At 42.9% G+C, this 72,089-nt stretch overlaps 2 protein-coding genes across 4 annotated transcripts; one reads left to right on the top strand and one right to left on the bottom strand.

Annotated features, from left to right (window-relative positions):
• Positions 1–731: 731 nt before the first annotated feature.
• Positions 732–21,179, top strand: tmem30b (transmembrane protein 30B). Of its 3 annotated transcripts, none has more exons than XM_052036269.1 (8): positions 732–754; positions 3,004–3,228; positions 6,310–6,417; positions 13,731–13,838; positions 16,588–16,678; positions 18,676–18,825; positions 19,510–19,698; positions 20,671–21,179. In XM_052036269.1, exons 2-8 carry the CDS (start codon positions 3,016–3,018, stop codon positions 20,856–20,858), a joined length of 1,047 nt encoding a protein of 348 aa, XP_051892229.1. In that variant the 5' UTR covers positions 732–754; positions 3,004–3,015; the 3' UTR covers positions 20,859–21,179. The 3 variants fall into 3 exon arrangements, with proteins under 3 accessions (XP_051892229.1, XP_051892232.1, XP_051892230.1); XM_052036272.1 differs by lacking the exon at positions 732–754 and adding an exon at positions 2,490–2,513; XM_052036270.1 differs by lacking the exon at positions 732–754 and having other exon boundaries at positions 2,794–3,228.
• Positions 21,180–37,471: 16,292 nt separating this feature from the next.
• On the bottom strand, positions 37,472–66,205 carry zmpste24 (zinc metallopeptidase, STE24 homolog). Its single transcript, XM_052036268.1, has 10 exons — positions 65,799–66,205; positions 61,168–61,314; positions 58,109–58,195; positions 55,330–55,446; positions 51,887–52,039; positions 50,746–50,887; positions 47,604–47,797; positions 43,316–43,420; positions 42,641–42,784; positions 37,472–41,025 (listed from the first exon to the last, which is right to left on the bottom strand). The coding sequence occupies exons 1-10, from the start codon at positions 65,904–65,906 to the stop codon at positions 40,804–40,806; spliced, it is 1,419 nt and encodes a 472-aa protein (XP_051892228.1). The 5' UTR covers positions 65,907–66,205; the 3' UTR covers positions 37,472–40,803.
• Positions 66,206–72,089: the final 5,884 nt, after the last annotated feature.

Genomic DNA, 72,089 nt, shown 5'->3' on the forward strand with positions numbered 1-72,089 from the left:
TGCTTCTGACATTGTGCAATTCCATCGGTTCCACACTAGAGCATAGTTTTTTGTGCCTCTATCTGGAGTGGCAGCCTTTGAATCAAAGGTGAGAGTGTTACCTATTAACCACAGCTTTTATCTTATATTCTTATTTATCACACACATGCAAATTGATAAATGCAGTAATTGTAAATTAATATTTCTAAGAACTAGACCTTACTAGTATTAGTATTTATAACATTCATGAGATCCTTTTGGTTCTAAATTTGTCCAACAGAAACAATCAGATTATAATAAACATTGGTTTTAAATCAGATCTATATGAAATTGTAAATGACAACCTTGCAAGGTTTTGTGATTTGGGAACTTAAAACAGATTTTAAAATACATTCAGCGAGGAGAGCATTGCATGAACCAAAATTTGCAATGTAAAATGTACTGTGGGATTTCCACTGGATTAAATACAGAAACAATAAATCCCAACAATAATCGTACGAAAAACTTTAGCTGCTTCTATTTCTTTGTAGGCAGTCAATGATGATTTGCTTCCTGTCCAGTGGGTCCTGAGATGCCTGATGAATCTAATGCGGCATCCGCAGACTCTGCCACAGGTAAAGCAAGTGGTGCCTGATGAGAAACACTTGGGATATCTCTGCCTGTCTGCTGTTCAAAGGTGGCCTCAGCATGCTCCCATCATGCGGACTTGATGTGCTCAGTGCCTTCCTGGATGCTCATTCCCCACTCTTTGCGGTCAAGGGATGTCCATGAATCAGTGAGGATGTTATCTTTCTAATCATGGAGACTTTGAAAATGTTCTTGAAGTGTTTTCTCTGTTCAGGAACCTCTCGTGTGATAGAGTTTGACTTCAGAGTGTTTGTTTGGGAAGCTTGGAGTCAGGTATCTGGTGTATATTGGCTGGCCTATACTACAAGGAGGATTTTACAGAGAAACCGGTGATTACACTCAAGTATTTTGGGGTGCTTACCGCAGGCCTTCTATGTCTCCAGAAAATAGAGGGTGCCAGAGATTCCTGCTGCTCCATTGACCATTAACTTAGTGCTGGGTTTGAGGTCATGATTTTCCAGCACCTTTTTTCTTGGAAAACATTAGGCTTGTGAACCTAGACACAGTGGTGAAATCCATATCAATATCTGCCTTTACTGAGAAGTGGCTGCCAAGTAATGGAAAGTGACCCACATTCAACTGCGTCTCAGCATGGATCAAGCTTGTTGGGGATGGAGGAAAGATGCTGTTTTGCAGTAAGGGCAGATTGTTAGAGAATATTTGTCTTCCAGATGTGTAGTGCAAAGGCCTTGCTTGTGTAGGTTTCATTCAATGATTTAGAGTTTGGCCTCTGAATGTGCACATATGCCAGAACTGTAGATTAACCAAGGTCAAGGTGATGTTGGTCTTGGGAGTGGAGGTTGAACAGTTTCCCTTCATCTTGTAGATTAACTCCATTCCAGGCTGGAGCTATTTGGAGTTAATGCCCAGTATTACAGTGAGAAAAATTTGGTAAGTGGCTTGGTGGGACAATAAAGCCTTGCTTGACTCTAGTCTGTACTGGTAGTAGCTCTATGGTGGATTTGTTAGTTATGATCAAGGCTTGCATTGACACAGAACGATATTGTATTTCTTGTGAAAGATTCGTTACCATTCCTCTCAGTTAACAGAATCAAAGGTATTTGTGAGATCGAAGAAGGCTATGTACAGTGGTAGGTACAGCTCTCTCCATTTATCTTTGAGTTGTTCAGTGATGAAGATCGTGAAAAGCAAAAGAAAACTGCAGACTCTGGAAATCTGAAATAAAAACAGAAAATACTGGGATTGATAGGTTGATGTCAAGGTTGATAGGTTCTTGAGGACATCAAAGGTTAGGGGGAGAAGGAGGGAGAATGGGGTTGAGAGGCAAAAATCAGTCAATAAATGATCGAATGGTGGAGCAGACTTGATGGACCGAATGGTCTAATTCTTCTCCTATGTCTCATGGTCTAGGAATGCTGCCATCTGACACATTCCAGGCTGTAGGAATACGTGCTGAAGGACGCACTGAAGCTCGGTGCTGCCAATGCAGAGGCTCTGTGGGGAAGGACAGGGCCAGGGATCTTTCCACTACCAAACAATGAGGGGCTGAGTCCAGTGGGGACAACAAAAGGGTGTATCACCCCAGGGAGCCACGTGAGTGGCAATGCTGCTATGTACAAAAAAGGATGTGCTAATGCTACTGAATGTATTGACCAAATAACACTAAGAATTTAAAGAGTTTTGCACAGTGTTTGGAATTGGAATTGGTTTACTATTGTCACATGTACTGAGGTACAGTGAAAAACCTTTGCATGCCATCCAGGCAGATCATGCCAGACATAAGTACATCGAGGTAGTAAATGTAGTGTATCAGCTACAGAGAAAGTGCAGTGCAGGTAAACAAGGGCAAGGGTCAGAAGGAGGTAGATTGGGAGATCAAGAGTTCACCTTTAGCATATGAGAGGTCTGTTCAACAGCAGAAACAGAAGCTGTCCTTGAGTCTGGTGGTATGTGCTTTCAAGCTTTTGTATCTTCTGTGGGAGAGTGGAGAAGAAAGGATGACTGGGGTGGGAGGGGTCCTTCGTTACGTTAGCTGAAAATAGAGGGGAGGCTGGTGTGTTTTTGGATATATTTTTAAAATGAATTAAGTTTATTTTAAAAAAATGCCAACAATAAATTATTGTAAAGTTTAACACCTTGCATTTAAATCAAACGCCAGGGCCAACAGCGGTGCTAAACCTGCTGGGAGTTGGTTGAAGTAATTGCAGGTAATTGCTCAGTCCTGTGACGCAGTCGCCAGTCCAGAGGACTGGGTGGGGAACCCCACCCACACAGGAGGTGAGGGCACGGGATCAAAGAGCTAAGGCGGCCAGGTTTGTTTCCTCAAGTTCCCCCCCCCCCCCCCCCTCAGGAGTTCTTTGGGTCACTTCCCCACCCAAAGGTGACAGGAAGAGACCAGGGTCTAACTTTTTGTTGTTTCTTCCTGCTCCGGGCAAGTCAACGGCGGGAATGCCGCAGCTCCCGGGATCGAGCCGACAGCAAGGCGAGGTTATCTTAAAAAACAAGCCAGATAACACAGCGTTTACACAGCAGAGACTGCCCGCCTGGCAGCCCTTCCTATCGGCGGGCTACGTCCTGCCCACCTTCTTCTTGCTGGGACTACTATTCATTGGGATCGGACTCGGCCTGTACTTCACCTCCAACAGTGTCATCGAGATCGAGGTGAGTGTCAGTCACACACACCCCAATGGCGCAAAACGTTTGTGACTCTTTGTTTCCTCTAACAATTTGTCCAATTAGTTTTACAAAGTTAAAAAAAACTTCAAAATTAACATCTAAAATTAAATCTGCAAGATTTTCACTATCTTCTGCATGACACAAACTCATGCTCCCCTCCCATTCAACATTATTAGGGAACTGTTCCTTCTCTGACTTCCTGGTTTACTCTCGCATTTCCACCGCTACCCTTCTCAAGGCAGCTTCCTGTCCGACCATTGGAGATGCATTGCCTGCCCTTCTACCTCCTCCCTTTCTACCATCCAGGGATCCAAAGCCTTCCTCGCTGGCACTACTTCCGATCCACGCTGGAGAAACCAAACGCAGACCTGGTCACCAGAACACCAGTTACCTGTGGCTTTAGTTAGAGCAACATGGAACAGTACTGCACAGGAACAGGCCCTTCAACCCACAATGTTGTGCTGAACTAATTAAATGTAATTAAATGCCTAACTAAACTCATCCTCTCTGCCTACACAATGTCCATATCCCTCCACTCTCTGCACATTCATGTGCCTATCTAAGAGCCTCTTAATTGCCTCTATCATATCTGCCTCCACTACCATCCCTGGCAGTGCATTCCAGGCACCCAGCACTCTCTGTGTAAAAAATCTCCTTTGAACTTAGTCCCTCACATGCCCTCTAGTATTAGACATTTCAACCCTTGGGAAAAGATACCGGCTATCTACTGTGTCTATGCCTCTCATAATCTTATAAACTTCTATCAGGTCTCCCGTCAGCCTCCAACACTCCAGAGAAACCAACCCAACCTTGTTCAACCTCTTTATGGAGCTCCATCCATTCTCACTCTGGCATCTCTATCTTGGCCCTTTTTCACTGTTCCAACAAAGCCCATGTAAGTTCCAGGCCCAGTGGCTCATCTTCCACTGGGCACATTACAGGCCTCAAGATTTTGCATTGAATTCAACAATTTCTTTTGGTCATTCTTTCCTGTTAATATCAGAACTGGCCAGTTTTGATGAGATAGACTCTCTCTTTGTTCTCTGCACAACTTTAAGCCTATTTGATTGCTAAGTTTTCTCTTTTTTGTCATTTTACTTCTCCATCCCACCCCTTACTCTGGCACCTCGATCTAAGCTTCTCACTATTCTAACAAAGCCCATGTAAGTTCAAAGAACAGCATCTCGACTTCACCAAGGAGAAGGACGTGGATGATGGTGAGATCAGGAAGGGGGATGTTGATATTCTAGGCTGTGTCAATATTAAGAAGGAGGAGATGTTGGATATCTTGAAAAACATTAAGGTGGCAATAATAAACCAATACTAATAAGTCCCCTGGGCCTTGGGGGATCTATCTCAGAATACTAAGGGAAGCAAGGAACGTGATTGCTGGGGCCTTGATGGAGATCTTTGTATCCTCTTTAGCCAGGGGCATGGTGCCAGAAGACTGGTGAATGGCCAATGTTGTCCCTTTGTTTAAGAAGGACAACAGGGACAAACTAGGAAATTATAGGCTGGTGAGCCTTACATCAGTGGTAGGGATATTATTGGAGAAGATTCTTCAGGACAGGATTTACTCACATTTGGAAAAACGTGGACTTGTTAGGGAGAGTCAGCATGGCTTTGTGCAGGGAAGGTCCTGTCTCTCAAATTTAATTGAGTACTTTGAGGAAGTGACTAAGATGATTGATGAGGGTAGGGCAGTGGATGTTGTCTACATGGACTTTAGTAAAGCATTTGACAAGGCCCCTCATGGTAGGCTGGTCTAGAAGATTAAGTCAAGTGAAATCCATGGTGAGCAGGTAAATTGGATCCAAAATTGGCTTAGTCATAGAAAACTGAGGGTAGTGGTGGAAGGACGTTTTTCTGACTGGAGGTCTGTGTTCTCCAAGGATCAGTACTAGGACCTCTGTTGTTTGTAATATGTATCAATGATTTGGATGAAAGTATAGGTGATCTGATCAGTAAGTTTGCAGATGACACGAAAATTGGTGGAGTTGTGCAGAGTGAGGAAGATTGTCAAAGGATTTAGTGGGATATAAATCAATAGGAAATTGGGGCAGAGAAATGGCAGATGTAGTTTAATCCAGACGTGTGACGTGATGTATTGTGGGAGGTCAAGTGCAAGAGGAAAGTAAGTTGCAGGACCCCTGGGAGCATTGATGTACAGAGGGATTTTGGGGTGCAAGTCCATAGCTCCCTGAAAGTTCCAACACAATTAGATAGGGTGGTAAAGAAGGCATACGGCATGCTTACCTTCTTCATTTGGGGTATTGAGTATAAAAGTTGGAAAACTTTGGTTAAACCACATTTGGAGCATTGTGTACGGTTCTGGTTGCCACACTGTGGGAAGGATGTGGAGGCTTTGAAGAGGGTGCAGAAGAGGTTCACCAGGGTGTTACCTGGATTGCAGTGTATTAGCTATTAAGGAGAGGGCGAATGAACTTGTATTGTTTTCTCTGGAATGTCAGACACTTGTTGGGGGAGGGCATGTACTGTTAAGGCTGATGTATTCCCATAGTCTGTGCTGGCCTCAAGCACCCATTTACACTAATCCCATTTTATTCTCTCCACATTCCTATCAACTCCTAGATTCTACCACTCACCTACACACTAGGGGCAATTAACAGTGGCCAGTTAACCTACCAATCCATATATCTTTGGGATCTGGGAGGAAACTGGAGTACCCAGAGGAAACCCATATGGTCACAGGGAGAACATGCAAACTCCATACAGACAGCACTGGAGGTCCGGATCGAACCCTAGTCACAAGTTGTGAGTCAGCAGCTCATTAATTGAATGTTTTGGCTCTTTGTCAAGTTTTATGTGATTGTGCTCCTCCGGTGCACATTGGGTAGTTTATTAAATGGGCTAAAGAAGTTCAAGTTGTTATTGCCATTGACTGTAGCAAGATTGATGTTCTAAGCTTGTATTTTCCAATTATTCACCTTAACGCTGGTACTTTATTACGTTTGTGCAAATGTGATTCACCTTCTGAAACTTGCAATTGGATTGAGTGATATTTTTCTGAATGCTTTTACATTAGAAATGTTTTCACTTCCTCAGCTGGACTACACTGGCGACCAACCAAACACTTCATGCTACCACTGTACAAACAACACCATCAAGAATTGCAAGTGCACAGTAAAATTCAAGGTGGACAAGATGTTGGTGGTAAGAACATTGGGAGCTCTGGCCAATAGACGCTTTAAATTTTGGTTGAGATTTGAAAGTGCATCTTTCGTTCTTGCACTTCAATTGTTGTTGCTAAATTCATTGAAGTTGAAATCTGTCCTCCTTTATGTGCACTAAATCGGCTTTGACTTGATTGCATTGACTTCAGCAGATCCTAACTTCAGTAGCAGAATTCAACATTCATGTTTGTTCAGCACTTAAAATGGACAAATATCTACCCCATAAAACTTTAAAAAGGAATTTTAAAAATCATCTATTTAATCAAAATCACCCAGGAATTCCATTCAGGGAGACCAATTTTTCCTGTTTGTTCCAGCCAAGAATGTTTGAGTGTAAATGTGTTCGCTTCTGGTCGCCTCATTATGGGAAGGATGTGGAAGCTTTAGAGAGGGCGCAGAGGAGATTCACCAGGATGCTGCCTGGATTGGAGAGCATGTCTTATGAGGATAGGTTGAGTGAGCTGGGGCTTTTCTCTTTGGAGAGGAGGAGGATGAGAGGTGACTTGATAGAGGTGCGCAAGGTAATAAGAGGCATAGATCGAGTGGACAGTCAGAGACTTTCCCAGGACAACAGTGGCTAACACGAGGGGGCATAATTTTTTAAGGTGATTGGAGGAAGGTATAAGGGGGATGTCAGAGGTAAGTTCTTTTTACACGGAGAGTGGTGGGTGCATGGAACACACTGCCGGCAGAGGTTGTGGGGGTAGATACATTAGAGACATAGACTCTTAAATAGCCACATGAATGATAGAGAAGTGGAGGGCTTTGTGGGAGGGAAGGGTTAGATAGATCTTAGAGCAAGATAAAATGTCGGCACAACATTGTGGGCCGAAGGACCTGTACTGTGCTGTTATGTTCTAGGTAATATGTAGGCTGTGAATGATAAAAAGCCTTAAAAACAAAGAGGGGGTTCATTTAGGACTCTTGGTTCTTCTTGGGTTATCGGATTCAAATGGTGTTGATACTGGGCCTGCCTCGAGAAGGGCAAACTTCGTGAGTTGAATGGGGAAATTCCTAATTGCTATTTAAATAGTAAAACTTTAATTCATTTATTTGGATTGAGGAACTTGTGTATCGTATTGTCCTCACTTTCAATGAAATGTTTAAGGGGAGCTGAAATGACAACTAATGGAAAATGGCACATTATCTAAAATTGCATATGATTTTAAAAATGCTGTTTGGCATGGTGTTTACTTGCTGTATGATTGCAGCACCTCGTATTTGGATCCAGCCCAGATCCTTAGAAAGAAAATTAAAATTGTATCTCTTGTTGCACCTCTCACAATCTTGGACTGTCCTAAAATGCTTTTCAGGCAATTAAGGTTTTAGAAGTGTAGTTACTGTTATTGTGTGGAAGATGTGGCAGCCAGTTTACACACAGCAAGCTGCCATAAACAACAATGAGGTCATGATTGGGTAGTCTGTTTTAGAGATAGTAAATAAGAGAAAAAAGTGTTGTCCAGGACATGGTGATCACTCCTGCTGTGAGGTGGTGGCACAGGATATGTCAGATACATCTGAAAGAGTAAACGGTGTTCTCTGTTCTGTGTCTCAACTGAAGAGAGCAACAATGCAGCTCTCCTTCAGTCCTGGTACCTTGTTGGAGCAAGAGCTTACATTTTTTTTGTGTGCAAATCTCTGATGTGGGACTAGAACCCACATAAAATGGAAGCCTAGAAGCCGGAGTAGGTCCTTTGGCCCCATGGATCAGCTCCACTATTCAATAAAATCACAGCTGGTTTTGTTACCTCAGCACCACATTCCTGCACTAACACCATTGTTCTTGATTCTCTCAATATCCAAATATCAATCAAATGAATCTCCACAGCTCTCTGGGTAGAGAATTCTAAAGATTCACTACATTCTGATTGAAAGAATTTCTTATCTCAGTCCTGAATGACCAATTCTATATTCTGAGATGATGACACCTGGTTCTAGACTCCCCATTCAAAAGAAACATCATCCCTACATCTATCCTTACAAGTCCTGTTAGAGTTTGTATGTTTCAGTGAGATCATATCTCATCCTTTAAGACTCTGGGGAGTACAGATCCACTCTGCTTACTACCACTTCATAGGACAAAACCCCACCCCAGGAATCAGTCTGGTGAACCTTTGTTGGGCTCCCTTTGCTGGAATGTACTCAGTATTCTGTTCGCAGACTCTCCAACGCCCTGTAAAATTGCAGCAAGGTTATCCATGTGCTGAAATCCTCTCTCAATAATGGTCAACATACCATTTGCCTTCCTAATCATCTGATGAATCTGCAAGATAACTTCCAGTAATTCATGGTCAAGAACATCTGATCCTCTTGAACAATAATATTTCAACCTCTCGCCGTTTAAGAAAATACTCTACGGTCTATTTTTTCTACAAACTGGATGGATGTCTCAATTTTCCCACATTCTGTTTCATCTGCCATGTCCTTGCCCATTCACTTACCCTGTCTATATCCTCCTGAAGCTTCTCTACATCATCCTCGCAACCCACACAGCTACCCAGTTTTGGAACACTAGCATTGCATGTGGTCCCCACATCCAAATCATTGATGTGGATTATGGACAGCTGATGCAAGGGGCGGTGCCTCAAGGCAGCATCCATCACTGAAGACCCTCTTCTCGTTACTACCATTGGGGAGGAGGTACAGGAGCTTGAAGACCCACACTCAACAATTTAGGAACAGCTTCTTCCCCTCCGCCATCAGATTTCTGAACAGTCCGTGAACCCATGAACACTACCTCGTTATTCCTTCTTTTTGCACTATTTGTTTATTTTGCAGTGTCTAGTAATTTTAGTCTTTGCACTGTACTGCTGCCGCAGAACAACACATTTCACATTGTGTAAGTCAGTGATAATAAATCTGATTCTGACTCTTCCTGTGGTATCCCACTAATTAACTTCTCAACCCAAAGATGACTCGTGTGTTCCTAGTCTCTGCTTTCTGTTCATTAGCCAATCCTTACACCACATCATTATCCCCAATCCCATGTGCTCTAATTCTGTCATGTAGAACTTTATCAAAGACCTTCTGAAAACCTAGTGCACTACATCCACTGTTTTGTCCTCATCTAGTTTGTTGGTTACAACTTTAGAAAACGCATTTAGAAACATGATTTGCCTTTCATAAATCTATGTTGACCTTGCCCAGTCCAATTCCTACTGCCACTTCCATAATATTAGATCCTAGCATTTTACCTACAGCTGATGTTGAGCTAATTGAATTGTTCTTCCATTTTTTTTCTCTCCCACTTAAATAGTGTGATTACATTTGCTACTTTCCAATCTGTGGCAACCATTCTCAAACCAATGGAAGTTTGAAGAATGCCAACCAGTGCATCCACTGACTACATAGCTACCTCTTTCAAAGCCTTGGGATGCAGGTTATCAGGTCCTGGGGATTTCTGCTTCCATTCCATGATCTTTTCTTCGATGCTGACTGGACATGTGGAGTCCTATGAGATCCAGTGACTCCAATTTGACAGCCCATATTACAGGCCCGCCCCAGGTTACAAACCCTGACTTGTGGATACCCATACGTACCATCAAGCTCCCATAAATATTATTAAATTCAAATGAGACCAGTCTTTGGGGGGGGGTGGAAAGACTGTTTACACCTAACTTCCCAGCAGTAATCAGACACCTTCGTCTCTTAAGAACACAGGCTGCCAGTTTCACAGCTGGAGACCACTTAAGAGTTGCTTTGTAATTTTCAAACAATCGCTTCTATTGATACTTGTGCAATGATACTCTGTTGGACAACGTAACTTCCACTGATACTTCAAGCCCTTCAAAACCAGCCATTGAGTGTGTTTTAACTAGACGGGCAGACAATAAATGTTCATGTTAATTGGCCTTCATCAATATCGTTCATTACAATGGAGACACAAGAGACTGCAGATGCTGGAATCTGGAGCAACGAACAATCTGCTGGAGGAACTTAGTGGGTCGAGCAGCATCGGGGTGGGTGGGGGGGGGGGGGGTGGTGGAGCGGAGGGATTGTTGATGTTTCACCTTCCACTCTTTACACCAGCCATCTCCCCTCTCCACTCTCAGTCCTGATGCAGGGTTTCAACCTGAAATGTCGACATTTCCTCTCCTCCCACAGATGCTGCTCGACCTGCTGAGTTCCTCCAGCAGATCGTTTGTTGCTCATTCATTAGAATACTATGAGGATATGGTTATCATATTGAAAGATTTTGTGTATTTTCCTACTTATGGACAAAATTGACTTATGGACATGTGTAACCCAGTTTGTTACCCAGGGAGAGCCTGTATGGAAAGACCCATCAGGGGATGATTTGACCTGTAGAGGGAGCATCTGGCCACACAAGGAACACCTATGGCACTGCCAACTAAGCATAAATTCATACTCATTGAGAAGGCCATGTTGTTCAATGGTGTCTAATTACTGCTGGGAGGTTACGTGTAAACTGTTTTCTTCCCCCTCAAGACTGGTTCTCATTTGAACTTAATATTTATGGGAGCTCGATTGTATGTATGGGTATCCACAAGTCAGGGTTCAGATACAGGAGTCTGAGGGCACATACCACCAGACTTAAGGACAGCTTCTACTCCACTGTGATAAGACTATTGAATGGTTCCCTTATACAATGAGATGGACTCTGACCTCACGATCTACCTTGTTGTGACCTTGCACCTTATTGCACTGCACTTTCTCTGTAGTTGTGACACTTTATTCTGTACTGTTATTGTTTTTACCTGTACTACATCAATGAACTCTGTACTAACTCAATGTAACTGCACTGTGTAATGAATTGACCTGTACGATCGGTATGCAAGACAAGTTTTTCACTGTACCTCGGTACAAGTGACAATAATAAACCAATACCAATATGTGTTTGACACCAGACTCCTGAATTAGATACCCTATTCTGAGCTTGGTCACAGGAAGAGATTACCAGGTGGACAGAGGAAAAGATTCAAGGATGTGCAGAAATCTTCCTTGAAGAAATACAGCTGACCCACTGACTCCTGGAATTCAAGACCGCTCGAAGTGGAGAAGGAGCATTTGGGTATTAAGAACTTTGAGTCTGTGAATCAGGAGCACATTTAGGTCCTGAACAGGATGTTGAAGGAGTGCACCACATGTCAAACTACCCACCTACCTACTCAGTCTGTGGAATAGTCTATGGTTCTCACATTGGCCTCATCAGCTACCTCAGAATCCAGATCAGAAGCAGATCATCCTTGATCCTGAGACACTGCTAAGAAGATAAATAAGATTACTCCTATTCATTGAGCTGAAAGCTAGAGCAAATAGCAGCGGCTGGTCCAAGAGGTTCTGAGAACAAACTCCACACACCCATAGTAAACCTGTTTTGTTGCAGTGTTGAGGGATGGCTCCATGAGTATACAAACAGCCACAATATTAAGTGACAAAACAGACCTGGTTGAACTGTGCATTAAGTGGCAGGGATAGGCCTTTAACAATGTGTTAATACAGGAGATGGCCACTTAATGCCTTCCCTGATCTCATCAACACACACAAAAAGTGTTGGAGGAACTCAGCAGGTCAGGCAGCATCCATGGAGGGAAATAAAGAGTTGACATTTCGGGTCGAGACCCTTCGTCAGAACTGAGAGCCCTGACTAAGAGTGAAGGGTCTTGACCTGAAACGTTGACTGTTTCCTTATGGACTTCCAGGTATTGACATCAGTTTCTCTTCATTTTCTCCCCAGAAATCCCTGCCGATGTTGAACACTATCAGATCTCTTCCTAGAGTTCCTCACTGCTCTATGCTTCTCCAATGCATTGATCAGCAGTCTGTAAAACAAAGCTATGTCATTTGTTTCTGGCTTTTCCCTACTAAGTTCTCCAGTCTGCCTAGACTGGAGAAGGCTGTGTGTGAAAGGCACCTTGTCCCATTCAAATCACAAAGACGTGCATGCATACTTTGCAAGCTAACCATGCAATGTGGGTATCCTCTGCAGCCTGAGATGTTTGGCCCATCAATGGGATCGGTCTGCATTGTTGGACCCAAGAGATTCTCCAGAAAATGGTGTCTCGTTGATGTATTTGACTTCTGTACTTCCAGTACATTTCATTGTTTCTCAGGATTCCCCAAAGTGTTTTATCTGCCTTTAAATTAGCCACGCTGAGTGATTATTTGCATTAAGCAAAATCGCAAGATCACAAGGGAGCAGAAGTAGGCCATTCGGCCCATCGAGTCTGCTCCGAGGAGAAAGAAATGAGAAATTGGGGGGGGGGGGGGGCAGGTGGAAAAAAAACTATTCTAACCCCAATTTCCGGCCTTATCCCCATATCCCTTGATACTCTGACTATTTAGATATCTATCTATCTATCTATCTCTTCCTTAAATGCCTCCAATGATTTGGCCTCCACTGCTGTACCTGGCAAGGAATTCCACAAATTCACCACCCTCTGGCTAAAGAAATTTCTCCTCATCTCTGCTTTAAACCTGTACCCTCTAATTCTAAGATTGTGCCCTCTGGTCCTGGATTCACCCACCAAGGGAAACAGCCTAGCCACATCTACTCTGTCCAGTCCTTTCAACATTGTAAATGTCTCTATTAGGTCCCCTCTCATTCTTCTGTACTCCAGTGAGTACAGTCCAAGAGCCAACAAACGCTCATCATACGTAAGCCCTTTCATTCCGGGAATCATCCTCGTAAATCTCCTCTGAACCCTAAGAATCCCCCAAGTCCCAATGAGCCCTGAACGTCTGTTTCTTTTGGCATTCTGATGAGGAATATTGTCCAAGTCTGCAGGAGAAGTCTCCACTCTCCTGGAAACAGTGCAATGATTTTATTAATTTCCATGTGAACGGGCAGTTAGGGTCTTTGCTTAAGTTCTAGGTGAAGCAACAAAGAGCGTAGTGAAGGCTCAGTACTGCTCTGGATTCCCAGCCTGCAGTAAGACTGCTTTTCTGAAGCTATGGAATCTGACCTAGGCTAGCCAGTGGACAATTTGTTCATTCTGCAAGGCTTTAACCCTTCAAATTCAACATCTACGTACAGTGGTATGTCTCACATATTTGGAAGAGTTTGCCGACGTTTTCACAATCTCTTTCATGAACGTTTTTCTTTAAAAATGCTTTATAAATCTATTTTGCATATCCAAACCATCTTGATGTTCAGACATAAGTAAGATCGATGCTAATTAATGAGATATCAGATTGATTCAAATTGTACTTAGCGAAGAAAGTAGAATTATCTCAAATTACACATTGCTAGGGATTTTCAATGTAATTATTGGAGATCTGTATAAAAGTTGTCACAATATAACAAATGAAGTGTGCTGTTTTACTGCACAGGGCCCTGTTTTCATGTACTATGAATTATCGAACTTCTATCAAAATCAGCGGAAATACGGAGTCTCCCGAGATGATGATCAGCTGAATGGGGATTTGGACTACTTAAAGGTAAATATTTAAGCAGCATAATGAATGGTTGCAGTAATTGTAAATGTTTTCAGTGTTTCCATAAAGTTGTCTTGCGCTCTGCTCACCAAACCAAATGCAGGTCAAACATTAATATGACTGTGCTAAGTGTAATTCAAACTCGCAAATTAAAATGGCAAGTGCTGGAAATTAGAAATACGTTTTGGAAATCGGCCTACGTTAGTGTTAAGAAAAACAATAATACTATAACTGGTCAGTGACTTCATCAATGTGTTCCGTAACTGATGATTCAGATTGCGTGAAAATAGGAAAGTACTAGGAATGTACAGCAGGTCAAGCAGCTCCACAAGGGCAAGTGAAGGGTTATGTATTTTCATTGTGATGTTTATCAGAGGTGATGAGACAATCTTATAACCTGTCTTTTCTCTTAATGGATCCTGATTGACCGGGTGTGTATTTCCAGTATGTTTTGCTGTGATTTCAAGTCACCCCAAACTCAATCTGGGTGAAATGTGCTTTTGCTTAGCATGCTGTGGGTGAAATCATTTTTCATTTAAGTGCAGGATTGCAAAGAGCTGTGGATCTCCCTTGCAGTCTGAGGTTGGAGCTGGGGCAGATGAGGGGATTCTTTTACACAGTGGACTAAATTATGCTGCATTAGTCACGCCAGTTGTGGCGTTTGGAAAGCTGAGTGAATAGTTCAAAGTGCAAACTTGGGTCCCAGGCTTCAGACCAGAACAAGGAAGGAATGTTATTACTATAGGAGAGGAGAGAGGGTTGTTTCTGGTGTGGAAATCGCACAGATCAGCTGGCAATTCTTCCTTTTGGGGATTTGTCATAGTTGCTGTGAAGAGGCCCCGAAGAAGAGAGTCCCATTTAGAAGGAAACATTTCCAGAATCCACAACGTACCAAGGAACAGACGTGAGCTTAGTGAGCAATAAAAACAATGAGAGCTGGAAATACAAAATCATGAGGGGTATAGGTAGGGTGAACCACTTTTTTTCCCCCAGAGAAGGTGAACTAAAAGCTAGACGGCAAAGGTTTAAGGTGAGAGGGGAAAGATTTAAAAGGGATCTGAGGGACAACTTCCTCACGCAGGGGGTGGTGCGTACGCGGAATGAGCTACCAAAGTATTTGAGGCAGGTACAATTACAACATTCAAGAGATTTGAATAAGTACATGGATAGGAGGGGTTTAGAGGGATTTAGGCCAAATGCAGGCAAATGGGACTAGCATGGTGGGCACCATGGGCGGCATGGACGAGTTGGGCTGAAGGGCTTGTTTCCATGCTGAATTACACTATGGCTCTAAGGACCCAGCAGCTGAGGCAATATCTTGGAGATAAGAACAGCATTAACATTTCAGGTCAAGGACTTTTCATCAGAACAGCAGTTCCAACTGTTCAAGCAGTTCAAACTTCCAACGCAGCAGTTTCAGCCCATCATTTTTGTTTTAAATTCTACTGACTGAATGTTCTGGTGAAAAGTTGTCGACCTGAAACATTAATCCTGTTTTTCTGTCCACATTTGCTGCCTAACTTTGAGTTTTTATTTTTTATTTCCAGCAATTACATTATTTTGACTCTTGTATGAGAGAATCTAACAGCCCTTATATAGGGAAATCTTATAGCCTTCAGAGATTGAGACACTAATTATATTGTTCATTCATTACCTACGCAGAAACCTGAACAGTGGTTTAGCTGTACTAGTGTGACTAACCCAATGCATTTTTAATTGCGGTTGCAATACCCATGCTTTCAGGTCCTTTTTAACGGTTTCTGTCTCCTTGCCATTGCACTTGTCTTAATCTTCTTGCCGGTTTCGGAACACTTGGGAGATGATGCAGACTGCAGAGGGGTCAGAATAAATTAAGTTTGTGCTTTTGAACACGTTAATGTTCCGTTTTCCCCCCACTCATCCAGAGCAGAAAAAGCACAACTCCCCTGCTGTCATATTGGTGTTCATACTGTACTGTAAGCTGAGCTTCAAGTTACTGTGCCAGTGAGGAGCTCACTGATATAAAAGTGGTGAACACCTGCCTGTCTTCCCCACAATGGTGATGAAACTTGAGCACCAATCAGTACTGGCATTGTTATGGACGGTCAAATGTTTTGTGCTGCACAGGTGCAAAAGAATACAGAAATGAAAGCAGGCATGCAGTGGTGACACTCTGTACACGCCTAGCAAGCTGACTTTGCCAACATTCATTGGTGAGGCCGCACTTGGAATATTGTGTTTGGTTTAGGTCACCCTGCTATAGGAAAGCTGCCATTAAGCCGGAAAGAGTGCAGGAAAGATTTACAAGGATGTTGCCAGGACTTGAGGGACTGAATTGTAGAGAGAGGTTGGGCAGGCTAGGGCTTTATTCACTGGAGCATAGGAGAATGAGGGGTGACCTTTATAGGGGTGTATAAAATCATGAGGGGTATAGATAGGGTGAATGTGCACAGCCTTTTTCCCAGAGCTAGGGAATCAAGAAATGAAGGCCATAGATTTGAGGGGAGAGGAACCTGAGGGACAACATTTTCTCCAAGAAGATGGTCCACGTATGGAATGAGCTGCCAGAGGAAATGGTTGAGGCAGGTACATTAACTACATTTTAAAAACACTCGGACCGGTACATTGATAGGGATATGGGCCAAACACAGGCAAATGGGATGAGCCTGCATGGGAATCTTGGTCAGCGTGGACCAGTTGGGCCGAAGGGCCTGTTTCCATGCTGTATGACTCTACGACTTCCAGGTCACTGTCTGCTTTCATCCTTTTACAGAAGCCTTCTGAGTACTGCTTCCCATTTCGCCAAGATGGTGAAGGACGGCCCATCGCTCCCTGTGGAGCTATAGCAAACAGCATGTTTAACGGTGAGCTCCTGCCTATTGCACTTCAGTGCACAATTGAACCGAAAATCGCCTGTCCCGTGTGTGGGAAGTGCTGTACGTTGGTGGGTTCATGTGCTCCATCACCCTGTATATCATCTGCCAGCTCGGTTCATTTCATGACTTTAGGGGAGCGATGCAAATAGAAATGAGAATTCTGCAGCACAGAAGGTGACCATTCCACGCACTGTGGCCACGTCATCTCTCTTGAAAACCCCTGCCATGTGCCTTCCCTCTTCACCTTTATTCAAATATTTATGCCATCTCCTGTTTAAGCCTTTCATGGATTTCCAGTGGAATATTCCACAACCTAAAAATCTTATTTTCTTATTAACTCACCAAACTCCCCCTTCTGGTCTTCAGGGAGTGTGCAATGTATCGCTGGCAAAGCATGACTAATTGTGGACTGGGTGGGAGGATGGAGGGGTTGGTCCTGGAGAGCTTTGGAAGCTGGGTGAGAGAGGTAGTAATGGAAGAGAATCCCACTGTTCGGTGGTGAGCAGCCTGCCAGCTGTCTCTCCATTGGCAATGAAGGCAGATGGGCTCATGAAACAGACTGGACTCCCATTCAGCTTCACTCGAGGGAGCCCTGTTCAGTGCTGTAACAGCACATGGTGCTGCACGGTTCCAGGCACCCAAGTTCAATCCTGACCTTGGGTGGTCTGTGTGGAGTTTGTACATCCTCCACATGACTGTGTGGGGAGTCCCCAAGTGCTCTGGTTTGGTAATTGGTTTGTTATTGTCACATGTACCGAGATACAGTGAAAAGCTTTTGTTTGCGTGCCACCCAGACAGATCATGCCACAGGTAAGTGTACCGAGGTAGAAAAAAACAGAATGCAGAATATAGTGTTACAGCTACGGAGGAAGTGCAGTGCAGGTAGACAATAAGGTGCAAGGCCAATGACGAGGTAGACTGGAAGATCAATAGTTCATCTTTAGCGGAAGAGAGGTCTGTTCAAGTGTCTGATAACAGCGGGATAGAACCTGTCCTTGATGTGTGGTATGTGTTCTCAAGCTTTTGTGTCTTCTGCCCGATGGGAGGGGGAGAAGAGAGAACTTACCCCTCGGGTGGGTGACAGTGGAATCGGGGAGCTGATGCACAGGTGAGAGAAAATAAGTTGCAGGGAAATACATGGATGAATGGGACCCGTGGGTATTCACGGAACATTATCGTAGACTCGATGAACCTAATGATCTCTTTCATTCTCGTAAGGAAGGTTGCATCTGTTCAGAATCAGGTTTTATTATCACTGACGTATGTCGTGAAATTTGTTGTTTTGCGGCAGCAGTACAGTGCAAGACAAAAATTACTAAGTTACAAAAATAAATAGTGCAAAAGAGGAATAACGAGGTAGTGTTCATGGACCGTTCAGAAATCTGATGGTGGAGGGGAAGAAGCTGTTCCTGAAACATTGAGTGTGGGTCTTCAGGTTCCTGTGCCTCCTCCCTGATGATAGTAACGAGAACAGGGTACGTCCTGGATGGTGAGGGTCCTTAATGATGGATGCCGCATTCTTGAGGCACCGCCTCTTGAAGATGTCCTCGATGGTGGGGAGGACTGTGCCCGTGATGGAGCTGGCTGAGTCTACAACCCTCTGCAGCCTTTTTTGATCCTGCACATTGGAGCCTCCATACCAGGCGGTGATGCTACCAGTCAGAATGCCCTCCACCGTACATCTGTAGAAATTTGCAGGAGTCTTTGGTGACGTACCAAATCTCCGCAAACTCCTAACGAAGTAGAGCCAATAGTGCCCCTTCTTCATGATTGCACCAATGTGTTGGACCCAAGATAGATCCTCTGAGATGTTGATGCCCAGCAACTTGGAGCTGCTCACCCTTTCCACTGCCGACCCTCTGTGTTTCTACCATATGCCTGTAGTGAATGCATTGCCCCACTCTTTACCCATATTTCACAGTGACAAGTCAAGGCTCTGGTTTTAGTTGGAAAATAAACAAATCAGTATTGTTCTTGTCTTTTAGATTCCTTTGTGGTGTATAAGCTGAACAACACTGGGCCTCAAACCAAGGTCCCTTTAAATGCCAAAGGAATTTCTTGGTGGACTGATTACAACGTCAAGTTCAATAACCCCAAGACGGACAATGCAACTGATCTACAGACGGTATTCAAAGGTAATGATGTGTTTGCGATGAACGTCCCAATAACTGGGTGGGATTTATAACAAACTCTCTTCTGATCAAACCTTATCTTGGGTTGATTGCTAGTAGCGGGGAAGCTTTTTTTTTGGCACATTCTTCTTCCTGGATCAAGCACAGTTGCTGAAGATGCAGTTAAATGCTCTCATGTCCAGTTTAAAAAAAGGTTGTGGTCGTGTTCTACAACTGGAATGACTTTGAACTTGACGTGCAAACTGGATAGATACAAATCTGGTACAATACCTTCTGTTGCCAAGGGGGTCAACAATTCATCTCTCGCTCTCTGGTCTAAAAACTCCCGATCTAGTTAGTTGTTGCAATGAGGCAGACAGTCTGGGTTTTCTCCACCAGGAGATAAGGGCAGCAGGTGCATGGGAACGCCACCACCCACAAGTTCCCCTCCAACTTGCACACCTTCCTGGCTTTGAAGTAGAGTTTTGCAGGTCTAAAAACGAAGTAAGACTCTCATTAAAGACATGCTGGATACAGCTGTTAGAATATTTTTCCCTAATGCAATGCTGCTGTTCCACTGTCAATGATTCTTCCATCTAGATCAGGAAAGGGACCAGTCATTTCATTTAGCCAGTGTTAATGGAGTTTAGTTTTGGCTAATAAGAGTCATTTATTTTTATTTGTCAAAATGAATTTGCTTAATTACAGGAACTGCAAAGCCCATCAACTGGCCCAAACCTGCCTATGAGTTGGACACCAACCCAGAAAACAATGGCTTCATCAATGAAGACTTCATAGTCTGGATGAGGACCGCAGCCTTGCCGACATTTCGCAAACTCTACCGTCGGATTGATAGAGGATTGGAGCCAGGAAATTATTCTGTGGAGATAAGTTACAGTATCCTTGCCCTGTGAATATGAAACACGGGGAGGTCTTCTATTCCCTTCTCCCTCCCCGAAATAACACGTGTAGTTTAGGGCTGTTTGATGCTCTATTTGTAGCAGACCAGTATTCACAGCTGGTGCAGTTTTGGCCACAATGGCAGATTGTCTCTGTCGGTCTGTTTAAAGAGCTTCTCTCCCACTGCTAATTTTTAAGACTGAATTTATTGCAGAGATCTTACTAACAATAGGTGTCATTGTACTTTGTGCTCCCCAGAGATTTTTGGGTCTAGAAAATGTATCCCGAGGAAACTGAAGCTGGATTGCCAATGTCCAAGAAAAATAGAAATTTGTTTTCCAATCCAGGTAGAAATTGTATTAAATCTCAAACCCCTGATGATGAGCAACTGGTTCACTATCTGCAGAAAAATACTTCACTGTTTCCAATACTTCCACTTCTGGTTCATAACCAGGCATCACAGACATAAGGTGTTCACTCACAAACTCAGTAGAACTTCAGGAATGGCCACATTCTCAACTCCCCGAGGTACATGTTCCCAAAGGGTTTGAGGGAAGGACAGATGTGCTGCCAGACCCACTGAGTTCCTCCAGCAGTTTGTTTTGTTGTTGTAAAAACTTATCTGCTTCACTAATGTCCTTCTGGAAGGTAAACCTGCCACCTGGTCTGTGTGTTACTCAAACCCACAGTGTGGTTCATTGCTATCTGCATCCTCAGTTCACAGTCAGATATAGATGGGGAATAAATGCTGCCATTACCAGCAATGTCCACATGCTAGGAATTAAGAAAGAACCAATATAACTGCATGGATTGTGACAGTTGAGAACAGTGACTCACCACCATCTTTTCAAGGACAATGAGGAATGAGTAATGCTGCCAGTCTCTGTGATGATCAGACCTTGAGTTTTTTTTAATAATATGATGCAAGAAGCTGAGTATCTGTTTCTCCTTAACTCTTCATTTCCCCAGATTATCCAGTGATCAGCTTCAGTGGACAGAAACGTGTAACTTTCAGCACCATATCCTGGATGGGTGGAAGGAATCCATTCTTGGGAATTGCTTATCTTGTCTGTGGTAGTGTCTGTATTGTTGCAGCAGTGGTAATGTTCATAGTTTACGTTAAGTATCAAGGACAGCATGTGTTCACAGAGGACTAATCTAATGTATCATTCAGCTGTGAAGGTTGAGAGGTAATGTGTTTCAGAGGGCGGTCACTATAATTTAACCAAGTTTACTGATTAACCTATGGCAGGGAATATAATTCTTTCATTATTTGAACTGTAATGTATTTAATACAGATTAAAGTAACTAAGTTTAAATACAGATCAGGTGATTTATACATTCATTTCAATAGATCTTTTTTCCTATTGAGACATTAGAAGATTCAGTAGTAAGGTTTATTGTAAAGAAATATTCCACATTCTTTGGTTCTTGTACATATTTGTTCAGCTGTTATAATAAAATCCTATTTAACTTTTTCTCCTACTCTCTATTCTCAATATATTCATCAGGGTTTCCATGGCTATTTCTTAAATGCCAATTGCAATCTCGTGTCCCCAATATCAATACCTTGTGGGTAATAGGGAAAGAAATCAATTGATGTCTGTTGGCATTTGCAGAGGGCAGGTCTAAATTTTGTTGAAGCAATTTGTAACTCCATTCCTTTTAAACTAAAAGTTAGTCCAGTTAGTACCAACCTGTGAAAATAGAAGCAAATTATCAGTTGGCTGCATTCCATTACATTGCAGGGAACAGAACCCCAGTTTGTGTGATACAACCCTTGGAGATGGGTAATGTTCTGGTAAATCTACATTGCACTCCCTCCAAGAACAAACTATCCTTCCCACAGCAGATGTAGTCATTGGAAACCTTTTCAAAAGACTTTCTCCAGCTTTTGGTGACCTGTGGTGAACTCCAGAGACAGAATTGAAAATTCATTAGGTACTGTCACCAGGTTGAAGCAGAGTGTTAGGAATACACAGGCCAAGTTTTAACACCAGAGCAATTGATCTAATTAATAATAATTTAATCTACCAATGAGTGTCAAGAAATCTATATGCTTCCTCCCTGAGAGATGTACAAACTATCTTAGCCCTGAAAGAATCATTTAATCTGAATCAAAAACATAGTTAGGTTTAAGCTTTGACATTCTGACAAGTTGTGCCAGTTAGAAACATTGGAAGTTATTTAAATTACCTTTTAATTTAATTATCATCAGTGAACATTGAGGTTTCCTGGACCTGTATATATTAGAATGTAATACTTGTTTCCATTAGTGGGAGAGTCTAGGATCTGAAGGCACAGCCTCAGAATAAAGGGATGTCCCTTTAGAACTGAGATGAGGAATTTCTTTAGCCAGAGGGTGATGAGTCTGTGGAATTCGTTGCCACAGACGGCTGTGGAGGCCAAGTCACTGGGTGTATTTAAGGCAAAGATAGGTTCTTGATTGGCAAGGGGGTAAAGGGTTACGGGGAGAAGGTGGGATAATGGGATCGAAAAAAAACCAACCATGATTGAATGTCAGAGCAGACTCGATGGGCCGAATGGCCTGATTCTTCTCCAATATCTTGTGATCCAACAGCTGGTTGTGTATTTTGACCTGAAAGAGAAATATTTGTGTTGATCCCAGTTTTGCTTTACAGCACTATAATCTGGGTTCATCACCAGTTAGTAGGCCTCTCGCATCCAAGTGAAAGGTTGTGCGTTCCAGTCTTGTCCCAGATCTTGAGTCCAGATTCTCAGCTGACACAGTGGGACTCCTGCATTGTCAGAGATGCTGCCTTTGGGAGTAGGTTGATTGGAAACTCTGTCTGCTCTCTCTGATGTAAAAATAATCACATGGCATCATTTCAAAGAAAAGCAGGTGAGTTTTCACAAGAGCTCGAAGGTAATGTTTATTGCCCAACAAACAGACAGTTCATGGGGCTGTTATCACATTGTCTGTGATAGCTAGCTGTGCTCAAATTGGCTGCAGTGTTTCTTGCACAATGACAGTAGCTGTTCCATTGTTGGTCTTTCAAAGGTTCAGGACATCCCATGGTTATGTGCTTTATAATTTTAGTGTAGCAGTTAGAGTAATGCTATTACAGCGCCAGCGACCCGGGTTCAATTCCCGCTGCTGTCTGTAAGGAGTTTGTACGTTCTCCCTGTGCGTCTGCATGGGTTTCCTCCCACATTCCAAAGGTGTACAGGTTAGGAGCTGTTGTTATTTTATGATGCTATGTTGGTGCCAGAAGAGTGGCGACACTTGCGGGCTGCCCCCAGCACATTCTCAGTAATGCAAAAAGATGTATTTCACTCTGTGTTTTGATGTACATGTGACAAATAAATAATTAGTTTTTGTTTCCTTGGTTAACTCTTTTTCCTGTGTGTGTTTGCACTTGTGCAATCTCACTGATCACAGTGAAACTGGAAGGTAATACCGGTAACAAACAGTACACAAAGGTGGGGCTGGCTCTTCCTTCTCGTCTCTGCAATGTTTTCACATTCTCCTTTGTTCAAGTGATTTTATTTTTCATTTCTTGTTTCTTTTCAGTAGCAGAATCTGCCTTCTCTTGCATCCTGCTGTTTACATCCTACAAGACGTACTGGCTTTGGGATAGCTTTTTTTTAAAAAACTAGTTCCTGTGCTTTACTTTCTGCACTGCATGCTGAAGCATCACATACAAGCATTACTCTGGTTGGACATCATATCTCCCAAATCTTGAGCAAACAGATCTCCTGGAATTTCCTTTCTGGGCTGATTGACAGTTCAAACCAGCACAAAGAGACCTCTTGACAATCAAAATCTTCTGTCTGAAAGGCTAGGCTCTAAAAATATTTAATTTTATAATCTTAAGTGTACTTGTTGGTATTAACCTGACCCTTGGCTGCATTCACCTGGGGGAGATAAACCAAGTTGCATTGAAATTTAATCAGGCCTTTCAAAGTTGCTGCTACTTGGCAGAACTGGATTGAATTCCTCCCAAGATAACACTTGATAATTGGGTAGGTATTGTATGGTTCATAGGCATAGAGTGCAGTCAGAACCAGGACTGCTGAGTTGGCTGTGGTCTGTTCACAATAATTAGAGTAGTAGTAAGTAAGTTTGATTAAAGAATTGTTGCGGCTTTTTTTTGAGCACAGAAGTTTGAGGTCTGTACTCCAGCTGAAAATGATCTATGTATTGCTCAGTTGGTAGAACGTTGCCTTCAGATCAGAAGATTAGGGGTTTGAGTCCCACTCAAGGACACAAATCTTGCCTGATATTCTTGAATGATAGAGAGGTGCCCCCTCTTTATGATGATGTTTAAGTGCACTGCTATTTGTTCTCTTGACTTCTTATAAAAGCCTGTTGTGTTTGGGGCTTGTCCACAATTACTCTGAAACAGACATTGTTTACAGGTGACCCAGGAATGTCCTTGACCATGCATCTAATCCCCTATTGGAATACAAGGGGTTTACACCAAGTAGCTCAAAATGTGTTGTGTTCCTGGGACTAATACATCATTTAATTATTTCAAACATTTCATGAAGCTGCTCAGTTTACATCCAAAAGGGTTGAATGTCTCAGCCATATTTTTAAGTTCCATAGTTGAGCTGTCACAGGAAAAGGTTTGTGACATCAGAGGCCAATTGTGACATGATTAAGGTAATGTCCCTCCTGCCTTTTCACCTGCAGTACCAAGTCTGTCAAGAACAGCTCTTCAGAGTTCACTTGTTCAAGCAAAGTGGGAGGGGTCCAGTGGTGCTTCCTGGTAAGAATGGTCTCACCCAATCATTAACTATTTTTAATTTTTTTTCAGTTTAGGAATCCAGGTTACCATACCTGGGAGAACTGATAAATGGATTGCACACAAAAAGATCAAGTTTTGTTTATGGTTATCCACTTAATACAGGAAATCATGAAACAGCAAAAATGCCCAAATTCTTGCATTGATAGTTCCTTAATCTCAGATGGAGTGGGCCTCAAACAGAGAGGGGGGAGGGGGAAACCATACTTGGAACAATTTCAGCATCTTTTTTTCTGCACAATTTATTTTGTAATTTATAGTAATTTCATGTCTTTGCAGTGAACCTCTGCCACAAAACAATGGATTTCATAACCTAAGTCAGTGATGATAAACCTAATTCTGAAGGAGAGGTTCAGGCAATGTTGGCCTCCCCAGTGTTTACATGGCCTCCCCATTTTACACTCACTGCACTTTCAGGAGATCCAACAGAAGAACCTGAAACTGTAACTGGTTCTTCCCCCAGAGATGCAGCCTGACCTGCTGATTATTTCCACCATTTTATGTTTTATTTTAGCTCTTGAACATCTGCTTTTGTCTGATTAAGATCACTGTTTTATTAACATCAAACAGCAGTTCATGTGTTTAGCAATCCAATGTCTTCTTTTTCCATTCATGCATGTGGACCGCTGCAGCATCCCTTGAAAAGATGTGATTTGGGCAACTGTTCACAATGCAGTGGACTGCCAGAACTTCAGCAGTTAGGGCAGCTGATGACAAATAGTTAATGTTTCTGATACAATACATAACTCATTTGTATACATACATTAAAAATCTGCTGGGTTCAGGTATCTGAAAACAAACATCCATTTTGAGTTGTTTAACAGTGGAACAAGAAAATGCTATCTAATGATTAGAAAGTTTTAAAATATGTATTTATATACTTTTAAAACAATTAGTTATTTCCACCCACATTGCAGGATGCTTTGACCTGGATGTTCACCAGCAACTCAGCCAAGTCATCATTTGCTGTTGTCAGAACCCAACCCACAGCCAACAAGGTGTTTTAACACTAAAGTTGGAGAGGAGGTGTAAGCCATCCATCCTTTGAGTCTATTTTGGTATTCTGTAATATTGAATCTAATCTTCACTGTCTTGCCCTGTGACAACCAAACTTGAGCACATCTTTCCCAATGTCCGTAACCCTCCACTTCAGTGGAATCCATAAGATATAGAAGCAGAATTAGGCCATTTGGCCCACTAAGTCTGTTCTATCGATCGTGGCTGATTTTTTTTCTCAACCCCATTCTCCCACTTTCTCCCCCAAACCCTTAACCCCTTTATCAATCAAGAACCTATTAATCTCTGCCTTAAATACACCCAATGACTTGGACTCCACAGCCCTCTGTGGCAATAAATTCCACAGATTCACTGACCTCTGGCTGAAGAAATTCCTCCTCATCTCAGTTCTAAAGGGATGTCCCTTTATTTCTGAAGCTATGCCCTCTGATCCTGGACTCTTCCACTAGTGGGTTGACAGGATAGTAAGAGGAAGGGTTTGGATCGTTTCCACCCTCTGTCCTGCCTCCCCATTCCCAACTATCTCCCTTCAACACTGCAGCAGTATTAGGGACACAAGAGAACACAACAATCTTGGTCCTAGTTGAGACCTGCATTTTACATTGGAAAGTATTGGTATTTGGGAGATGATTTAAAACTCTTGACTTTTAAGTGTTTAAAAGGTTTTACAGATATATACACCATCACCATCACATATTCTAAAGAATAGTGATATCATTGCCTTTCCTTCTATTGGCAAATAACATGACAGAATGGATAAATAAGAGCAAAGTACATATGGACTTAAATAGAGCTTGTCAGTCAGTCACAAACAACTAATCAAAACCCAACAAAATGTACTTGTACATTATCCATCATACTGTGAAATAAGTATGGGTTGGAGTCCAGTTCAAAGCAATGTTCCCACACCAACCATTAAGCAAACCTATCCAATGCAAGTCAGACTTCCACCATCTTTACATGGGTGTCCTAATGATTGTAAAACATTTCCTGGTGAAAGCCACCTGGACCATTTTAAAAGAAAAAGTGGCCACTTTTTCTGGGTCCCCAGGAATGTCCACTGGATTGATAAGACAAGATATCTTTATTAGTCACATGTACATCAAAACACACAGTGAAATGGATCTTTTTGCGTAGAGTGTTCTGGAGGCAGCCCGCAAGTGTCGCCACGCTTCCAGTGCCGACATAGCATGCCCACAACTTCCTAACTTGTACATCTATGGAATGTGGAAGGAAACCAGAGCACCCGGAGGAAGCCCGCGCAGACACAGGGAGAACGTACAAACTCCTTACAGATGGCGGCCTGAATCGAACCTGGGTCGCTGGCGCTGTAATAGCATTATGCTAACCGCTACACTACCGTGCCTGCCCAATGGATGATGGAGTTTCCTACAGATGGAGAGAGGTTGAGCAGGTTGGAGTTTGAGAATGGGAGGTGGCTTTACTGCAAATGTAGAACATGTTAGGGGGATTGATGCAGTAGTTGCTGAGCAGATATTTACCCTAGAGGGATATCTAGAACTAGAAAACAGTTTCTGAATAAGGGATTTTAAGATTGAGAGGAGGAGGAACATCTCAGGAGGGTTGTAAATCTTTGGAATGCTCTACCCCAGAGAGCTATGGAGGTTGACGGAGATTTGAACTATACGGGAGACAAACGGTATGGGAATGGGCAGCAAAGTGGTGTTGATGCCAAGACTGGATCAGCCACAATGTAATTGAATGGCAGAGCAGGCTTTTGAGGGGCTGGTTGGCCTACTCCTATTTCTTATTTTCCTCTTATGAAATATGACTCAGTTTATGCAACAAGCAAAGATTGTACCAAAAAAGTGAAGCTGGACCTGAGATCCATCAGTAACAACATGGGAGAACCAAAGAGAGGATGTTAAATAGGTCAACTCACTCTGGAGTAAAGTCCAGTACTGCTTCCTTGCCTCGACAGAACCTAGACTGTGAGTGTCAACAGGCTATTTGCCTGTGAGGTATTCTAACCTAATGCCCACACATGCATACACCTCTCCAGTAAGGAAAGGTTATTAATCTTCTTTCCCAGAAATAAAGAACAAATATAGCACTGCTGACCATCTCACATCTCTACCGTTACAGTGGTTTTACCAACCGAGCCGACAATAAACCTTAAGAATTGACCAGCAGGTCACCAAAATCAATCCCTTCCACCTGCTAACAATTTCATAAAGGAGTGGAGTTACAGGGATCAGTTGACTGCAGAATTTCAGGACTCTGATCGTGAGGGAGCAGTGAGCCTGCCTGACAGACTAGCACCAGGACATTGACCCATGACTTCAGGTAGTCCTTCTAGACAAGATGCTCACATCTACACAGGTAGCAGGAGGCACACCGCACTCTGTGGTAGGTACACAGGTTTAATTCATTAACAATATTCCTGCACTTCACACTTGCACACCTACATCAGGGCTAAAACAAATGAAACAAACGTTGGCCAGGATTCCTTCCACTGGGATACTTCAGACAACAATACTGTTCACGACCTCTCATCCCAATTCTGGATTTTATTCAAAAAGAAATATACTTGATAAGTTGAGGTCTAACATACACCTTTTGACATGCATCACATTTTATTAAAGTTTGACCATGGAAGCGAAAAGTCAGGATGCTTTGAGTTGGGGCTTGTGTTTTAACCGAATGGATAAACTGAGATTGGCTGAATTTATTTTGCGATTTGTACAATGCTCAAATTTACTAAATCTTCCCTTTCTTGGACAACAAAGGTAGCTTATCACCAGCATTTACCATAATATCAATCCCAAAGCAAAATTTAATAATATTCATCTTCCCAAATGCTGTCTGTCAGGCAGTACCTGAGGGGAGAGAAATCCTACAGAGACACAAGAGACTGCAGTTGCTGTAATCTGGAGCAACAAACAATCTGCTGGAGGAACTCAGCAGGTCGAGCAGCATCTGGGGTGGGGAAAGGAATTGTCGATGTTTTGGGTCAAAACCTTGCATCAGGAAATGGCTACAATTCTTCCCACCCCACCCCAACCCACCCCCAGATGCTGCTCAACCTGCTGAGTTCCTCCAGCAGATGGTTTGGTACACTAATCCAATATTCGTCCCATTCTTCTTATTCTCCCCACATTCTCTCACTCACCCACACATTGGGGGCATCTTACAGTGACCAACCGCACATGTTTGGGATGTGGTAGGAACTGGAACATCCAGAGGAAACCTTGTGAGGAAACTCACAAGGAGAATGTGCAACAGCATCCAAGGTCAAGATTGAACCTGGGTCTCTGGTCTGTGAGACAGCAGATCTACTAGCCGCACCACTGTGCCACCCACGGATGGAAGTAAAAAGGGACTGGACAAAAAGGGAGAAAGAATAGAGTCGAGGTAGAAAGAAATAAGTTCTGCAGGACAAGTGCAGGCTGAAATAATGGATCTACCAAGACAATCCTGCTTGTGGACTTGGGAGGAGGTAGGAGTAAGCTGTGCAGGGTTGGGGGGAGTATGAGGCTGGAGGCCAAGTAGACAAGATCTCCTGAGAAATTGCCTGATGTTCAGTGATGCATCACAGTCCAGAGAGAAGCTATCTGAGAATTGATAGTTGGCCTTTCGAAAGCAAAGATTGACTTCACCAAACCACAACAGCACTGCCCTTGTCAGCACGTTTGATAAAAACATTGGGGTTGGTCCATGTCGAGAGGTGTGCTGTAAATTCAGGGGGAATAAATGGGCAGATTAGTGCTAGTATGAGCTGTGGATAAATGAAAATATGTACATCCAGATGGACAGTGGGCACTCTAGAATCATACAACCAAGTAGTACTCGTACACGTCATTTGGCTTGCAAGCTCAAGCATAATAATGGATTTATTTTAAGCCATCAACTACAATGCTGATAAAAAATGAGTGACTTCTAAAGGCTTTGTTACTTACACACAACTACTTAGCTCATTGTAGTAATTTCTGCATCAATATCATTCCCACCTGCCCCACAGGTACATTTCCACAAATGGTATCTGATACTTGTCATTCCGAGCCATCAATGTGATCATCCACCCATTACTCAATGTGCACCCATCCTGTCCACACCAGATCATCCACCTTGAAGTGGTGGAAGTTGCTAATGCTACAAAATGGAAACAATCACAGATTACTTGTCTGCAACAGAGTACAACTCTAGGAAGAACAACAGCTTCCATTAATATAGCACAGCAAAAACATTCCAAAGTACTTCTCAAGAGCATTATCATGCAACAGACCAAGCTAATTCAGGAGAAAGTAGAGCGGGTGACCAAAGGCTTGGCTTTAGAAGAGGTAGGCAGGTTTTGAGGAGGAAATTCCAGAGCTCAAGGGCTTGCAGACCAAAGGCTTGGCCGTCAATGGTGGGGCAGTTATCAGAATCAGGTTTATTATCACTGACGTCATGAAATTTGTTGCTTTACGGCAGCAGTACAGTGCAAGATATAAAAGGTACTAAGTTACAAAAAAAAGGAATAACAAGGTAGTGTTCATGGACTGTTCAGAAATCTGATAGCAGAAGGGAAGAAGTCCTAAAACAGGTTCCTGCACCTCCTCCCCGATGGTAGTAATGCAGATGGTGAGGATCCTTAATAATGGATGCCACCTCCTTGAGGCACTGCCTCTTGAAGATATCTTCAATGGCAGGGAGAGTTGTGCTTGCGATGGAGCTGGCTGAGTCTACAACCCTCTGCAGCTTCTTGCGATCCTGTGCATTGGAGCCTCCATACCAGTCAGAGTGCTCTCCACTGTACATCTAGAAATTTGTAAGAGTCTTTGGTGACGTACCAAATCTCCTCAAACTCCTAATAGAGTCACTGGCGTGCCTCCTTTGTGATTGCATCAATGCCTTGGGCCCAAGATAGATCCTCTGAGATGTTGACACCCAGGAACTTGAAACTGCTCACCCTTTCCACTGCTGACCCCTCAATGAGGACTGGTGTGTGTTCTCCTGACCTCCCCTTCCTGAAGTCCACAATCAATTCCTTGGTCTTGCTGACGTTGAGTGCGAGGTTGTTGTTGCGACACCACTCAACCAGCCGATCTATCCCGCTCCTGTACACCTCCTCGTCGCCATCTGAAATTCTGCCAACAAACTGGCAAATTTATAGCTGGTGTTTGAGCTGTGCCTAGCCACACAGTCATGAGCGTAGAGAGAGTGGAGCAGTGGGCTAAGCACGCATCCTTGAGGTGCGCCTGTGTTGATTGTCAACAAGAAGGCGATGTCACTACCGATCCGCACTGTGGTTTCCCGAAAAGGAAGTTGAGGATCCAGTTGTAGAGGGAAGTACAGAGGCCCAGGACTTGAAGTTTGTTGATTAGTACTGAGGGGACTATTAAGTGGCAATGAAGAGATCTTGGTTGGAGGAGTGCAGATATTGAAGAGTTTAAGGGGAGGGGATGATTGTGCCAGCAAGGGGTCACATCAGATGGGGATTTGAAAACAAGGATGAGGAGCATAGTAATGGATAACTGGGAGAGCTAGGATACAGTCAGTGTTTTGGAAGTCAGCCAGGATTATACTGGAATAGATATTAGAGGCAGCTGGACTCTGGATGGGAATTTCAGTGACTGCTGAGACAAAGTACTGGCAGAGATGAGGAATGTTTAAAAAAAAACTGGAAATAATCTTACATTCCAGAAGGTCTGCACAGCCCAACACATATGCGATGGCTGCAGCAAGCCACTCACCACTCTATTTGAGATGAACCGAGTCAGCACTGATCAGGAATGAGCAGGGAACCTCTCTACTCTATGGATTTAATTGCACTCAACCTGGTGGTTCTAATGAATGAATTATAATATTCCAGGCTCTGACACATTTTAAATGCGGTTTTGTTTCCTTCTTCTAGAGGATTTACGTTTCTCTAAACAGCAGGAATTAAGATGGAAATGTTACCAGAGGACTTCAATCTATGGGTGACCACTGAAAATCCACCAACACAAAACTCGTATCTCGGTCAGATTGTGATCGATGTCATCCTGTTCCTCTGCCTCGCTGTCTTCGTTGTCCATATCATCAACTTTTTAATTAAGTACATGTCACCTCATTCTACAAAGGTTGGTGTCATACAGCACGGAAACAGGCCCTTTGGCCCAACTCATCCATGCCAACTGTGTTGCCCAGCGAGCTAGTCCCATCTGCCCACGTTTGGCCCATAGCCCTCTAAACCTCTCCTATCCATGTCCTTATCTAGATGCCTTTTAAATGTTGCTAATGTGCCCACCTCAACCACTATTTCTAGCAGCTCATTCCAAATACACACCACCCTTTGCGTGAAGAAGCTGCCCCTGATGTCCCTTTTAAATCTCTCGCCTCTGATCTCAAATGTACGCCCTCTTGTTTTTAGCACTCCCTTCCTGAGAAAAAGACCATGTGTTTTCACCCTGTCTATGCCCCTCATGATGTTTTGTTGCTCTATCAGGTCCCCCCTCAATCTCCTACATTCCAGGGAATAAAGTCCTAGTCTACGCAACCTCTCTTTGTAACTCAGGCCCCCAAGTCCAAGCAACATCCTGGTAGATCTTTTCTGCGCTCTTTCTGGTTTAATAACATCTTTCCTATAACAGGGTGACCAAATTGTACACAATACTCCAAGTACGGCCTCATCAATGCCTTATATAACTGCAACACAACTTCCCAACTCCTATACTCAATGCCCTGACTGATGAAGGCCAGCACACCAAACATCTTCTTCACCACCCCATCTACCCGAGACGCCACTTTCAGCAAACCATGCATTTGCACTTCTAGGACCCTCTGTTCCATTACACCCCCTGGGACCTACCATTCATTGTAGGCTTCCTTAAAGTAACTGTTTACTTGTCAGCTGCACTTTTGGCCTGCTCTTGAAGTCTCAATTTGTAATCCTGGTACTTTATCAAAGCTGCTAAGCAATGAGCAGCATGCCTACACACCACCTATTTGAGTAGCAGTAACAGGAAGTCACCCTCTTTACTGCCAGGATTGGTGTGTTTTACTATACCCTACTCTCAGCCAGATAGAGCAAGTGTGTCAAATCTACCGCCAATACCCATGACTGGATTAATTTCCACATCAGTGGGTGTGAGGAGGGGTTTATCATTTCCTACCACAAGTTCTCTTTGGCAAATCTGTCTCCACTGACTACTTTGCTCTCTTCAATTCAGGAAAAACATTATAAACTTAATCCTCTGACACCGGATGAAACAAGGAGATTGCACTATGGAATCACCATTCAGAAGGTCATTCTGAAAAAGATGCAGCTGGTCGAGTTAAAGATAGGCTTGCTAAGGGCAATCCTGAACTCCCTGAAGAAAAAGAGAAATGTGAAGTATTGCCATCACAAGATCATCTCTTGCTGCTGTTCCTATTGCAACAATATAAGCTCTGGCAGCGGTGGCACAGACATTAGTGTGGTTGGATCAGACAGATGAGATGCTGTTAAATAATTTTTTAATTTACAAATATCTAATAAATCATTGAAATAATCTACTTTACTTCCAGTGCATCCAAATTCTGTTTACTGCTGCGTTTTTGCATAGAAGAGGGTCAAGGCTCATTGAGTTATTTTCCCACTGCACATTATGGAAACGAAAGGTCATTCAACTCTTCAGACTTGGCAACTATTTCAGTTAGATTATGGCTTATTAGCATCACATCTCTATTCATTGACCCATGTTCCCTCAATACCCTCGTCCGCCAAAAGTCTATCAATTCTCAGTTTTGAGATTTTCAATTGACCCCACTTATCCCAGCATACACAGCTCTTTGGGGGTAAAGAGGGTTCCAATTTTTCCCCAACCTCTTTGAAGAAACACTTATTGACATCATTTCTATTCAAATATTGCTCTGCCTCCTTGGTATGGACACTCCCACTGCAGTAAGTTTTTTTTTGTCCAAGTACAGTACTCAGGATGAGTATGGATCAATCCCCAAGCATCACTTGCACCATATTCTGATTGGAATTCCACCAACCAAAGCCTCACTGCTCTTGTTCTCTTGGGGGGAGGGGGGGTGGGGGTGGGTGTAGGCACGTTATACAGTAACACAACCCTCAAACTCAACCACAGGCTACACCAACATTAAAACGTACAGATTCTCCAGTGACTCAGCCCAAAATAAAAAAAGCATTTAAACAAGTTTCCCTTAATTAGTTCATGGACACCTAATTGTTACATTCATGCTGTCTTGTGATTGAAAAGCAAGGTAGCCACGTAGATCATCAACTTACTGCCGTCAGCTTACCCATTGATGATCCAGACAGATTTCCTGGTTTTGATGCACTTTATTCAAACTTTTATCTGTGTTCTTTCCACCATCCCAAGTTTAGTTGGCTGCCTTGTTAGTTGTCCTGTGTCCTCTCTTGTCAATTAGTACAAAGAAGCATTGACTCTTAGTCTGTTTTGGTATTAGTCCCAATGAGTCAGTGCATTTCCATTACCATGATGGAACATCATCTTGCGTACTCTCTGCATCTTAGACAAGAAATGGACAGAAATGGTGAGAGGAAAACGTATAAATCTGTCAGTTTACAGTGCACTAGCATTAAGATAATCAAATCCACTACTGTCATCACCACCACAGCCTAGAATTTACAAGATTCAGAAACATTACAAACCTCCGTCTGCTTCAACAACCGACGAAAAGGGGACAGTGGTGTGCTGGCTGTCAAAGATTTCCAAGTTTTATGAGCACGTTCTGGCCTGTTCACATCCTTCAGACTGCATCAGGAAGAGTTTGTGGGAATCTTAAGGAAATTGAGGATAAAGGTATTTGAAACCCAGTGGATAGGGAGGGATTGAGTAGTATTCAATTTCGTAATGCTGTAGAACCAGCCATTCCAACATACAGCAACTTTAACATAGCAAAATGGCTGAAAGTGCTTCCCATAGAACAGTACAGCACAGGAACAGGCCCTTCAGCCCACAATGTCTGTGCTGACCATGATGCCAGTTGCCTGCACATAGTCTGTTTCCCTCTATTCCCTGCCTGTTCATGTGTCTGCCTCAATGCCATTTAATCACTGCTATCACATCTTCTTCTACCACTTTCCCTGGCAGTGTGTTCCAGGCACCTACCACTCTGTGTAAGGAAAGACTTACCCCACACATCTTTTTTTGTTGTTACTTGAGGGGGAAGATGCTTGGGAAGGAATTCCAGAAATTAGCATTTTGGCACCTGAAGACACAGCTGTTAACGATGGAATTATTACATTCAAGGAAATTCTAGGGGCTAGAATTGGAGCAGTACAGATACTTTGGAAAATTAATCAGAAGAGGAGAGACGGAGAGGAGAGGGCATGCAGATTTTCCCTTCTCCACTTAGTGATGTACAAGGGCAGCAATTTACTTGCGTTTAATATTTGGGGATTCTGCTATAGGATCATACGGAACAGAAACAGTCCCTTTGGCCCAGCACGTCAATACTGATCAAGTATCCATCTATAGTACTTGGTTTGCATCCTTCCATGCCTTGGTGATTCAAGTGCTCATCCAGATATTTCTGAGATGTTGCGAGAGTCTCTGCCCTCACCACCCTCTCAGGGGGTCGTCCCAGATTTTAAACTGCCCCCTGGGTGGAGAAAATTTCCCCAGATCCCCTCTAACTCAAGCCCTCTGGTTTTAGACATGTTCATTAGAGGGAAAAGTTTCTCACTATCCACACCCCTCAGTGTTGTACAGCTCCATCAGATCCACCCTCAGTTTCTTCCATTCCAAGGAAAACAAACCCAGGTCATCCAATTTCCGCTCACAACTGAAACGTTCCATCCCAGACAGCATCCTGGCAAATCTCCTCTGCACCCTCTCCTGCATGGGGCAAATTGTGCCATTAAGACAGGAAAGATTTAGCCATTCCTCATCTGTACAAGGATTGCAGTGAAAAACAAAATACCCAGTAGCTGTTTTGGGGCTCAAGAGTATATACAGGTGAATATGTTGAGACTCACAACTGTGTTTAAAGTGAATGTTCCATCCAATTCCAGATATCTGAAACCATCTAACTTGGCTGCTAGTGGATGTGAAGCGCTTGCTAAACAACTGGTTTCATTCTAGTACCAAATGTTTCAGCAGGTTTGTCAATTAAAAATCCAAATCAAAAGCCAGGGGGAAGGGAAAACAGGCTCCAGATCAAAGCAAGGAACATGTCCCAGTAAGAAAGCATTAAAATTCAGGAAAGGGCAGTGCAGAAAAGTCAACTTAAAGAGCAAAAGTGTTCAGGACAACAACAAAATGCTGGAAATATGCAATAGGTGAGGCAGTAGCGGGAGATCATGTTGCTGGTTGTTGAACTTAAATGAGAAGATTTAAATTTTCATTGAATTTTTTAAAAAAAATAATCAATTTGAAAGGGTTACCAGCAGACATCAGGTCAGTTGATAATGCAAGTTGACCATCAGAAGAATGCCCAGATATAATGAACTTTGCATCACTTAAAATTATAAATCCACGTCCTCGTACGATTGCTGGGATTACACGGAAGTGATGAACTACAGAAACACTGATCTCTTCACATTCTGGGTCGTCATTCTTCTAAAAGAAAACTGAAAAATCATATTTTCTTTAATACTATATTTAAGGAAATTCACAAAATTCTTGGACCCATTCCTAGCCTTCAGCTAGAACAGATCAAAAGAATCTGCAGAGGAAGTTTGTGGTCATACACCATTAACCTGATACAGAATGGACAAACTGGGAAGATGCATTAAACACCACCTTGAATAAAGAATTCAGGTTTGAAAACGAGACTTACCAAGCCTTTTCTTAGTTGTATCATTACATGGTCAGATATCACCAAGGAAATACAGCACAAAGGTTTTAAAAAGAGTAGACAAGACCATTCCCAAAAGCCACCCAAGTCAATAGTGTACACATCCTAACAGCTTTAGGATGAGTCATCATCTCCATTCTCAATTTATTAATGACTTGGATGAGGGGGTAGAAGGGTGGATTAGCAAGTTTGCAGACGACACAAATGTCAGTGGTGTTGTGGATAGTGTGGAGGACTGTCGAAGATTGCAGAGGGATATTGATAGGATGCAGAGCTGGGCTGAGAAATGGCAGATGGAGTTCAATCCGGAGAAGTGCGAGGTGGTACACTTTGCAAGGACAAACTCCAAGGCAGAATACAAGGTTAATGGCGGGATTCTAGGTAGTGTGGAGGAGCAGAGGGGTCTGGGGGTTCAGATCCACAGATCACTGAAAGTTGCCTCACAGGTGGATAGGGTAGTTAAGAAAGCTTATGGGATGTTAGCTGTCACAAGTCGTGGGATCGAGTTTAAGAGCCACGAGGTAATGATGCAGCTCTACAAAACTCTGGTTAGACCGCACTTGGAGTACTGTGTCCAGTTCTGGTCGCCTCATTATAGGAAGGATGTGGAAGCGTTGGAAAGGGTGCAGAGATTTACCAGGATGCTGCCTGGTTTGGAGAGTATGGATTATGAGGAGGGACTAAGGGAGCTAGGGCTTTATTCTTTGGAGAGAAGGAGGATGAGAGGAGACATGATAGAGGTGTACAAAATATTGAGAGGAATAGATAGAGTAGACAGCCAGCACCTCTTTCCCAGGGCACCAATGCTCAATACAAGAAGGCATGGCTTTAAAATAATGGGTGGGAAGTTCAAGGGAGATATCAGAGGGAGGTTTTTTTACCCAGAGAGTGGTTGGTGCAAGGAATGCGCTGCCTGGGGTAGTAGTGGAGGCAGGTACATTAGTCAAGTTCAAGAGATTGTTAGGTAAGCATATGGAGGAATTTAAAATAGGGGGATATGTGGGAGGAAGGGGTTAGTCTTAGGCGTGGTTTAAAGGTCGGCACAACATGGTGGGCTGAAGGGCCTGTATTGTTCTATGGTTCTATGGAGGATTATTTGTAAGATTGTGAAATTTAGAGGGACAGGTTGGTGGGGGGGGGGGTTAAAAAAAAGACAAAAGTTGCACAATATAAGCAAAATAATACCACCATTTAATCTGATGACATAAAAACGCATCTACTCTTCAACCATAACCAAGCTTCAAAATTTTGAAGAGGTAGATCAATTGTAGCACATTGTTTTTAAGAAAAGCAATGAGCAAGTCACAAAAGTCACTCTGCCCACAGATTCACATTTCTTCCATTTATTGAAAGTTACCATCACAAAGGAACTGAATTTCACATCTTTATAGAGTAAGGCTGGTTTCACAATTCCAACATGCCAATTAATGATTTAATCTTCCTTAATTTAGATCACAACACAATTTTAAGGACTCCTCCCCCCTCCCACCCCCCAGAGGTAAAATTACACACAAGATTCAACCAACTGAACATAGACTGAGAGATCCCACCAGCAGCTTCCTGTGCAAATCCCCGACTAATGAAATCTCTCCTTAATCCTTTCTACGCACATTATCTTACCTTTTAGAGAAAAAAATAGCACTTCCCTTCTCCCCCGGTGCTCACCTTCTATTTAAGAGTTTCCTTATTTTAATGAAAAGCCAAGTACTGCAGGCCCCGGGAATCTGAAACAGAAGATTATACTAGTACTTGGCAGGTTAACTCTGAAGAGGGAAAGAGTTAACACACAAGATTAATGATGTGAAACATTACTGTTTCCTCTTCCACGGATGCTGCCTGACCTACTGAGTATTTCCGATGGTCGCCTCTTTTTTAAAATTCCAGATTTTAATGTCAATTCAGTTTCAATTTTCCATCTCCAACATCCATTTAATCATAGAACAATTTGAAAAACTATGGAAGTATGCCCATCCAATTTAAACAGGATGATTCATCAGAACCATGTTAATTATCTCCAATATTTAAATACACACAGGACTAAAAATCAGGTCAACAACATTAAAAGGATGATACTAACTACAGGCGTGCAACTTACAGATTTTCAATGAATTATTTTCCATTCACTATGCATCACTTTGTCTGGTTCTGACTGACATTTACAGTAATCAACCCCACTTTGCATAGTTAACAGGCTAAACTCTAGTCCTTTGAACAGACTTGTCACAGGCCAAGGGCTGGGCCTAATTCAAAGAATCAAACCCCACACATAAATCTCGTACTGAAAAAAACCAGCTCCATTTCATGTCCCACTGGTTTCTGTGAGACTGTGGACCAGTGAGTTAAAAAACTGCCACACAGTGTGGTTCCATGACACCAAAGATTAGTTGTCTGTCCCCAGTTCACAGATGCTGGATATACAACTGGCCATTACACCTCACATTACCAGGGGCAGCCCCAAAACCAATTGCTCCTGATTGATCTGTGTGGCTGAAGGGGGCAGAACTGAAATGGGCCAGGCAGCAGTGCCCAATGACCCTGCAACACTGCCGCTCATCCTCTCCCCCCCCCCCCCCCCCACCAAGAAAAACACATGCATAACTCCCAGCTCACAATGTCATGGAAGAAGAAGTGGTCTTCAACCAGAGATGGGAGAGAGAGCTTGGAATGGATGAGTAACAGAGAGGAAAAGAGGGTGGGAAAACCCACAAGTTTACTCACTTCAACTGGTAACAAACTCAAGCAGTTGGAAGGGCAGTGGGTCACTTCAATCCCATTGATGCCATTTCCCAAAGCTATGACAGTGTACCATGAAACTTCACAATTCAGTATGGTGTCTTTACAAACCAGGAGCAAAGTCTCACTCAAAGTATGCACAAACCTCTTTCATCCCACAACGTGTACACATTGTGAACATTTATTTCCATACACTGAACTGGTTATTTAATAAATGAATGCAGTTAGCAGCACCTTCACTCTGGTTTTTTTTGCTGCATATCAACATGACCAGAATGAACTGAAATAATTTCAGCAATACAGAAAAATAAAGGAATCAACACAATAGCTATCAAATAAAAACCCATGTTCACATGCCAATTAAGTTACAAGACAGGTTCCTTTCAGAGTTTAATTACTCCATTTGCAACCAAATAAGAAAATTTCAATCTCTTGTGGTCAACAAACCATGGTTGTAAAAGCAACATAAAATGAGGGGTGTTTACTACCTATGGGAAAGAAGTGTAAAAAGTGAATCACTAGGTTGAACAAATCTCACTCTACACTTACCGGAAAACACAAGCAGACTGATTGTTACCAAGATATGATGATATTGCAGAGTACAGTTACACTGGCATCAATCCTACGTGTGCCAAAATGAAGTTGAGTAACTGAAAACAATCTTATCCTCCACATTTAACCTTGGGCCTGAAAACTAAGATTGAACCGGAGCCAACCTGCAGAAATCCAATTCACACCAACATGGTTAACAAAGATAACTAATATTCTCAGTGAATACATTGTCTTTCCTTTCCATTTCCCTCAATGCATCGACTCGAATGCAAGTGGAGCCCCATGGGCAAGATCCACTGCACGTCCATTGCCAATTCTTCATTGAACCCAAGACAGCAGGCAATTTGCCTGTCAGGTGTCCTCATTTTAATGGCCACATACGGACAGGCTATTGATTTTCTGGGAAATAAGGCCAAATATAGTACTGCTGGCTAACTCAAAACCTCCCTTGTCTAAGCTAGGGCAGATTTACCAAACAGATCCTGAGAATGGACAGGCAGCTCATTAAACCCAAACTCTGCACCCTTCCCCTTCCTACAATTTCATGATACAGTGGTTAAAGATTGACAAATTCCTTTCTTACCCCCAAAGGCTAAACCTAAACATAGTTTATCTTTGGAACTGAAAGGTCACGCTTAGTGAAATCGGTGACCAGACACATTTACAACTTAAGCCAAGGCTCTGTCGCTTGAATCTGCATTTCAGAGTTACTGTTCTCTAGGATCATTCTGAATGCAGTAGTTGTCCCTTAAAACAAACACTTATTTTTAAAATGATATAAATGTAATTTCATAGTTTGCAGATCTAAAAGATATTTGCTAGACGATGAGTAGAAAAAAAAAGACTTTACGGAAATGAACGTTTACTTTAAATGCGAAGTAGACAAAGCAATATCCAAGAGCACTTGGGATAAGATTTCCGATATGATGCAATGTTAATCATAGGATATATATACACATTACTGGGTACCTGTGATGGTGTGGCTTATACTGTCTTATTTGTACCACATTAGGCATTGCACTGCTTTAAATTAAAAACAAATTCAAGTCCCAATGTATTCTTAAACAACTTACAATATCAGATTGATCTATACTGCTGGCACTGTCAGCCAGTACACAAGTTAAATGCACTCAGATCATTACTCGGTTCCCAACATACAAGCAGCCAGTGCAAAGCTGCACTGTTCATGGAATGAGAAATTTAAAAAAAAACAAAAAAAAAACAACAATTTTATTTCTTCAGGATGAAAGTTCCACTTCCTTCTCATCTTCCCTCAGTCCTTTTTGTCCTTTAAGGCTCTAAGTCTCTCGAGGAGAGGAGGATGGGAATAGTGCCACATGGAATACATCCAGTCCGCCACTGGGAAACCCAGATTATCCTTGTTCAGTTTTATTAGTGCAGAGTACAGGTCCGTGGCTTTGCCCAGATCCTTTGCAAATGCATCTGCCTGGAATTCAAATCTCCTGCTCAGTACGGTCAGGCTGAAGGAGAGAACCTATGGGAAAAAAATTCACCATATGTCAGTGCATAATCTTAACCAGCAAGAGTATTGCTTGGGAATGACTGGCTTGAAGGACATGGTCAGTCTGCCCCTAATTCCACTGGGACCATGATCACCCCTCGATCTTGCTCTTCCATCTTCTTCTTGAACCAACTGCAAAACCCTAATCACTACAGTTTAGCAACACTGACCACTTTGCACTAAAATGGACTTTTTTTTGTTCTAATTGTGTTCTTTCTTGTAAAAATTGTGTATGTTTTTCTTGCATGAATGCTGCTCATCTGATGATATGTGCCTGTGATGCTGCTGCAAGTAAGTTTTTCATTGCACCTATGCACACGTGCAGACGACAATAAACTCTACTTCGACTACGTCCTCCAGCCCCACAACCCTCAGATTTGTGCTTCTACACGGCAAAGCCTCTTGCACATTCACCATTGTCATCACCCCCACCATTAGTGGCCATGCTTTCAGCCCCAAACTCTGATTTCCATCACAATACCCCTCTCCTCCTCAAAGAGACATCTTAAAACCAACTTTAACTAAGCTTTGCTCATCTGTCCTAGATGACCTGGCTGTTAAATTTTGTTAAATAATGCTCCAATGAAGCAACCCAAAAAGTTTTACGACATTATCTGATGTGAACGCATGAAATAATTTCCCATGAATGGTTATTCCAGCTTCCACCACATTGATACTGCTGGGCTCACTCTGCTCCTCTTGACCTCCAAATGGAAATCACTGACACAAGTAGGACCCAATTCTGCCATCCAGGCCCCACTAAGCTCTGGTAGAGTCTAAACTTTTGGCTTTATCAGGTCTATCAATGCATCCTTTGTTTCAAGATCCCAGTTTACAGGCAGTCCACGGGTTACATATGGGTTCCATTCTGGAGAATTATCTGTAAGCCGATTTCTCCACGTCAGAAATGTTCATTTTCTATAGCTACCCATATCTTATTGCTCCACATACATTTGCTATAATTCATAGAACACTACAGCACAGTACAGGCCCTTCAGCCCACAATGTTGTGCTGACATTTTATCCTGCTCTAAGATTTATCTAACCCTTCCCTCCCACATAGCTCCCCATTTCTCTATCATTCATGTGTCTATCTAAGAGCCTCTTAAGTGTCCCTAATGTATCTGCCCCCACAACCTCTGCAGGCAGTATGTTCCAATCTCTGTGTAAAAAAAGAACTTACCCCTGACATCCCCCTTATACCTTCCTCCAATCACCTTAAAATTATGTCCCCTCATGTTAGCCATTGTCACCCTGGGAAAAAGTCTGACTGTCTCTTCTGGTCTTGTACACCTCTATCAAGTCAATTCTTTAATTTCATTGAATATTCACCCTTACAATCAACGTAATGGAACGTATACTGCATCCAGGCATTAGTGAATACCATGAAACATTTCATTATTACTACCAGCTTGAAAAGTATATGGGAGAATCTGCATAAGGTCAGATTTCCGTAAGTCAGGTCATTTGTAACACTCAGAGTCCCTGTACTCTGCTTCTGTTGCTTACAATGCATTGAATAAGTCAAGAGGTAGCAATGAAAATGGTTCCAGTCAATGAAATCACAAGGCATTATAACAGTCCTTACCTCATTGTAGGGGGAGAAGATGAACTGGAAGATGATCATCAACCCAATGAGAGTTGGCTGGGTGTCATAGAAACCAAAGGCAGAAAAAAGCTCCTTTTTGTGCATGAGAACAGCAAAGAGGAAAAAACAAAAGAAAGAGTTCACCTAGAATAAAAACATCAGTGTTACACAATGAAAAACCTGGAAACTAATGAGCAGAAAGCATTTCCAAGCAGCAACTGCAACCTGAGCAATCACATCAGAGAAAAGCAAACACCAGTTTAATCTACACAGGTGTATGGTGAAATTTCAATTTGTTCGTTTTAGTTAATTCATGGATCAGATGTTCCCACAAATGGTTATGTAACAGCCAGATAATTGGCGATGTTGGTTGTGGGATAAATATTAGCCCCAAACATTGAAGATAATACCTTGGGATCCTTTTCCCTCAACTTGGAGAGCAACTCGTTTGAAAGGCAGTAACTCTGTGCAGTGCTACACTGGAGCATCAGCTGAGAGTTCTGTCCCAGAGTGGGACTTGAATCTGCAACTTTCTGCCTTGGAGGTGACAGTGAGACCCACTGAACAACAGTCCTACTTTGGGAAATCATATCCTTCTGAGTTTCTACTTGGTTGACAGCCCATCACTCATTAAACAATCTACTTTCACTATAAATGTCAGGCAGCATGCATCACCTGGCTAATGATGATGTTTTTAACAGTATGACCAAGCTTCCAGTGTCCAAGCTCATGACCTAGCACAGCCAGAACTTCTTGGTTACTGCAGCCTTGTCTCTTGTTCTGTAAAGAAAAAGAATACAAAAAAATCATTTAAAAAGCAATATCCCCATGCCAAGTTCAGGAAACTGTGCACTAGTCAGTGTGTCCCACAATTTAGTTGGGCAAGAACATGGTCAGAGAGGGGGCATGTGTGGTTATTTTAATTTTCCTGATCTCTTGATATCTCCTCACGACCAACAAACTTCCACCTACTACACCATCCACATCCAGAACTTCGCCACTATCGAAGGGAACCAAAGTACTTCACAAGCCACCATTAAAAAGTGGCTCAAGAGCATCATTATAGAAAGTGCTATTCTGAGCTTGCACCAGGCACTAAGAGACAACTGAAGGGAATTAACTGCTTGATCTCATGATTACCACTGTACACGTTGCAGATAATTCTCCCCTAAGTGCGACCCAGTCTTCATGACAGCTGGGAAACTGAAGGCAATGTTCCATATTTAGCACTTCTCCGGGTGGGGAGATACACAACAACATACAAGTTAGGAGAAGACCATTGAGCCTCACCAGCCTGCTCCAACAAGATTGTGGCTGAATTGACTGTAACTTCAACTCCCATCTAGACATGGTAATCTTCAATCCCCCCTCCCCCGCTCATCAAGTACCCATTGCTCATCAAATATTTATCTACACATTCACAGACAGTGCTACCACTGCCCTTTTGAGGAAAAAAAATCACTTTGTCCTTCCTTATATGGGCAAACTCTATTATAAATAATGACCCTTAATTCTAGATTTCACACTAGAGGAAACATCTGTCAATACCCCTCAGGACCATGTACGTTTCAATGAAGTTCCCTCTCACTATACTAAACTCTAACAGATAAAGCCCATCCTGCCACCCTTTCCTCTTAAGACAACCCACCCACTCCAGGTGTTGGAATATCAATCCTTCTCTGAACTGCTTCCAATGCATTAACATCCTTCCCTCCTTAAATAAAGGAGGCAGGCACTGTGCACAGTACCCCAGACGTGATCTCACTAATGCCCTACTTTTGTATTCAATTCCCTGAGCAATAAAGAATAACATTCTATGAGCTTTCCTAATGACCTACAGTACCTACAAAGTAGCCTTTTGCAAATGATACACTGGGACACCCAGATCCCTCCACAACAACTCATTTATAATTATTTTGCCAAAATGGATAATTTAATATTTCCCCACATTATACTTCATTTGCCAGATCTTTGCCCACTCCACCTCTCCATATTCTTCAGTATCTACTATTTCCTCTTCACAACTTACTTTCCTACATATCTTGTGGCATCACCTAATTTAGCAATCATACCTTCAGTGCCTTCATCCAAGTCATTTGAACACATTGTAAGGGGTTAAGGGCTCAGCACTGATCCTGAGGAACACCACTTGTTACATTTCATTAACCAGAAAAAAAACTCATTTTATGCCTACTCTCCATTCCCTGTTAGCCAGCCCACCTTCCTTCCCCACCAATACATTACCTTCTACACCATTTTAGAGTCATAGAGAGATACAGCACAGAAGCAGACCCTCCAACCCATCGAGTCCACATCGGCCACCAACAATCCACTTTACACAAATCCTATTTTATTCTCACCACATTTTTTCAAATCCCCCCCCCCCCCACACCCCAGATTCCATCACTCACCTACACATGAGGGGCAATTTACAGTGGCCAATTAATCTACCAATCTGCATGTCTTTGGGATTAGAGATGAAACTGGGGCACCCAGAGGAAACCCATGCAGTCACAGGGAGAACGTGCAAACTCCACACAAACAGCATCAGAGGACAGGATTGAACCAGAGTCTCTGGTGCTGTGAGTCTACGAGCCACGCTCCCCAAAGCTTATTTTCTACAATAAACTTTGATGCATCGCCTTACCAGATGGAAATCTAAGTATAGTATATCCACCTTATCCAATTGTATTATTTCTTCAAAGTGCTCCAATAAATTGGTTTAACATGATTTCCCTTTCAGTAAATCACTGACTTTGCCAGAATGCTTTGAATTTTCCCTAAGTGCTCTGCTATAACATCTTCTCTATGACAGTTGCTAAACTAACTGGCTTGTAGTTTCCAGCTTTCTATCTTACTCCCTCAAAAATATGCTTCCTGCCTGCCACACCATCTCACTGACGGATCCATTAACCTAATTTGCCCAATTCACTTTCGCTAGGGCTGCTGACGTGTCCTCATTTTTGCCTTCAGGTTACAATTCTAGCCTTGACCCTTTATTCTCTCCCTCAAACAATATAGAATTCAATAAGTTATGATCGACGCTGCCTGGTGATGTCTTTTCAAAGGTCATTAATAAATCCTATCCCACTGCACAATAACAGGTCTAGCAGAGGCTACTCTGCCAGAATATGTCCTAAGAAACTATTCCCAAAACACTATAACTTGTTTCCTAGGCTACCTTATTCATAGTCAGACACAGCAAAGAAACAGGCCCTTCAGCCCACTGACGCTGCACTTACCATCGACCATCCATTTGCATCAACTCTACATTAACCCCATTTTTTCTAATCTTCAAACATTTTCATCATCTCCCTCCAGATTCTGCCACTCACCTCCAATCTAGGGGCAATTTAGAGCGATCAATTACCCTACCAACCCACCCCTCTTTGGGAGGAAAGCAGAAGAACCTCTGCAGTCACAGGGAGAACGTGCAAACTTCACACAGACAGCATCCAAGGTCAGGATTGAACCTGGGTCTCAGGCACCGCGAGGCAGAGGCTCTGCTAGCTGTGCCACTGAGCCCATCTGATGTTTCCAATCTATATGTAGATTAAACTTCCCCTCAGTTATCCCTGTACCTTTCTGAAAAACACCATTTCCCTCTGTCCTACCATGTGGCCACTGCTATAAGCCTATACACCATTCCCAGAAGTGACTTGTGCCTGGAATGGGCTGCCGGCAGGGGGGGGTGGGTGGAAGCAGATCCAATAGTGGTGCTTAAGAGGCTTTTTATACAGACACATGAACACGAAGGGAATGGATCGTGTGCAGGCAGATGGGATTTGTTTCATTTAGTATCATGGTCGGCACGGACACCATGGGTCAAAGGGCCGGTGCTCTGTTCCTTATTATTCTCATCTCCACACACTGTTTCTATATCCGCTTTCCCAAACTCAAACCATCCTTCTCTACAGTGCCAAGACCTTCATTCACTCACAGAGCCATTGGCTTTCAGTTCACATTTATTTCCTTTAGCGCTCTCAGTTTACCTGTTTCCTGGTGAAAGTTACCCGCAGTCAGATACAAAGCCTTTTGAAATGGATTGAATTTACTATCCAAATCTGTTAATGTCAGCGACACAAGGTGTCTATCTCAAAACCAATGTTAAGTTTATATCAATCAGAAAGAAATATTGAATTTGATATCAATAGAAACTCAATTCCTGTGTAGTCTTAATTGTTGACTCCATCAATATCCTTGGCCCATTCATCTTCAGCTGTCAGATCAATAATCATCATACAAGAGTGATCACAGTCTTTAGCTCCACTTAACTCCTCTTTAAAAAAAAGTACAAGCAATGACAGTCCACAGCAAGGGCTGGACGATATCCATGCTTACCATCTCAAGTAGAACACAAGGCAGTAACTAGCTCAGAAGTTGCCAATGGCCAAACATTGAACTTTCCCCACAAGAGCAGCAGTTACAGGAGCAGGGAAGAACTCTGTACTCATGAGCAAGTGCCTCATCTCCAGTGGCTCTTGCCTTCTCATCATCTGCAAGACTCAAAGTCAATACTTCTCTGGGATGATATATTGAATACCTAGGAATCGTCTTAGTTGACAATCTTGCCACTAAACTTAATGATCAATCCCCTTTTTTCTAACCAACTGTGAAACAAATAAAAAAAAACTTTATCCACTGGATACTATGCAAAAACCTACCAATTTTTCTCCCACAGCCCAACCACTACAGAGGACACCAAGAGCAGCAACCAATCTTCAAAATCGTCATTGTACCATATACCCTTCACTGACAGACTCCACATCCTAGAGATCACCAGCTCACACCAACACAGGTGCACCATCATCACAAGGATTGCACTGGGTCAAGATGACAACTCTCAACCATTTTAAAGCAAACACGGTGACCAATAACTTTAGTCTCATCAATGTTGCTCATATCCAAGGAACAAACAATGAAATAAAAAGTTCGAGTTACGAGTAATAAAACCAAAACTTACTTTTGGTCTTAGTTTGGACTCGGCGGTCTCATTTTCATTGCTATCTCCAGCAGCCGTCTGCGTATCAATGTTGTCATTGGCTGTCGCTTTATTTAATGGGGAATGATCTTCAAGTAGCGTGTCAAACAGAACAATACGCTTGTTCTTAAAAAACCCATAGAAATATGCATTGCTGTGTGAAGATCTCTTTGATCCTATTCAAAACATTGAACATTAACATCATTTATTACAAAGCATTTGCTTTGACTTTTAATTTACGGCAAACTATGTGGTCAAAAAGCCAAGTTTCACCAACCTCATCAAAAATTAGATTGGAATTTTTAATGTAGTGTTCACTAAATGGCAGCCTGTACTTCTCATACTAAAAGCAAAGATAGTCAAGAGTTCTGGGTCAGACTGGACACTGCAAACATACATCATTGGCTATTGAAGGGATGAAGTTTAACACGGGGTCTGGATGTTAGAAGAAACTTTTGCACTTCCATATTTCCTTCTCACATATTCAAATAGAGTGTCTGACTGCAGTAATACACAGCTATCCATGTTGAGGCCAGAGGAACGACACCTCATATTCTGCCTTGGGAGTCTCCAACCTGATGGTCTCAACATCGATTTCTCTAACTTCCGATAACACCACCCCTTCTTTTTCTCCCCCCCCCCCCCCCCCACTACATTGTCTTCCCTTATTCCTGTGGCTTCCTTCCCCCACCTTGATCACCTGCCCATCTCCTCTTCTCCCCCATCCTTTATTCCATGGTCCACTGCCCTCTCCTGCCAGATTCCTCCTCCTTCAGCCCTTGGCCTCTTCTACCTATCACCTCTCAGCTTATTACATCTTCTCCCCCTCCCACGACCTTCCCCCCTCACCTGTCACCTGCCTGTATGTGCTCCTCCCCCTCCCCACACCTTCTTATTCTGGCTTCTGCCCTCTTCCTTTCCAGTCCTGATGAAGGGTCTCGGCCCGAAACGTCGACTGTTTATTTCCCTCCATAGATGCTGCCTGACCCTCTGAGTTCCTCCACCACTTTTTGTGTGTTGCTCCAGATACATCCAGCACCTGCAGAAATTCTTGTGTGTCCGATCACAGCAGTTTTTCAGAATAAATTAACCTTCAAGTTATTTAGGATGAACAATGCTTTATAATAATTATAAGTAATAAAGACTGAAATGTAATGACCATGAAAATCAGCAATTTCAGATTTTTTTTCCCCACGCTGGAGTTGAAACTTAAATTGTGAGCTAAAACAGGAGATAAAGGATTAAATGCAAGAGAAACTTTAAGCTTTGGAGTGCAAGCCTGTGGGATTTAATATCCATCATTAAGATTTGGAACGAAAGCTACAACGCCACTGAAGATGGATGGATGAGTGTTATTTGCTCAAGCAAAGAGTAACCACCAACGCTGAATGCGTTGTTCTATGCAGTTCCATGCCTCATTGCAAAAATCAGTGCAGTTACTGTTACACACCAGAACTTTCACTGAACCTGTGATCTGGCCTACAAGTGTAGATATGTACGATTTACCCTGGATATTATTCTCGAACAAACTGGTCAAAGCATTAACTCACTGAGACATGGCAGAATTTAAGGCAAACTTGTAGATGGGCTTCCTAATTCAGTGCTATGAACAAACCTGAAGCCCTTTGTTACATTCACATTCTCCAAACTGCAAAACCAGGCTTATGTGGTCTGCCAATAATTACAGTCTGGACAACAGATACATTTCTGATTAAGGGTCCTGCCCCACAGATGCTGCCTGACTTGCTGAGTTTTTTCTCAACATTTACTGCTCTCATTTCAGATTTCCATCACCTGGTTTTCCTTTATAGGTGAAGTAGATTGTGAAATGCTTAGCTCACATGGGAAATAATCTATTATAGCTAGAAGTGGATAGGGAGGTATGGATTTTTCATTATAATTTTTAAGCATACACCTCACATTGTGGTGAATCGATTTTAAATCTCATTCAAATAGCAACTCCAAGGCAAGGCAACGTAAATGCCTGTTAGCAAAAGGTAATCTCTGCACAGGTGGTGTCAGCCCTTCTCATCAGCACTCTCTTCACCATCAAGAGACAGAGAGATGAAACCAGGTTAGAGAATTTAACCGATTCAAGGTCCAGGATAAGCAGAAAATGTCAAAATCATTTGTATCTGCAGGGAACAGAAATGCCCCGAACTGTTTTACCACCTTAGGAAGCTCCATTTAAAGTGCTCATTGAAGGCCTTTGATACAAGATTGAAGTTACTTGAACAGGGAGGTACGAGACTTTAACTTAAAGCTTCTTGTTCGGAATCTGACAAAAGGTCGTTGAACTGAAATGTTAATTCCGTTTCTCTCTCCACAAATGCTGCCTTTTCCAACATAGAACAGTAAAGCCAGGGAACAGGCCCTTTGGCCCACGATATCTGTGCCAAACACAATGCCAATTTAAACTAAATTTCTTTTGCTGCTCATGATCTATATCCCTCCATTCCCTGCATATTCATGTGTATCTAAACACCACTAACATATCTACTTCCGTCAACACTCCTGGCAGTCTGTTCCAGGCACCCACCACTCTTTGTGATAAAAAAAACTTTCCCCCCTCACCTTAAATGCACGCCCTCTAGTATTCGACATTTCTACCCTGGGAAAAAGATTCTGACTGTCTACCCTATCTATGCCTCTCAATTTTATAAACTTCTGTCACAACTCCCCTCAGCCTCTGACGCTCCAGAGAAAACAACCCAAGTTTGTCCAACCTCTTCTTATTGCTCATACCCTCTAATCCAGGCAGAATCCTGGTGAACCTCTTCTGCAACCTTTCCAAAGCTCCCACATCCTTCCTGTAATGAGGGACCAGAACTGCAACACAATACTCCAAATACAGCCTAACCAAAGAGTCGTATAACTGCAGCACTTAAAAAAACGTTTCCAGTATTTTGTTTCTGTAAAGGTTCACAGAGTTGTAAAAGCCTCTTCATATTTTTTTTTCTGCACACTGTGGAAAGCATCAATGTTATTGCACTCTTTGACAATGGTAGGCTCACCATGCAACAACATATTTTCTTTACCCAAACTACTTTCAGGGGCAACATGAAGCAATTTAACATCTCATCTGGATTAAAAAACAGTCCAAGAGATACCCTAAGGTCCTTACCCTCAACAACATAAACCTTAGTTAGAGGAAAGCTGATACTCCTGGCCATTTCTTCAATATTCAACTTCAACTCTCCCTCGGGAAGTGGAGTAAATTTATCAAACAGTGGTGCAATATAATCAGCATAGATGGTTACCAACACCTGAAAAAGAGGAGAAAAAAGGAATCATGGCAAATGCTTCACATTCATAGTTTTAAATGTTAGTGGTCTCACCAAAAGCATTTACAACCACTAATATTCTTTAATACGGCTTTCATACATTCTGGGGATGGGTCATAATTAAGTCAGTGACAACGGGCAGCACTATGCAAAAAGCAATCCTGCCAAAGAACATTTTACTTTCAGCCTCAACTGGAGAAGTTCAAACTACAAGCCAACATCACTGCAGCATTTGAAGAAACTTTTTTTTAATCTTCAAGAAAATCCCAAAAGGAACTAATAGTAGTAAAAGGTTTTTAATAGTAGAACTTGAAATGCAGCTGTTTCTTAGCTACTTGGCCAGAGTGTTTGTTCCAGTCTGAAACATTCCCAAAATACAACTAAATAGTATGGGGGAAAAATAATCAAACAGGATGAAGATGTAAACAAACCACCTCTGGGGGGTTTTGGGGTTTGAAGAACAAACCAGCAACAGCATTTTCTATTTACAGTATCTATAAACTATATCTACCAAATTAACCTTTTCTCCTTTTAAAATTAACAAAATAAATCCCTTATCCATTTTCAAATCCATGCCACGTATTGTTAACCTGCTGTATTTGTCTACATTATATGAACAGTATTTTGAAATTTATTGGACGTGGAGCACTTTGAAAATGTTGCCAGGTCATGATCAGGTTCTACATGAGTGCAAGAAAGGAGAAAAGTCTTCCCACCAATTCTACTTAAGTAAATGCAGCTGGAGATGCAAATCAGTTTAAGACTGAGCCAGATTGATGTCCAGCAGCCACATAAATATTGCCTCTTATTGTACCGGCTTACATGAATTGCCACTTGAATAAGAAACTGCAAGGCTTCTTTTTCCCCCCATTGAATTATATTCCATCATTTAAATCTTCAGGAAAGTGTGGAGAAGGGAACGGGAAGTCAGATTGAAAAGAGGAAAAGCAGAATTAAAAATAAGTACTACTAGGTACTCACCAGAGAAACAACTAATGTGAAGAGCCAAGCATAGATGAAAAAATAATCTCCACCAATTTTAATAATGTACAATAGCAGCGAGGTCACAGGCAGCAAAATGCACTGAGTTACTGCAAATTTCTTCAAGGCATCTTTAAAAAAGAAACCCAAAGTCTGCAGAAATTAAAGGCAGCACGTTACAACCCAGCCCAGTATCAGAACACAATGTCTACAGCAGCTATAAAAACAAACGCTTCACTTCTACACATATTAGCACCTTTCTTCTTTAAGGGCATTACCTGCATCTGTTTAAGATTTCTGCAGCAACATTATCCAATTTGTTAAAAAGGAATTCGTTTTCCAGCCAGAATAAATAGGAGTAAAATCTGTGTTTACTATTTAAAATACAGGAGTAAAAATTGAACTTTCTTAAAACCTGTGGAGTTCTAACTTGAAAGTCAGGACTGAAATTTCACTCTCTCATACTTAGCAGCAGGGCGACAGACTAAACACACGGTCAGCTTCCAAGATCAACACCCACCCATTCCGAGATTTAAAGCGAAAACCTGCCTGAACCTGCAAGATCCCCCTTCACGTTACAAACAATCTTGACATGCAAATACATCACTGTCACTGCATCCAAGTCCTGGAACACCCTATCCATGTGTCCTTTCACCAGACAGTCTGCAGCAAAGGCACAACACCAGCGTCTCTGGGCCAACAGGCAATAAATGTGGGCTTTGCAAATGCTACTATGCAGGTATTTTTGCCTACAGTGACCCCAGGTAATACTCAGGCAAGATGGCCTTCGATCCCTGATAATGTTCACATTTGTCCTTGGATCATTCAGATGTTGTGCACAGAGGAACAAATAGTTAAACTCACCTTTTGAATAACAGTAATCAGACCAAGCATACTTTTTCTAAAAAAAAGGATTTATTTATCCATCCTTGAAAAATTTACTGCATTTGGATTGGACAAAAACTTAAACAAAACTAATTAAAATGTTTAGTCATAAGTGACAGCATTTGAATTGAGGGCTGCTTTCTATAATTAAATAGCCAGGAGCAGTCAAGTACCTTACAGGTTGGACTATTTCTCTGTTGTAGAGAGAACAATAGTAATTTGCTGAAAGTGCCTTCAGTTTTGGCACGCATGGTAAACGAAATACTCTGGTCATAGCCCTGACTTCTGCCAACTGACCAGTCACAGCCTGCGTCTGTGAGACTGTGAACCTGGACCTCAGTAAATTCACAAAAATAAAAATCATTCAAATGGACCACCTCCTGCGGCTTCCTCTCAAATCCTCACATATTCCCAACTTGGAAATACATTGTCATTCCCTCATTACTGCAGAGTCCAAATCCTGGAACGCCCTGCCCAACAACAGTGTGAGCACCTTCAGCAGGACTGTAGCTCATCACTACTTTCTCAAAGGCACTTAGGGATGGGAATAAATAACTTTCACACATCTTTCATAAATTAAATACAGAAACATAAAAGCTATTAATTGCTACATGTCATGCTTGGAAGCAGAAGTAAATCTGCATGCACCTCACTGACAATGCGCATTATGGGGCAAGTTTTCCCACGTGACATCAGATGCTCTCCCACAGGAAGGTTGAGGGGCTAGAAAGGTAACTGAATGAGACTTACTATTTTCATACAAATCCTCGCGGCTCCTTACCAGATTTCATCTGTAGACAACTAAGCAAACTTAGCTTAAATATAAAGAAAAAGTGAAATTTTATAAAAACAGAAAGAGCTCATCAACAATCTCAATTAATGGCTCAGTAAATAAATGGACTACCCAGTGTGGTGCTTATCCCAGCAGACAAGACTGGCCCTAGATCAACCTCTGATACGTCTGTAGAGTTTGCTACCTGTTGAGGTAATTCAACTGACTTTATACCCCTGGATTAGAGGGGGAATTTAAAACAAAAGGGAGGGCTACACCTCTGCAATAAGAAGAGGGGTCAAGCCCGAGATCAGGGTACCCACAGTGAAAAATTCCACAGAGAATAATTACTTGCATTGAGTAGGAGAGGTTTACCAATGATAATGGAAACTAACATCCTGAAAGACTCATCATCATTGAAAAAGAACTACGGAGAGAGATATTGCTTCCATCTTTTAAATAAAAACAGGGCAACAGATACTTGGACAAAATACATACAGTTCCTACATTAATAACAATTCATTCTGCAGTGCGATGAATCCTTCAGCTACCTTGGGCCCAAATTCTGTAAATCCCTCCCTCTACATCTATATACCTCCATGCAGTCTCTCATTCTTTAAGATGCTCCTTGGAAATACCTCTTTGCTAATGACATGCCTGTCAGTTCTACTAAACTGCTTGGATGGCTTAAAGTCAAACTTGCTTGACAATCTACCTGCGAAATATCTTGAGGACATTCCACTATACAAAAGGCACATTGGTTTGTATTATTTGTTATTCCCCACACCAAACCTAGGGTTAAAATTGCTGTTTCTCCAAGCCACACACAGATATATTACAGTCAAACATGGCAAATGCACTGAAATGCAACCATCCACTTGACAACAAGGATTAACCAATATCCAATTGCTTCTCTAACTCGGGTCTTTGAAAGATATCAGCCTTCCAGGGAGGAGTCAAGCCATCCTATTCAATTACAAGCCTTCTCTGGGGCTATTCATTGTACACATTTCGTTGGCAGCTGGCTTGAATAAACTATGTTCTGAATCAATTGATCATCTAACCACCTGAAACAGCGTTGACATCCTATCTTCAAGGAAATCTTCAGAATTATTAGGAACCAAGTCCCTGGGCAAAACAACATAGAAACCGGAGTCAGTCTGGAGCTATCAGAGCCATGGGGCTAATCAGAGGACACCAATGTAATGGATGAGCACAGGACAAATGATTGCCACATCCCAGGTTAGTCATTCGTCCAGAGTTGGCTCTGTGGAAGTGCCTGTTGTTGCTTTTGGCACGGACACACAGCTGAAGTTTGGAATAAGTGTACTGTATAATTTGTACTAATGACTGCTCATTAACTGGTTTACTGTTCAACTAATTTTCCTGTGGTTTACAGCCTAAGCCTTGGTCTGAGAGTACATTCTTTCACTTACTTAAGGTGGAGTAGCTACATAGGAAGTGTGTGAAATATTGCAAGACAGTGCCAAGGGTTGATGGTTTAAAGCATAGGAACTGCAACATGTACCCAAACAGCAAATGCTCACACTGGTTTGTAGAGAATTCTTGCAGGAATGACCAACAACGACATCACATCCCACGAAAATATTGATCAAGAAACAAACTAATTTGTGATTCATTGCTTAAATATTTTAAATCAAGGTCATACAAAAGGTCAGAAAGTTTGTCCATTCTATAAATGTAGTTAACATGAAACATTTCATAGATATGTGCCACACTACAATCCAAACATATTCTTGGCAGACTGTTACTGGAAAGGACAGACCTGTTGATTGAAACCATGTTTCTCCTCAATGACGAAGGTGTTGTAAATACTCCAGGGGAGACCCGTGGTTGCACTGAACAAGGTCGCCAGAAATAAGAATGTCAACGACTGAGTTATCTGTTAACAGCAAAGAACAACAGGAGAGAATTTTTTGTAAAACAAACAAGTTGTAATTGTAATGATCCTCAAGAGGAGGAAGCACTTCCAGTCTGAAACATCCTACAATCTACAAAGCCCAGGATTACAGTATTATGGAAAATGCAGAATCCACAAGATCCAGCCCGTGCAGCAATGGGCCTGATTGTCTGACCCACTCCTGCACTGCCCCAGCTATATCCACAGCCTCTGCCCTTTACCCACGCTGCTCCTGGGATTTCTGACCTCTCTCTCGGCCAGACCAAGGCCACCTGTTCACAAAATCCCAGACCCTAAACTCACTTGTTTCTGCAGCAGACCCCACATACCAAACCAATCCCATCCCCTGAGCTGAAGCAATAAGCTGCTGTGCATCAAGGTTTGTGCATTGGAAAGACAAATGAGAGCGACTGAGGCAAAACATACTACATGCATTATTTAATGGAATGATTTCAACTTTTTCCAAGACATTTGTGTTTAAGCAGTTCATCCAGCTTCCTCCAACATCCCTTCCCCCTGCCCCCACAAAATCAATGTGCTGATTAACTTTTGCAAATTACCACAATTAACAAATTCAATATTATTTTTCCATAATTTTGACCGTCTTCTTCGGAACTCAGTCATTTTTGTTTTGAAGTTCATCCCATAATTTATGTATACATTGTTAAGACCCTACCTAATTTTGAAAAAACTCAGTGAAAATGCTGTAAGTGAAAATTAATTGAAATATTTCTTAAGATTATTTAAAAAGTAAATGCAACTACTGAGTGAGGAGAAACAAGATGAAGAGACCTGTTGCTGGTGGAAGTGACTTTCTATACTCTTATAGATCTATACAGCACAGAAGACAGACCCTTCGGCCCAACTCCTCCATGCTGACCAATTTGCCTAACTGAGCTAATCCCATTTGCCTGCAATCAGCCCATATCCTTCTAAACCTTTCCTGCTCGTGTTCCTGTCCAAATGTCTATTAAATGTCATATACCCACCACCCACAGAGAAAAGGTTGCCCCTCAAGTCCTTTCTAAATCTTTCCCCTCTCACTTAAACCTACGTCCTCTAGTTTTGAACTTCCCTACTCTGAAGGCTGTGACCATTCTACGCCTCTCATGATTTTATGAGCCTCTATAAGGTCACCCCTCAGCCTCCTACATTCTAGGGAATTAAGTCCTAGCTTATCCAGTCTCTTATTACTCAGACCCTCCAGTCCTGGTAACATCTTACACGGTACATTACAAACAATGGAGCAAAACACTGCACAATAAATGAAGTTACGTGGTTTCTCGTGCCCTTCAGTTCAATTTTATTTCTGCCGGGACTTGCCAGAACTGCAAACCTATACAAGATACAATTGGAGCAATGGGGCTTCCAGGACTTTCATGAATGATGGGACCAATGCATAAATATGGAAAGAATATACAGGAACCAGAAAGGCAGTGAATTAACGTCAATTCATTTACAGAAACAAAAGACTAGACACGCAAGAGGTGGGGGTGGGGTGGGGTGGGGGACTGAGAAGGAAGGGACAGCGGCCCGGGTTCAATTCCCGCCGTTGTCTGTAAGGAGTTTGTATGTTCTCCCCGTGTCTGCGTGGGTTTCCTCCGGGTGCTCCGGTTTCCTCCCACATTCCAAAGACGTACGGGTTAGAAAGTTGTGGGCGTGCTGTGTTGGCACCGGAAGCGTGGCGACACTTGCGGGCTGCCCCCAGAACACTCTACGCAAAAGATGAATTTCACTGTGTGTTTCGATGTACATGTGACTAATAAAGAAATCTTATTATATGTAGGAATGGGATAAACTTCTCATTTTCTAAGTCAGTGGTTAGTAGATTTGCCTTAAAGCATAAGCGCCCTTTTAAATAACATAACCAAATCCTCAATTTTCTGCTACTGGAACTAATGTTAAAATCCAGCAGGTTCTTAAAAATAAGAAAAGACCAAAACAGAGGTGCCACTTGTACAAAGCAAACAGTAGCAAGGCGTAGGTCAGTCATTAGCTTCTGTAGATTCACATCTCTCAGTGCCTTAATCCTCTGAATTTGATTTGAATGCATGTATTGTTAATGTTTTTACCTTTCCAGCAAGATCCAGCCCAATAGTGCAATCTACAGCAGCTGCTCAAGTAAACAGTTGCCATAATGCAAGACACATGAAGGTCTTAAAGAGAGAACACCTGTACAACGACAGCACTACTAAGGGTTTATTGAATGAAGCCCAGTATTGAGGCAAACCTAAATCTGCTTTGCACCTGTTGAGGCTTCATCACCTCAAAAGCCATAGATTAAAGCACTGATAGCAGAAAATGGTTGGAACAAACTATCCATTCTCAACACACCTACTCCCATGCTTTCCAAAGCAATTGCACAGAGAGAGAGAGCAAGAGAGAGCGTGCGCAGAGAGAATTTTCATAAAAGCCCTGTTTAACTAATTACCAATTAGTCAGGAAGCTTGAAGTTACACCCTGAAAATAACTAAGATGTTATTACAAACAACAATGTTCAGTCCATCTAGTGCAAGAAATTCAAATCAGTATTCAACCCATGTGAGACAAACTAGGACAAAAGGTACTTGTCAATTCATTTCATGTTTGTGGCTGGATTCATCACAAAATGTTTCACTCTGTTATTCTGTCAAATAGCACCTACCTCATACTCAGGTCCTAGCCCGAAATGCCCCATGATGTTTCCAGACACTTTCCAGAGGAAGGGAATTCCTCCCAACAACAGGATAAGCTGCAAAGAAACAGCAACATTAAAACCAAAACCTATAAATATATTAAGGTATCTTTACCACAGGTACTCAGTCCAAGTTTGAGGCATGTGGGCAACAGTTACGAGTTCACTTTCATCACATCTGGGAGATTTTCAGTGCACTTCTGAAACAGAGTTCCTCAACGAATCTGTAGGCAAGGTATGCTCCAGAATCAATTTCCATGAAGCACAACTAAAACTGACATTTTCAATTTCCAGTTGAAACCAAGAGACTGGGTAACATCTTAATGTTTAACATAAAGGACCATTGACTATGTGTCCAGCAGGCGTGCATGTAAAGCATCATACTAATCACCGCTTAATAACAAGTATTTTAGTAACTAGGCCAGTTGTGTATAATTACACTGGTTGTGTGTATAATCACACATTTATAATCATTCTATATTGATGCAATATTAGCAAAAGAATCCAATATTGAAACAGGTGGGAATTATGCTGCTATTACTTAATATCTTGTGGTTCCGATTTTTTTCCTTGCTTTTTAAAATAGATATTTATAATGAAAAAACATTGACTTCAAAGAAAAGAATCCATTTGAAGGAACAAAGAAAAATGTGCATTAAACATTTTTTCAAGATCTCAAATACCCAAAGCATTTTATGGGTGACAAATGTAATTTTAAAGTGCAGTCATTTTGTAATGACAGTGATCGATATACACTGACATCTATTCATTGAAAAACTATTGGATCAAGTTCATACTTGAACATTTTTTTTTAAAAACTATTCCTCAAATATTTGCTGCTGGCTGAACTTACTTTGTCAATTTGAAACACAGTGCCAAAGTGTTTAATGCAAACATCTACCTCACTTTGCTTCTGGATTAACCCCCACCTTAAACTCTTCCTTGGAATCTAATATTGAGCCATCATTAGCAAACATTTTGGGGTCCAAGTCCATAGCTCCCTGAAAGTGGCTACACAAGTAGATAGGGTGGTAAAGAAGGCATCCTTGCCTTCATCGGTCAAGGCATTAAGTCTGGAAGTCATGTTGCAGCTGTATAAAGCTTTGATCAGGCTGCACTTGGAGTATTGTGTGCAATTCTGGTCACCCCATTACAGGCTTTGAAAAAGGTGCAGAAGAGGTTTACCAGGACAACTTGGACTAGAATGTATGAGCCCTAAGAAGAGGTTGGACAAACATGGGTTGTTTTCTCTGGAGCGGAGGCTATGGAGAGACCTAATAGAAGTTTATAAAATGATGAGAGACAATAGATAGGGCACACAGTCAGCCTTTTTCCCAGGGTCAAATATGAGAGGACATGCATTTAAGGCGAGGGGGAAAAGCTTAAAAGGAGACGTGCAGGAGTGGTAGTTGCCTGGAACGGGCTGCCGGGGTAGTGGTGGAAGCAGGCATAATAGTGGCATTTAAGAGGCTGTTAGACACATGAATGAGCTTGGCGCAGACATTGTGGGCCAGAGAGCCTGTTCCTGTGCTGTTGTACATTCTATCCCCACTTCTGACCTTTTGAAAGAAAGAAGGCCATCAATGAAGCAGCTGAAAATGGTTGGGCTCAGCACACTGCACCAAGGATGCCCTGGAGCTGGGATGATTGACCTCTGACAAACACAACAGTCAACCTTTGTGCTTGATACACCTTCAACCAGTGGAGAATTTTCCCTCTGATGTCTTAAAATCAGTGGTCCTAGAACCGCTGGAAACCTCTACTGGACACTTCCCAACTATTTCTCTGTTACTCTCAGCTTCCTGTTAACCAATTTTACATTCATGCTGCTACAATCCTTCTCATTCCATCGGCTACTATGTTGATGATCAGTTTATTATCCAGCACTTTATCAAACACCTTTTAAAAGGAATCAGCAACATTCCCCTCAGTTGATCCTCTATTACTTCAAAATCTTACTGCTCGTTGGACATCCCTTGCCTTTTACAAATCCAAACCAGCTCTCTGATCTATCAGCACTGGTCCAATTAACAGATAAATCCATTCCACCATCGAGGAACAACTAAACTAACTGTCCTTACCAGGTTTCCCTTTATACCCTTTTTTAAACAAGCATGTAATCAATCTTCAGGCACTGCCCATGGATTTGTAGAAGTTTGGAAGATTACAATTTCCTCTATTACTTGCCACAGTAATCCAAGATGCATCCCACCTGGACCAGGAGATTTACCCATTTCAATGCAACCAGCCTTTCCAATAACTCCTCTCCCGAATGTCAACATCTTCAGTTGCTAAGCCTTCAGCAGCACCATCTTCCTTTTAAAGACTGATGTGAAGAACATATTTTAGTGCCTCAACCATACCCTCTGCCTCCTGGTGTAGATCTCCTTTAGGTCTCTGAGCAGCCCTGCATCTCCTCTTAGTCCTGTTCACATGTTCTAAATGGAACTTAAGTCAGGTTTTTGATGGCTATAATCAATCTAACATAAACACTCAAAGCCATACTTGGACCCAATTCCAGATTTACCGATCAATTGTCAGAAAGACCGATTGCTCTGCTTTTTGATTTCATGATTTACATACTCAACCAGTGAAGACCAAAGTAGTTTTAAAGGCAAAAACAAAAGTACATCTAATCCCACAACATAATATATCCAGTTTCACGCACACCACGTCAGGCAGCATCTGCGGAAAGAGAGAAAGTTAACACCAACTCCATTCCTTTCTGCACAGCTGCTCAGTATTTCTTTTTTTGAAAAAAAGATTTCTAGCAATAGCAGTTCTTGTTTGATTTTCATCTCTCTCACTTATAACCTGCTACTTATGAAAGAAAACCTTGCTAATCCAAGAAAATGCAATTTAGCTACAAGATTTTAATGGCTATTTAGAGAATGTGGTGACAGTGAATGAGAGAGATAACTGGAGGTTGGAAAAAATGAAAGCAAGGTCTTAATTTATCTTCTAGGTCAGTCACCACAATTCTACACACCAATGGCTACAACCGTTTCAAGAACACGAGCGCTACTCACCGTTCCCTCGGTTTCTGAATAAAGCCCAGACCAGAATCCAAAGTTACTTTTATCCAGCTGGTAGAGACGAGATTTCTCAAATGTTTCAGAGTCCATGATCATCCCCAGTTCCTCTGGGACCAGTGTGGTGTCTCTATATGTCTTGCGCTAAATAATAGGAAAACAGATATTAGCAAGAGGAAAGTATTCCTACTCTGCCCCTAATTCCCTCCCTGACAATTTATGCTGATGTGGAGTTTCACAACTGATCCTTCATTAGAGAGGGTCACTTTTACGCCCGAGATTAGGTTCTTTGACGTAGGCACAACAAAGTGACCCAATCCACTTTTTAAAAACATTATCTGACAATAATCAAGTGGAAAATCCTAACTGACTGCACCTCTCCCTCACTAGGACACACGATATTCAACCGCAGTGCCTCAACCACATTAACTGATTCAGCACGGACCCGTGAGCCTGGAATCTTGCACAAGTCCACATTCAATAACGCCTTCATTCACTAAATACTGGTAAACTGTGAACTAAATAAATCACTCAGTAGAGTTAGGCACTGGGGAAATCAAACAAGGTTGTGAACATGAGACCCAGGATCCGCCGTGATGTTAATCAAACGGTAAGATATCTTTATTAGTCACATGTACATCGAAGGGCACAGTGAAATGCATCTTTTGCGTAGTGTTCTGGGGGCAGCCCACAAGTGTCACCACGCTTCCGGTGCCAACATAGCATGCCCACAACTTCCTAACCCGTACGCCTTTGGAATGTGGGAGGAAACCTGAGCACCCAGAGGAAACCCGAGCACCCAGAGGAAACCCACACAGTCATGGGGAGAACGTACAAACTCCTTACACACAGCAGCCAGAATTGAACCTGGGTCGCTGGCGCTGTAATAGTGTTACGCTAACCGCTACACTGCTGTGCCTGTACACAAGAACATGGGATAAAAACATACGGAAGGGGAGCAGGCCAACAAGCACTCAAAACCTACTTCACCATCTAAGATCTTCCATTTCACCATCATTTCCCCACACTATCCCCCTCAGTTCCTTTAATATCCAGAAATCTATCAGTTTGAGATTAATTCAGTGATGGGGCCTCCACGTCTAAGGTAGAGAACTCCAAACATTCACCACTCTCTGCACGAGGGCATTTCTCCACAGCTCAGCCTGAAGCAGCCTACTACCCCTTCCCCAGAGACTGCAACCCGTGGTTCTAGACTCCTCCGCATCCTCCTTGTATCCAGCCTGTGGAGCCCCGAAAAGATTTTGCAAGTTTCACTAAGATCTTTTGCCATTTATAGATTCTAGACAAGACAGCCCTAGTCTACTCTCAGAGCACACCCACTATCCCTAGAACCAGTCTAATGAATCTTCACTGCACTCACTCCAAGCCTAGCACATCCATACTTAGGCAAGGAGACCAAAAGGGTTCACAATGCTCTAGGTGGTGCAAGGCCCGATAAAATTGCAGTAATACTTCCATATTGCTGTAATAAAGGCCAACATACCATATACCTCACTAATCACTCATTACATCTGCATGTTGGCTTTCTGTTGACAGCACACCTGAACATCAACACTACCCAATCTCTCACCATTTATAAAGTATTCTGCTTTCTGTTTTGCCCAACGTCACATTTTTTCCACTGCCATTTCTTCACCCACTCACTTGGCTTGTCCATATCTCCTTGAACAATCTTTACACCCTCTCCCGCATTCAAACCCTCCTTAGCCAATTCATTGGTATCCATTGCAAATCGCTGGGGCCCAAACACCAACTCAGAATCAGATTTTATTATCACTGACGTATATTGTGAAATTTGTTGTTTTGAGGCAACAGTACAGTGCAAAGACATTAAAATTACTACAAGTTACAAAAATAAATAAATAGTGCAAAAGAGGAATAATGAGGGAGTGCTCATGGGTTCATGGACCATTCAGAAATCTGACGGCAGAGAGGAAGAAGCTGTTCCTGAAATGTTGAGTGTGGGTCTTCAGGCTCCTGTACCTCCTCCCCAATGGTAATAACGAGAAGAGGGCATGTCCTGGATTGTGAGGGTTGTTAATGATGGATGCCACCTTCTTGAGGCACCGCCTCTTGAAGGTGTCTTTGATGGTGGGGAGGGTTGTGCCCGTGATGGAGCTGGCTGAGTCTACAACCCTCTGCAACCTTGGTGCTAGAAATCAAAAAGCAGTGAAGAGAAATCTTTACAGCACAGAAACAGTCCATGCCATCCAGTATGCAACAATCCATATTGAGGGCAGCCATGTAGTGTAGTGGTTAGCGTAACGCTATTACAGCCCCAGCGACCCGGGTTCAATTCCGGTCACTGTCTCTAAGGAGTTTGTACATTCTCCCGTGTCTGCGTGGGTTTCCTCCGATATTCCAAAGGCGTACGGGTTAGGAAGTTGTGGGCATGCTATGTTGACGCTGGAAGCATGGCGACACTTGCGGGCTGCCCCCAGAACACTCTATGCAAAAGATCCATTTCACTGTGTGCTTCGAAGTACATGTGGCTAATAAAGATACCTTGGATCTTAATATCTTCAGCCCATCTTCCAGCACTTGGCCCATAGCCTTCAATGCCTAGGTGATTTTTAAGTGTTTGTTTAGACAATTCTTAAATGCCGTCAGCTTCCACCACTCTCTCTGGCAGTGTATTCCAGGTACTCACCGCACTTGGGTGAAAAATGCCCCCCGCAGACCTCCTCTAGATGTCTTACCCCTTACCACGTCCTCCAGCTTTATCTACTGCTTGGGCACTACCTGCTTTGATACTTGGCTTTCCTACAACGTAGCTCTTTCACACAAGCTCTGGCGATGAATGTCGTATGCAGATGGACCAAGGAGAAAGCGTTAGGGTCAAACTCCTCAGCAGACGGTGAAATGTGCCGAATCTTCAGCGGACAATTTTTCCCTCATGAGTCATCAACGGCACCAGTAAACTCGCAGGTCAGCTGAGATCTGCCAACTCAACCCAGATCAGGTACTACTGTGCCAGGAGGAAGAATCCTTTGTCCCTCTCCATGGTCCATTAACCTGCTGACATTTAAGGATTTAAATTGTGTGTTGGACAGCCTGCAGTGTCTCTGAAGCCACCAACAATCCTTGCCAAATTTTTCTCCATCCCAATTTCCAAAAACTTTCTATCCTGGGATGACCTCAGAAGTCATCATCCCAGGGTAGAAAGTCTTGGGAAATTGAGAAAACTGGGATAGGGCAAAATTGGCCCAAAATGTCGGTGGCTTTACTTCTCCACAAAGATAGTTTTCTAATGGTACACCAGAGCATCAAAATGCAAGCACAAGGTGATGCAAACTGATTCCCTTTACAGTGTGTTACAAACTTAAGTTGTATTGAGTAGCTGGACACAATGTTGCACAGAGGGGAGATTTCTTTAAATAAGAGGAATAGGTACCCCAAATAGTCACTACAGTTGCAAAAGTGTCCAACTGACTTTCACCTCAACTGCTGTTAGTCTTCGATGTCAAATTGCACATTATCCCAGTCAGCACAGGAAATCTCTCACCATCCCCAATCCCAGTTTTCACTTCCACTTTCCTATGGATTCCATTTCTTCCTCCAGAGGATCTGTCCCAGATGTTACATCAGTCTAATGCAGTTAAATTTAATACCTGATACAACTGCTCTAACTTACAAAAGAGATAGGCAACGAAATCAATAGTAAATTCTATTATTGTACTCTAAACAAACACTGCATTTTTAAAAAATGAACCGTATCCTTAAAGAAGCATCAAAACTTGCAAGTAATCCTAGACCTTGACATTGTGAGAACCAGTAACAGAATAGAATTCATCTTCTTGTCCTATCCTAATTTTAAAAAAGTGAAATAACCAAAATATCCCTCAGTTAGAGTTCAATGACTATACTCCACTCTAACAGATAGAGATTACAAGTGTCCCTCTTTCACTCATTCAACATCTACATAGCGTGATTGGGATCATGGGAGGGTAAATTGCAACTTACAGTTTCTCTTTTTTGTAAAAAAATATGATTTTCTAATGGCACACCGGAGCATCGAAACGTGAGCACAAGGAGATGTGAGTGGGTTGCCTTTTGTTACAACGTGTTACAAACTGTGACATTGTGTCCAGCTGCTCGATACAATGTTGCAGGGGGTTTGGGGGGAAAGAGAGAGAGAGAGAGAGAGAGAGAGGCCCCAAGGTGGGGAAGTTCCCTCCCCTGATGCTGCCCCCGCCCCAGCCCCCTCTCCAGAAACCCCCCTCCCTCCCCAGCCCCATCCCCCGGCTTCCTCCCCCAGCTCCCTCCCCCCTCCCCAGGCTTCCACCCCCTCCACATTCCTCCCCCAACTCCCCCCTCCCCCAGCTCCCTCCCCCCACCCCCCACATTCCTCCCCCCCACTCCCCCCCTCCCCAGCCCCATCCCCCGGCTTCCTCCCCCAGCTCCCTCCCCAGGCTCCCACCCCCCCCCCACATTCCTCCCCCCACTCCCCCCTCCCCCAGCTCCCTCCCCCCACTCCCCCCCTCCCCCAGCCCCATCCCCCCACTCCCCCCTCCCCCAGCCCCATCCCCCGGCTCCCTCCCCCCACCCCCCCCACATTCCTCCCCCCCCCCAGCCCTCACTGGGGGCCCGGGCCTGGCCTCACCCACCTGCCGCTGGGCCAGGTAGGCCTCCCACAGGTACACGGCCCAGGAGAAGAGCAGCACCGAGTAGAAGATCTGGTTCTCGGTGTCTAGTTCTGCCACGGCCTCGATCATGATCCCGGCCACTTCCGTCCCCACACAACACGTTCCCAATGAATAACTCGGCCCTCGGCTGCTGCAAATCAAGGGGACGGTTTCTATGGAAACAACCCGGATTCCTGCGCTGAGTTTTCTCCTCTTTCTCTTTAACTGTAATTTTATTGATTTTTCCCCCCAACTCCTTGGGCTCCTCAATCACCGACCCGGCCCTTGATGCCGGCTGAGCTACACTTAAATCAGTCCGGGCGGACAGGAAGTTGGAGGGTTAGGATGCTTCGTTCCAGCGTTCATCCTGAGTCCCCACAGACAAAGGGAGGGGGGGGGGGGTGCTCTTCTTTACAAATGCAATAACATGCAGAGGTGTGATTTTAAAAAAACCTTATTATTGTACAGTGTGGTACAGTGGTTATTTAATAGAAGAGTAATGACTTCATGGCGTTTCTATAGTGTCATTTAATCAAAGTAATAATATGTGACAAAGACATGAGGGATTCTGCAGATGCTGGAACACACACAACACGCTGGAGGAAATCAGCAGGTCAGGCAACATCTATGGAGGGAAGTAAGCAGTCGATATTTCAAGTCGAGACCCTTCCTCAGGACTGGAAAGGAAGAGGGCACCATTTTTAGATGAGCAAACTAGACACCAAATCACTTTAAAACAAAACAAGTTCAATAAAACACTTGGACCCGAGTCCAAATGTGCCCGGGTGCCAGCTAGGATATGTTCAAGGGAGGACAGGAAGAGACGACCACAGGTGTCACATCTCATTCATCGCCTACAAAGTAAAATTTGCACCAAGGCCGACCTGTGTAAAGTATATTGCAGCAACACCCAAGACGCTGGAGGAACTCAGCAGGTCAGGCAGCATCTGTAGAAGGAAAGGGACAGTCGACATTTCAGGAATTCCTCCAGCATCAGATTCCAGCACCTGCAGACTCTTGGAATTGGTTTATTATTGTCACTCGTACCGAGGTACAGTGAAAAACTTGTCTTGCATACTGATCCATTTATTACACAGTGCATCGAGGTAGTACAGGGTAAAACATTGCAGAATACAGAATAGAGTGTCACAGCTACAGAGAAAGTGCAGGTAAACAATAAGGTGCAAGGTCATAACGAGGTAGATTGTGAGGTCAAGAGTCCATCTTATCGTACTAGGGAACCATTCAATAGTTTTATAACCGTGGGATAGAAGCTGTCCTTGAGCCTGGTGGTACATGCTTTCATGCTTTTGTACCTTCTGCCCAATGGGAGGGAGGGGGAGAAGAGAGAATTGCCAGGATGGGTGGGGTCTTTGATTATGTTGGCTGCTTTACCGAGGCAGCAAGAAGTGTAGACAGAGTCCATGGAGGGGAGGCTTGTGTCTCCTGTATAAACTATATTGGTTGCTGGTGCCCCTACACCTCCTCCCTCACCACCATTCATGGCCCTAAACAGTCCTTCCAGGTGAGCCATGCTTCACCTGTGAATCTAAGGGTGTCATTTATTGCATCCGGTGCTCCCGGTGCAGCCTCCTGTACATTGGTGAGATCCGACGCAGATTGGGTGACCACTTCGTCGAGCACCTTCGTTCCGTCCGCCACAACAGCCAGGATCTCCTGGTAGCCAGCCACTTCAATTCCACATCCCACTCCCACACTGACATGTCTATCCACGGCCTCCTCTACTGCCACGTTGAGGCCAGGCGCAGGTTGGAGGAACTAACACCTCATATTCCGCCTTGGGAGTCTCCAACCTGACGGCCTCAACATCGATTTCTCCAACTTCCGATAACCCCTCCCCCTCTTATCCCCCCCCCTTTGTTTTCCCTCATTCCTGTGGCCCCCTCACCCCTTCTCTTTCACCTCCCCCACCCTCACAACCTGCCCATCTCCTCCCTCTGGTTCCCCACCTCCTTCCCATTATTCCATGGTCCACTGTCCTCTCCCACCGGATTCCTTCTTCTTCAGCCCTTTGCCTCTTCTGTCTCTCACCCGCCAGCTTCTCACACCACTCCCTTTCACCTCCCCTCCCCCACCCACCTACCTTCCCCCTCTCACCTGGACTCACCTATCACCTGCTAGCTGGTGCTCCTCCCCTTGCCCCCACCTTTTTATTCTGGCTTCTGCCCTCTTCCTTTCCAGTCCTGATGAAGGGTCTCAACCGAAAAAGTCGACTGTTTATTTCCCTCCATAGATGCTGCCCGACCCGCTGAGTCCCTCCAGCATTTTGTGTGTTCGTTGCTCCAGATTCCAGCATCTGCACAATCTCTTGTGTGAGCCCATCTCCTGATGTTTTGTCTTAGAATAGGACCATAATGGTCAAAACATATTAGGTATTGTTAAAAGAAAAAGAATGACTTATATCTATGCAACACTTACGTCTTTTCCTGAGTGTTCACATGGCCAAGGCTTTGATTGGCTCTAAGCTTTCAGGAGACAAACTTGGCTCAGTTATAAGTGCTGAAGTGAAATATCAGCTGTGAGGAGAGCAAATGGAGTCATTTGACCAAAATGTAGAAAACACAACAGTCAATCTGTGCACAGCAACATCCCAAAATCAGCAGTAACAAAGATACTAGATTTTTTTAATTCACTCTACTTGAGAAATAAATATCGGCCAAGAATAACTACCCTGCTCTTCAAAAAAAAGTGCCACGGGATCTTTTACATTCATTTGAGAGAGCAGGACTCAGTTTGAGAAGATAGGACCTCTAACAATGTCATAGTCCCTCAACACCACACTGAGTGTGTGCCTCAATTTTTATGCTGAAGTCTCCAGAGGAGGTGTTGAGTCCTCAGCCTTCTGACTCAGAAGCAGAAGTGCAGCCTCTGAGCCACGCCTGTTTATTGCAAGAGATCAGTGTGACCTATAAGTGCACCATCATGTGCAAGTCTCATGTTACTAAGCGATCTCAAATGGCATTGCAGTCTGAAAGTGTTGGCCAGATTACAGGTGAAAGATGTTAGAGGGCAGTGTATTATTAGAGCAGCATGCTCTTTAAACAGGAGCTAAACACTGAGATCATTTTATAACACTGTCAAAATAGCACTGCCTGCTCTGCAAGCATTTCTAGCACTCAACAGCACTGACATGGATTTCGGAACTTCACCATGTGTCATTGTTTGGTTTCTCTCCCTCTAACTATCTTCATTAATCCAACAACCAGGCGGCTCCATAAATACAGCATCACCTCGACAACCCTGGCCACACACCACTAGAGATATTCCTATCCACTCTTTCCGCTCACTCTCTGCAGCTTAAACCCAACTTGTTTCCTCTCTTTCCCACTTCTAGTGAAGCGTCTTCAACCCGAAACATGAACTCTGTTTCTCGTTCCACAGATGCTGCCTGACCTGTCGAGTATTTCCAGCATTCCCTGCTTTTATTTAGGTCAGGATAACTGTTTGGGAAGCAGTGGAGAGTTAGCTGGAGCAGTTTGGTGAAGGATGTGGGGGAATTAAAAATTAACAATTTCTCATCAATTCTTCTCATCAGTAGTATTCCAGTTTGCAAAGATAGACAGGCTAAATCTGTACCCACCCTCACACCGAGATGGGAACTTGTATTAAAGTCAAAGTCAAACTCGAGTTTAATGTCACATGCACAAGTACATGTGTGCACAGGTGCAATGAAAACCTTCTTTGCAGCAGCATCATAGGCACAGAGCATCATATAAGCAGCATTCCTGAGAAAAACATAAATTAAACATAAATAAAACACAGTTTGTACAAGAAAGAACACGATTAGAACAAAAAAAAGTCTATTTTAGTGCAAAGTGATCAGAGTGATCACAGTGTTGCTAAATTCTGGTGATTAGGGGTTTGCCATTTGGCTCAAGAACTGAATGGTTGAAGGGGCTGTTTTGAACCTGGTGGTGTGGGACTTCAGGCTTCTGCACCTCCTGCCAATGGTACCTGCGAGAAGATGGCATGGCCCGGATGGTGAGGATCTTTGATGATGGATGTTGCCATCTTGAGGTATGATCTTTCTCATACATTGTCTCATCAGTTGATTGAGTATTGTTTCTTTTGAATTAAGGATGTTTGATTAGAAACCAGGTCCTTACAAAATAGCAATACAAATGCTACAATGGTCATTTACACCTAATAGACATGCATAAATATACTATTTTAGTCCAGAGACAAATATTGCAGAAGAGCGATTATTTTTTGATTTTATCCAAGCTATATAGTTTGAAAAAATCCTATTAAAATCTCTAATAAACTTCAAGAGGTTTAGCATCTATTCATTGAAAGCAATGCAGGTTTTCTTAGTTACAGCTTTGTTTGTACTATTTCTTTACTGAAGGTGTTTACTGGAATAGCACATCAGGATGCGTAGGCTAGGCTGCTGTTGTGTGCATGTGGTAGAGTTGGGAATTTCCACATCTAACCTTGCCATCACCTCTGGTGCACAGTTTTCTTCAGAGTCACTGGATGAATCAACAGTGGGATCATCAACTGATTCTCCAGCCTGTGAACATGAAAGTAACTGCAACCCCACCCTACTTCCCACATCAATTAAACCAGCGGAGCCCGAGGACTAATTCTGGGGCCTTTCTGATCTCTTTAGCTCACTGGGCACAGCAGATTGGGAAAGATAATTTTTATTTAAGAAACGCCTTGCATTACCAGGTTCTTTTCATAGCCTGAGGGGATCCCAAGGTGGTGGAGCGCTTTCTAAGTTAAGTCACTTGTGCTAGCTAATCCACCCACTGCAAACTTCCTCAAAACACACTATAATGATCAGATAATTTATTCTTCTAGTGATGTGGGGAAGGAAAAAATATCGACTGAAGCACATGGAGCCAGTTCAGGTGGCCCAAAGGAACAATTCCATTCACCTGAGGCCAAAGTTTCACATCTCACTGAAGGTCAGCACTCCCACAGTGCACTGGCCCTCGGAACTGTCCTGAGGTGTCAGTCCTGATGAAGGGTCTCAGCCCGAAGCGTCAACTGTTTATTTCCCTCCATGGATGCTGCCCGACCTGCTGAGTTCCTCCAGCACTTTTTGTGTATTACTCCAGATTCCAGCATCTGGAGAATTACTTGTGCCTCTGTGTCAGTTTATATGTGTGTACGTGTGTGTGTGTGTGTGTGTGTGTGTGTGTGTGTGTGTGTGTGTGTGTGTGTGTGTGTGTGTGTGTGTGTGTGTGTGTGTGTGTGTGTGTGTGTGTGTGTGTGTGTGTGCTGGCTCACAGAGCAATCCCATTCTCTCTTCCCCTCTCGCACGTCAGGCAGAAGGTACGGAAGCTTAAGAGCACGATCTGCCAGACTCAAGGGCAGCTTCAATCCCGCTGTTATCAGACCCTTGAACAAATCTCTCGTAGTCTAAAAGACAAACTCTTGATCTCCCAATCTACCTCATCGTGGCCCTTGCACTTTATTTATCTGCCTGCACTGCACTTTCTCTGTAACCACAACACTATATTCCTCATTCTGCTTTCATTCTACTACCTCAATGTATTTCTGTCTGGATGGCACACAGACAACAGCTTTTCACTTTATCTTGATACATGCAACAGTAATAAACCAACACCAATACCATTTTCCCACTAATTTTCCCTGTATCCCATTCTCCCCACATCCTCATCAATTCTACCACCCACCTACCCTCAGGGCAATTTACAGTGGCCAGTTAACCTACAATCCGCATGCCTTTGGGAGGTGGGAGGAAACTGGAGCACCCAGAGGAAACCCACACAGTAACACAGAGAACATGCAGAAGCCCCACAGACAGCGCCAAAGGTCAGGATTGAACCCGGGTCACTAGAGCTGTGAGGTAGCAGCACCACTAACTGTGAGAAAAATTCACCCCAAATGAATCAGCAATTTTAGAATCTTAATGGCTGATATATTTAATTTTGTATACATGTGTAGATGCAAGTCTTTCGATAATGTGCAACTTTGAATTAAGTTCGCAGAAGCTCTCACTGTACACTAGCGTGACTGAACCAGAGACTGTTATCGGTATTGGTTTATATTGTCACTTGTACCAAGGTACAGTGAAAAACTTGCCTTGCATACAGTTTGTGCAGGTCAATTCATTACACAGTACAGTTACATTGAGTCAGTACAGAGTGCATTCAGGTAGTACAGGTAAAAACAATAACAGTACAGAGTAAAGTGTCAGAGCTACAGAGAAAGTGCAGTGCAGGTAGACAATAATGTGCATGGTCACAAGGTAGATCGTGAGGTCAGAGTCTATCTCAT

The sequence above is a fragment of the Pristis pectinata genome, chromosome 22 (genome assembly GCF_009764475.1).
Source record: "Pristis pectinata isolate sPriPec2 chromosome 22, sPriPec2.1.pri, whole genome shotgun sequence".
NCBI lineage: Eukaryota > Metazoa > Chordata > Chondrichthyes > Rhinopristiformes > Pristidae > Pristis > Pristis pectinata.

Bases quoted from the DNA above. Each gene is read 5' to 3' on its own strand.
- tmem30b (XM_052036269.1), top strand. From the start codon at position 3,016: ATGCCGCAGCTCCCGGGATCGAGCCGACAGCAAGGCGAGGTTATCTTA. The intron at 6,418-13,730 runs GTAAGAACATTG...TTTACTGCACAG, and splicing joins AGGTGGACAAGATGTTGGTG to GGCCCTGTTTTCATGTACTA. The intron at 13,839-16,587 runs GTAAATATTTAA...ATCCTTTTACAG, and splicing joins GGGATTTGGACTACTTAAAG to AAGCCTTCTGAGTACTGCTT.
- zmpste24 (XM_052036268.1), bottom strand. From the start codon at position 65,906: ATGATCGAGGCCGTGGCAGAACTAGACACCGAGAACCAGATCTTCTAC. The intron at 61,315-65,798 runs GTGGGTGAGGCC...CCTATTATTTAG, and splicing joins CCTACCTGGCCCAGCGGCAG to CGCAAGACATATAGAGACAC. The intron at 55,447-58,108 runs GTAGGTGCTATT...TGCTGTTAACAG, and splicing joins GGCTAGGACCTGAGTATGAG to ATAACTCAGTCGTTGACATT.